Source organism: Centruroides vittatus, unplaced genomic scaffold, assembly GCF_030686945.1.
Source record: "Centruroides vittatus isolate TY-2023 unplaced genomic scaffold, ASM3068694v2 contig_880, whole genome shotgun sequence".
Taxonomy (NCBI): Eukaryota; Metazoa; Arthropoda; class Arachnida; order Scorpiones; family Buthidae; genus Centruroides; species Centruroides vittatus.
The window spans coordinates 2,813,935-2,886,023 of record NW_027122572.1 but is presented as its reverse complement, the minus strand read 5'-3'; the positions used below and the strand labels follow the sequence as shown (position 1 = coordinate 2,886,023).

Below are 72,089 nucleotides of genomic sequence, written 5' to 3'. Positions count from 1 at the left end.
AAAATAATTTTTTTAATGTTATATTAATCTATTCTTAGTCTTTTCTTTTCTAATTTTGTAAAAGCTTTAATAAAAAAAATTAAAAATAGTCAGGCTGTCTCATTCCAGCGTTAAAATCTGCGCAAAAAATTAAGTTAGTTCTACGTAGCTATAGTTTTTTTAAGCAACAAAGTATTCTTGAAATCAACGTCATAATTCACGTCAGGAGGAATATAGGACACTATTAAGTAAATATTATTTAACTTGTCAGTATCTACTTGTAAAATCATTGCAAATCGTGTCTGAAATACCCGTTTAACTTTAGATACTGTATTTAATCTGAGCCCGACAATTAAGTTTCTACTGGATCTTCCAGGTTCTCATGGCTATGAGATATCTGATGATAAATTTTATAGTCATCAGACAGCATTGATTCAACAACCGAAGATATATGCCACGATTCTACCTGACAGAATATATCCACTTTGCATATCAGATTCCAAAAATTATAGAAATAGTATTTATCATTTAAACCTACAATATTGTAGAAGAGAAGTTTCATATTATCATCTTTATCCAAATGCAGAACATCATATTGTTCGTTTGTGTTATGCTCTGGTACTCGTCGAATAATCATCACTAATGGATATATTTAGTCCTTTTAAATTACTAATATTTTCATAAACTTTTAATTTCAAAGACAGATAGCCTAGATTCAATGTCTACCAATGCTGTATCTATATTTTTAATCTATGCTTGCATTCTGTCTAAACGGTCCAAAAGTGTTTGACTAAATATGAAATTAAATGACCTATTTTCCAAATTGCTACCACCAATAACTAGATAGAAAAACAATAGAAAGTTTGCGCTACTGCATAAAGGATGCAGTGGCGAATTTATGCAGTAGCGCAACCTTCCTATTTAACACCTCTTTTGATGATTAAGCTAGTGTTTGCTAATATTAAGATATTTTATCATTAGCACGTGTGGTACAGTGGTGCCTCATATAACGTACTTAATCCGTTCCAGGTGCACGTCCGTTAAGTGAAACGTCCGTTATACGAAACGCATTTTCCCATAGAAATACATGTTAAAATGTCTAATTCGTTCCGCAGCATAAAATAACCGTACTGTATCATAAAAAAAGTGAACATGGGGTGCGTTATTTTATTCCTCCGCGTAACTCTGCGCGAGCGACATACGTTTAAAAATTCCTGCGGAACGCGTTCCTAAATTCCGGTGGGAGTGCGCACCATCGAACGGCAAAAACGGCCGCTTGTAGCAGTAGTTTACGGTGGAAAGCAACATGGCGTCCTCCATGGCTCAGATAGTTTCGTTTCCGGGTCCATTATGTGGTTGTATGAATGAAAATTTAGAAATTGTGAAAGCGCGAGTTAGCGCAGGCGGTGATGTAAGTGTTTTAACGAATTTTTTTTCATGGCTATTTTGAATGCTCTTTCAACAAATAATCCATTTTATGGTTAAATTTTACAACTGGGACCCTTCTTTTGCCTTTTAAAAGCTCATATTTTAGAATTATAGATTCCTCCATCGCGATACTATCGATAGTGCGGGCGCCGCCATCTTTCTTTCTTTCATCGTCGTTCCTAAATGCCTACAAACAACAGCGCATTTCCGTAGTAGCGGAGACGCAGAGCGACCGCTATTAAAGAACGTGCCCATGGAGCAGTCACCAATTATGCCGAAAAGTCCGTAGTTCGCAGCAAGTCCGTTGCTCGAGTCACGTAACGGCCAAACAGAAAGTTCGTTGTTCGCAGCGTCCGTTATTCGAGGCGTACGTTATACGAGGCACCACTGTATATACTTTTAAGTGAAAAATGGGTATTATGTATTCAAAATTTTTATATTGTCAAATGAGTGCAATTCCTTTGATTCTTAAGTCATTTTGTAATTACTTAAATGCAATATGTTAAAGTAAAAAGTAAAGCTTGGTAGACGGTATTTACATTTTAAAGATCATAAAAAATATCGCCAAAGGACGCCTTTACCATTTGCATTTTTTTGCAAATGCGATACTCCTCCGCTCTAATAAAACGTAGTCTCTGTAATTGAAAATTGCTTTGGACTGTTACTGGTGGGTGGACAGAGGAAAACAAAGACAAACTTTTTTCGTAAACTCGTGATATTTTTATGTTCTTTAAAATGTAAATACCGTCGGCCATGCTTTACTTTTTACTTTAAAATATTATAAATATTATGAAATTGGCAAAAATACATAAATTTATATGTTTATAATTTATAAAAAAAAATCCATAAATTTGGTTTATTTGTGATTTATACACATATGTATTTATACTAGCAGTAAGCCCGGCATTTCCTGGGCAAAAAATAAGAAGAAACATTAAGCTTATTAGATACTTTCGTACTTCTAACCCTTCTATTATAGTACATTATATTACTTGGTTTATATAACTACAAAGGTTATCTTACGTAAGGGTTTGTCAAACCAAGTGGCCAACCTAAAACATTTTTTAAATATTTTAAATTGTGTACAGTAGAGGAATATAGAATTTTAAAAATGTGTTAGATTGTTCATTAAATACTATAAGAAACATTAAAATGAAAACCATATAAAGAGTTTGATTATTTTAGCTTACCATTGTCATGTTTAACGCGATACTTGGAAGGTATGAAATAGCACAATCTCATTGGTCAAGTAGACAGCATTTTTTCCTAGACAGCTCTAACAAATTGTTCCATTAATAGCCGAATATCAAATGGTAATCTACCAACAATCATATTTCGCGAAAAATGGATCAAATATTTAAACTGGACATTCTCGAAAACCACATAAAACTTATTTTGTGCTCACCGGTAACATTGTTTTATGTAATTTTCCTATTCGAATGCCACTATACAGATAGAAAAGACTTCGAGCTCTTATTTGTGCCTTAAAATTGTTGCACATACATTAATTTAGCTGAAAATTTAGAACATCTTTCAGCAGTATCGGTAGGAAGTTTAGGGTAATGGATTTTGAGTTAATAAGGAGAGATGAAATCAGGAAGGGAGCGGGTTTCTAGGTTTTGTGGTAGTTAAGTATATTCTTGTAAATATCGCGTTTATAGAAAAAATATTAGAATTAATTTGATTTATTTGGTTATGGAAACCAATTTAATGTGCTGTACTGTACTGTACATGCAACTATTTTAAGGCACGAGGTAGAACTCGAAATCTTTTTCTGTGCCGATGTTTATTTTTCGTCGTTAGGTCTGACTGTCGTGGCTGTTAGCGTGAATTTTTTGCTCTCTTTGATCTGATTTACTTTTGCTTTCTTCTGAAAAAATGCAAGAGCCTCCCTCTCAGAAAAGGAAAACTTTATCGCCACTATCTCAAGACGAATCACCACGAAATGTAAGAAAATGAATCGGAAGCGAAGAAAATAAATGTCTCAATTAAGTCAACGGAACAATTGATCTTGTCTTATATAAGTGCCAAAATGTGATTACCTTTTCGGCACTTATATAACGTTCAAGTAGGAATTCGACTTTTGTTGAAATTGCAAGCCTCTTCAAGTAGTAAATTACAATTAAATATTTTGTTTAATCTGTGTTTATAAATACCTGTGAACGATTTTCCTTGCGAGGTATGTGACAAGTTTTTCATCAGACGCGCCCACATCCTGTATTTCTAATCAGACCATACTTTGGCAATGACATTTTGAAAATCACTACCCAGCTAGAAAACTTATTAATAATATAAATATAGCACTTAATAATAATTAATTGTTAAAAGATTCAATGTTGACGCAAGTCTATTGCAACAAACAATATCCATTCTCCAGTGGTGGACGCATTTCCCGTAGTGGAAATGCGTCATTGTAACGTTAATCTTTGTTCTTATTTTTTGCCAAACTAAATCCATTTTTTAATAGATTTAGTTTTCTAGTGGAACGATATGTATTATCCGGTTGTGAAAACGGTATGCATTTTTTGCTGTATGAGCGAAACCGACCAAACTCGCCATTTGACAATAACAACAGGGTGACACACAAGGAAGTCGTAAAAACGTGTTTTTTTGCGGTGCATGCATGTCACCTCAAAAGGCACGTTTTCACGACTGCTTTTCAACTGTAAAATATGCTGAGAACCTCACAAATGTAACAAGTTGTAAGTTAGACTCCTGAAATCTGTTTACCACTTCCTACGTTTGCATGATTGCCCCAACTAGCTGAAATTCAGACCGCAGATTCAATACATGGATGCCATTTGGTAATAAACTCGGAAAGTCTTTTGATGAGGTAAGCGTTGCGAAATTAAAATTGTCCGTTGGTGGAACTGTCCGCACGTGGAACGATCTCTCATATATATCGAACAATCATATATATAATGTGATTGTTCGTAATGTCGTAAAAATTATATATTGTATATATAATTTGCTACGTTTTTCAAAATTAATCAGTATATAAAGTGGATAATCGTAATTAAAGTAATTCTATTCAAAGCTATCTGAAAGAATACGCAGCATTCCAAACTCAACCAAATTTTGTATGCTGACGTTTCCGTACATGCGGAAGAGATTTCCGCAAGAAACTATTTAGTTGCGAAATCCACCGCTATGAAATTTATGGCATATAGTAATGCAAATATTATATGTGCTATATGCTAAAAAATTTTAATCGAAGTTTTTACCACATAGTCAACGTACATTTTATATAAGTTTAACTCCGTATTCAGATTGAGCTTTGCCATTGGTATTTAACAACTGTGAATATCAAAGAATAATTAAATTAAAGATTTTTCATAGAAGCCATACAGTTCAGAATATAATTTGCTCAATGATTATGTAATTTTAAAACTGATATAATTAAATATTAAATCGTCTTTAATTATAATAAAATCATTACAGAATCGTAAATACAATGCTCTATTCGAAAACGCTTTAATATTCTTATTAAGTTCTTAATCCAATTATTTCACATACTAAATAGAAAATTAAGTAATATTTCATAAAATATTTTAACAAAAAACTGTTTAGTTTTAATAAAGTTATCTCTGGAATTAGTTTTATCAATAAATTCTTGGTAAAATTATAAGGTTTTACAAAATTGAAAAGTTGGCAGTTTTATTTCTATTATTAATAGTTATAACTTTTAGATATAAAAACCCTGGTTAATAATATAAATTTTAAATAAGTGGCTTTATACTTCGCGTGTGCGGTGAAAATGTGAAAACTTAAAAATAACTATTTATAAATTGGAAAAATTCGGATCAAAATTTAGATGTAAATCTAAAATATAATACATGGCCGACGTAATACATTTTATTCTTGTATAAATATATAAAAAACAACGTTTAACAAATTACTTTGATTTTCGTTTATTCGTCCGTCGTTCGCTACCAGTTGACAAGTCCACGTTTCCATAAATACGGAGGCGACCTTTCTTTGTAGGCTGCTGCCGCCGTAACAAAATCTAAAATAGTAAAATTTTAGATTTTGTTACGGCGTCAGCAACCTACAAAGAAAGGTCGCCTCCGTATTTATGGAAACGTGGACTTGTCAACTGGTAGCGAACGACGGACGAATAAACGAAAATCAAAGTAATTTGTTAAACGTTGTTTTTTATATATTTATACAAGAATAAAATGTATTACGTCGGCCATGTATTATATTTTATATTTACTTAAACTTTTATTCTGTTTAATTTGTATGTTTCTGACAGCACGAAATAACAATATTAGCTTATTATTTGAAGAAAATACGTTTATTTATTGACAGAATATAATACTTTTACATTTGGATAAAAACATGAAAAGATAAATACCGTATATTTTTTAAAATACAAATATTAATTTCTAATATTTAAACATACTATATTATAAATAAATATTTATATAAAAATTCATAAAATATTATATTAAAAATTCATAAAACATAAAATATTATATATTCATATAATTTTAAATTTATATTAATCAATGAAAATATAGTTTTTATTACTTTCCCGGCTGTTATATATAATAGAGGGAAAGTATGGCAATCGGTCAAAAAATGATCCCCAAGGTTTTTACATTTTTGGACTCAGGGAACCTTGAAATGTCGAGCCATGCAAAAAAAAAAAAAAAGTTTTTTTCTGTAATTATGGATATTAGTGTGTATGTATGTGGGGGGGGGCAAATTTTGTTCACCTTGTTTGAAGCTTAATAACTCCTGTGCTTTTTTTCGAAAATTTCCTAAATTTTGCAAAGAGGCATGTTTATTAGGGGGATTGATGATAAAGTGTATCCTTGTGTATCCCAGTAGGGTCAGAATTAATGACGATTTTACTTGTTATTAGCATTTACAATTTTTTATAAAACCCATCCCTACCCTAAAAATTAAGTTTTTGCCATTATCTAATAGTTAAAAATATAAAGTTTTTTAATAAAATAAGACATGGCTCCGCCAAATGTAGCCTGGAAAGTTAAGTAACTCGTTGTTCAATTTTTTTTTAAAATTGATAACGTGATCGTCTGATAATTTATTTAAGTCAAATGTTGGTGTAGTTATTTAATAATAAGTATAGGTTTTTTCCAGATAAATTAATAATTCGTAATTAATTTGATAAATAAATTTTTATTAAATAATTTAATTAATTCAAATGCTCTTAAGGTGGTTTTATATAATTATTATTGACACATTGACTTAAGTGCGTGTCACATAGAATGAGTATTATGACCTGTATAGATAGCATTTTACCTAATATTGACACAAATATGACAATAAATATTGTCTTCTATCGACCTCTTTTATTTTTAACTACACCATATTGATCTAGTATATAAAGAATTTGTGTTGACCTGACAATAGGTGAGAACTGCTTCCTCAGTTTTCATTTTAAGAAAGCAATTTTCTTTTTAAGTCAAATGCAGATTTTTATTTGATATGAATTGTCAAATAGAATAAACTCTCAATAATATTTTCAATCTCTAATGATAGTAACAAGATATCGGCAATTTATTAGGAATATGAACGAATCCTTTTGTCATTAATTATGCAGATAAAAAGATATTTAAAATAATGCTATAATTTCAGCTTCTTACACTAATGTTTCGAGTAAAATAGACTTTTCTCTAATAAGTCTCTTTTACTGCTATTTAATAAGTCAAAAATGGAAAAAAACTGATATAAAAATATTTAATATGTAATTAATTAAATGTTAATAATGAATAAATATAAATCATAATGTACTTGTTAATCCATTACGTGTATCAGTATATAAGATTTTTATTATTTTTTATTTTAAATTTGTGCTTTTAATATTAAAATAATTTTTCCGAAATGACAATAATTTACGAAATATATTTAAAATTAGTACTGTATTTATGTAAATTCGATCTATTGTTCTAATAAATGTTTTCGTGGGTTTTTAGTTTGATATTTGTTAAAGATTACATGTATATACATATTTGATGTTATAGACCATTTCTAAAATTTATATATTAGGATTTTAAATTCTTTAAATAATACATGTATAAAAGTTCAATTCCTATACAAGTTATTTTAATTATAACAACACACTTAAAATATTAAGAATTTAAACACACTATTTAACTTTTTATCATTTCACATAGAAACGTATACAGTAGTGTTTTTATATTAAAAAAAATTATCATCTCAGAAGAATATAATAATCTCTCTTTGTATCTTTAAATAAAAATTATATTCAATATTCTCATCAAAAATATATTTTAGTTCATTTATACCAAACATATTTTAGTAGTAAATAGCTTTTAGAGCTGTTACATCGCCAGTCTAAATTTGTTTTTTGTTGCTTTTTGACGATACACATTACAAAAAATTATTTTCTAAAATTGCTAAGTATTTATGAAGAATGTATTGGATAATAACAACTCATTTTTTCGTTTTGTTATAAGAAATGCAACGCATCTCTCGTCCGATGAGGTGCAAACTTGTTTATTATGTTTTTATAACCTCTTATCTTGTTGAATTCCTTTCTTCTCTCTTCGTTTCAGTTCATGAACATTCCCTCCTGGACTCGACTTAAAAATTCCACAAATTATAATCGTCAAAATGATTGAGATAACTTTACACCTTCGACCTTGGGAATCTGTCTTTTTGCGTTGATGCAATACTGTATTCTGTAATCTACTTATGAAAAAAAAAAACCCAAATTTAAATAATTATTAAAAAATAAAAGTTTATTGATGTAATTGTTTATCTCCAAGCTTTGCCTCTCTGGAAAATTTTTTGTGGAGCCCATGTCTCAGTTGATATGTAGTTCTGGTCCTTGTTTGTAGTATATATCACTATAATTGATAAAGGTTGAAGTAAAGTTTAGAAGTAACCATTAAAATATTGTTATCCACTTGCCTGTATATGAGTCTCAATTCTCATCTGAATATTGGAATGCACAAACACAAAGTTGATTCGATTTACGGTTGAACTCCTAACAACGACATATTTTTTGTGTTTTTTTATTTTCTAATACAAAAATGTTCGTTTTTAACATCGCTATTCTTTTTGAAGGAATTCGAAGTGAAATATCAATTTTCCGTTAATCAATATAACTTCACCTTAGTACCCTAGCAATTGTCCCAATTGATTCTTATATATTATGATTCTATCCAAAAGAACGTTGCATGTCGTACTCGTACGAAACATTTAAAAAGAAATTCCATTATTATTTATATAGATAAAGTTCAAGGAAGTAATATCTTTTTTTTATGTAACGAAATTGAAATATACAATATAAATTTTTATTGATGCTTATGCTTTTAATTATAAACGACTTCATATTACTGTTTTAGAGAGAATTCTAAAAATTTCATGAATACCCTCCATGTGAATTTGATAATATGTAATATATATTATTTATGAATCCCATTAATTCTTTCTCCGCTTGGATTTTTAGGTAAGTTATGACAATCGAAATGATCTTCCATTTCCTAGATCACCGAAAGATAAGGGTATTTCTCATCGGTTACCATCGATCTACTCAGTTTGGAGAAATTATAAAATCATCGATTATTCAATATATTTTTACAAAAGTTAAGCAAAAATAAGATTAACTCTATTTCCATATTACATGGAAAATAGAACGTTCTTACATATTGTTCTGATTGTTCTCGTAGTCAGCTTTAGGAACAAATTTATTGATCTTCGAAAACGTCCGACTCAATTTCTTTTTAATTTCTTTCTTTTTTTAAATAAGAGTCTAAAAAGTAATTAAATAGTGAAATTAAACGTATTTGATAAATATTCTGTCTAGTTAAAACAGATGATAGAAACTTGGAATAATAAAATGAAAAAAAAATGTTTGGGCTAGTGTCTCGCAAATAAATTTATTTGCTTTTTTCCGAAAAACAAATTCAAATCTTATTTGTTAATAAATCGATTTATTTTTACAAAAATTAAACAAAACAGACTATACTTTCGCGCTCTAGGTAAGTAGAACGTGAATTAATCCACATCACCATTACATCCTATTGTGAGGCCCACCATTTCCCCCACAAATTTGTTGTTATTGTATCTATATATATATATATTTGTGAATTGTTATTTACGTTATTTAATCACTTTATTTTAATCATTATGCTAATAATATATTCTCATTAATCAGTTAAAAATTTTATTGTATTTTAAACTCTATATGTATTTTATGTCCTTTTTTTGTTCTGTCTGGTTGTGTAAAGAACAACTGTTATCTAACAGAGGGGACGCCTTTGAACCTATATCTAGAAGATGTGTATGTAAATCCGACACCGAGATTGTTTGTATATCAACCAACGTTGTAACAGAATTTTGCCTATTTTTTCGATTTTAGAGACCCCCCTTTCCAAATTTTTAGTAATATCGATTAAAAATAATTTACAGAAACAAATTAGAACAAAAAAATTATCAATTAACTGTTATAAATTTCAAAACATGCGAAGGAAAAGATGAGGGGATGACCGTCGTTTCCCCTTTTTCCCCTTTGTTGTATGACGGATGATATGCTATCCATGTCACACGGATGTACAGTACATCATTCTTCATTGACAAGAAAGGAGGACCACTGGATAACCAATCATGCTTTTTACAAATTACAGTGGTCGACTCCGCATAAGTCGACACCCCAAGGGGAAGTGGAAATGTGTCGAGTTATCCGATGTGACGACTAAAGCGAAGTTGGGAAAAAAGCCTTAAACTACAATTAGGAAAATACAGTAGTGCGTTATACAGTAGTAGCCTATAGGCTTACAACACATTGTGTCCTCCATTTACAATTACTCTGTAGATGTTAAACTGAAAAATTCGTTTAGTGTTGTTTGTTTTGAGCACTTAACTATCTCGACTTTCTTTTTCAACGATCACGAACGCCTTGAAAACATCATCTTCGTAATTGTCAATTGTTGGCAAGTAACGTCTAAAAATTCTTAATGCCTCTAGCGTGAGAAAATGCAAAATTGGATTCTGGTGTGACGTTGATGTAGATTGCATACTTTTTTTTTGTTTATCTGTTATTATTTTATCATAAAAATACAAAAAATGTTAAGGCATTTTCATTAATATGTATACATATATATATTAATAATATTAATATATTATTATATTATTAAATATATTAATTATATATTAATAAATAAATCGACTCCCCTCCTGAAAAAAATGAGTTCGCACCACATGTGCGGAGTGAATTCATTTTTTCAAGAGGGGGTGACGATTATCGTAGTGTGGGACAGCAAAAGTATGTCGACTTATCCAGTGGTGACGAGTTAAACGGTGTCGAGTAAACCGGAGTTTTTTTTTAACATTAATGCCTATGTAAGTCGGCCGGGACCACAGAAAAGTGACTACTTAACCAATGGTGTCGAGTTATCCGGGTGTCGACATATGCGGACTCGACTGTACTTCACGTTCCTCCGGAACAAAAGCATGATTGGTCAAAAACGAAGAATAAAATAGAAAGAAGTGACGAAATTAGGAGATTGGATTAACAGCTGAACCAACTGACTGACTGACCCGACAGGAGACGACCGACTGAGCGACTTAGCCAGGAACGGGGAGTCGGACTTAAAGGACAGCAGCACAGTGAGAGACGGAGAAAGCGACTGAGTGATGGACCTAGTGTAAGACCGAGTGAAAGAGAAAGAAGACGAAAAAGTGAAGAGAACAGGGAGAGAAAGAAGAGAAGACAACTCTTTTCCTGGTATGTTGTGAGTCGCGCAGTTCAATATCCCCATTAGGTACCCTACCGTTTTATAGATAGAAGTAGGCCAATTTCCTAAATCGGATTTTATAATTTTTTTTTTTTTTGTTATAATAACCTTTCTTTTTATTTGTAGGCCTACATAACTTTGCATTCATCCTCCTGAGAGGCTCATTTCTGGACTTCGGAGTGATTCTTGCCCTCGCGCCTTAACTATTTCTTTTTTTTTTACTTTTTTTGTCTAAATCGGAGGTGTGTCCGACAAAATACACCTGGTGGCAGGGCTCTACCTAAACATCCATAATCTTATTTTTGACGGCCCCTGAGCCCCCACAGATGTGATGAACACACAACACAAACTTTTATTAAATTTAACACAGTTTTCAACACAATTATACGAACAAAAAGAAAATACATTTATGTGAAGGTACTGTACGTGTAAGACTAACGGGTCGGGTGTTTTCCGCCTCCAAACTTCTATTTAACACTATTTCATGTTTACGTCTACCTAATGCGTTTTGACAGAACTACTTCTATCAGAAGAAACTGTCGTTTTATATTTTTTAATACGGCGTTGTAACTGCAAGTCGTTCGATTCCTACGTTTCAAACAATTTTTGAACGAACATTTTTTTTCAAAATTTTAAATTTACTTAACAATAAAATTCTACAGGATTGCCCTTGATTATAACACATAGAAAGATTAATATGTAGAAATTTAATTTACTTTTGTATACTTTAAAATTCTGCAGAAAAGATCGATTTGAAATGGAACTTGGACTTTTGCTCCGGATCGATAATACTTGTGTTACTCATAAAATAATCAAGCAGTTTATGTTTACGTAACGATTTAGATTTTGGTTACATTCAATCTGTAAGTTGAGGGACAATACTAGTAAATAGTAAAGATATTCGGCGCTGCTCGGACTAAAAGCTTCTAATATATCGGTTGTTATATATAACAAGGATACACAATATCCCTCTGTTATATTATATAGTTAAAGTATAGCGATCAATTAAAAAAATGATTCCCAAGATTTTTACATTTTTTGACTCGGGATCTTGAAACATCAAGAAATGCAAAAAAAAAACACAAAAAAAATCGTAGGTAATTTCTGTATGTATGAATGTTAGTGTGTGTGGGGGGCACGATTTTGTTTACCATTTTTGAAGCTTATTAACTTCTGTGCCTTTTGTCGAAAATTTTTCCTGGAGTAAAATATCATTCAATTATTATGTTTTTGTGTCCTTTATCATAGCTTAAATTTATCTTTGTATACTAGTGCATTTATTATTTAACAGGACTTATTATACTGGAAAATTATGGATGCAGATATTTAGTCTTACAGATCAGAAATAATATTTTTTTATTTAGTTCACCAGAACACATACACTTTAAGCTTGTGTTTCGGACTTGTTTGTCCCTCCTCAGCAGGCATTCAAAAAGCACTTTCTACAATCAACAATTAAAATGTTTTTTGTTACAATTATAAATAAAATTAAAATATACACATTAATTCCCCGACAATAAAATAATAAAATTGTTACAGTTTCTGTATTTCCGAACTTCTTTAAAGATTCAAATATACTTGTAATCCACATTAACCATATAATTCGAAACGTATACCTATTTTTTATACATTATAATTAATCATAATTAAAATTTCATCTAAAAATTTCTACATTGACTACTTACATTCTGGATTATTCTTTTCTACTTAAACTATATTTACAATTCATTTCAAATCTCTCCTTTTATGCTTTCACTTCCCCCCTTCTATAATGCTTCTCCAGGATTGGTGGATTTCCCTTTTGGTAATGTTATTTATTCTTTCTGTTTGTCTGATTATATTTATATGCTCATATAACTGACGTTTATAATTATTTTCTTCTTTTTTCCTTAATTTAACAGTATTTAAATCAATTTCACAACCTTCCTTATTGCAATGTTCAGCCACTGCACAATGAACTAAATAAAAAATATTATTTCTGATCTGTAAGACTAAATATCTGCATCCATAATTTTCCAGTATAATAAGTCCTGTTAATTGATAAATGTACTAGTATACAAAGATAAATTTTTCCTGGAGGTTTGTGTATTACGGGGATTCGGGGATTGATGCTATTAAATATTGGTGGGTTAAGGTCGACAAGTTGGGGAGATAAAGAGGGTCGAGTGGCATATTTCGAGTAAAGTCGGCCTCCCAAATTTTCTCGTGGACCACTGGTTGCCGACCGCTGGTCTACAGTACGTTAACAAGTCTGTTAGTACAACTTAATAGTCATTAGAATGCGAAACAATAGTTTTTCCGCCTAAAATAAAAATGAGAAAATATATTTTGTTAATTGTGATACAGAAATCTGTAATTTTTAAATATGATTTTTTAAGAATCTGTAAATTTTATCAAGTAATATAGATTATATAATGAAATGAATATTTTTTGATTTTTTACGACATCACAAATTACGCGAATTGCAATGTTCTCATCAATGAGTATCTTATCTTCATTTTAATTTTTAAAAAATTCTAAACTTATTGAAATATTTTTAAAAATATTTTTATAATATAACAGTTTTGATTTAAATATTAATGTAATATTTTTATATCTTTCTTTAATTTGAAGAATTAAAAATCTTCAGTTTTTAAATTAATCGATTGTCATTTGTAATAATTTTTTCTAAAAATACAAGTTAAATATATATATTTTTTATATAAAATAATATAACTTAATTATATAGAAGCATAATATAATTTTATCAAATAGGTATACACTATAATGAAATTGTTCATAATGCCTCGAACATGATAAATTTGATTCTTGTCTTTAACTAACTCAGAAATATATTATATCAATATCTAAAATAAAATTATCTTGTTTAAAAGTTTTAAATGAAATCTACATTAATTCATATAATAATGATCAGGGATATTGATTGGTCAGTACAGCTATGAATAGAAATGTATCAGTACTTACAAGTGAAAATTTACCATTTATTAAAGACAGCTGACTTCTATCGTGTTTCTTAAATTCATTTATTTCAAATACTGTAAATAAAATTAACCTATATTTGCTTTCTTCTAAGTAACCAACAATTTTCTTTAATGTTGTTTCTATAGACATTAATTCTCTTAAATATACATACTGTGTAAATGTTAAAACTGTCGATGGAATCGATTTTATTTATAAACAATAAGTTAAAAGAATAGAATGCAAACGAAGAGCAACAAAATAGCTTGAAATGCATATTGTAGCAGAATATAATAGAATATGCATTAAACACGTAAAATAAAACAACATATTTTACAAAAGGTAGGAATTTATTAAGAGAGTTAATGCCTATAGAAACCATAATTATGTTTGTATATTTATAAGTAACAGGTTAATGTAGACAGGATGCTGGATATATCTATTCCCATTCCTTGACTCCTCTACAGTAATCCTATTAGGTTTCGTGGCTGAGTGATGTTTTTATATTCAAATACTTTCTAAATAAAAGATATAAATCCAATATAAGAGAATATAAAACACTTCGTGATTCATACTTCTTGCAATGCGAAAATATTTTTGCTAACTGATGTAAATTAATATCAATTTTACTAGGGCTCCTTTTTGTAATACTGAAATGTTCTTACATACTCATATAATGCGTTTTCATAAGAGTTTCGAACATGAATAAAAGTTTATTAAAACTATTAAAATCTAGGATTAATCGGAATATTCGCTAAATTATGGGTAAATTTAAATATTTTCTAAATCTCCATTTAAAATTTAGCCGTAAGTAATCTGTGTTTCACAGATTCCTGTGTTTATAGTATTTCGGTCTATGTTAAAAAAATTTACCTTCCTGTATGTAAGCAAGATAAAATTTTATAGCAAATATATTTTAAAGCGAAATTCTCTTTAAAACGGATTTTTTTTTCTAAAGAAATTCTCTAAAAGGCAAGTACGAATTCATACGTAAATTTGAATTTTTGTTTTTAATACTTTTTCAATAATTAATTTAAATTCCTTTCATAATAACAGTTGAAAATTGCGTATACTGTGGGTACAAATAATATAAAACTGAAAAAATATTAATTAATACTCATTATACTATACAGTAGAGCGTCGAAAAGTGGAACCAATTGGGAACTGGGGTCCTTCCAGTTAATGATTTGTTCCAGTTTCCGACTTTGTACGAAAAAATACATTAACCTGTCCGATGTTCAAATTTTTCTCCGTTGCGTATCGCTTCCTGTTGAATTTTTCTCCATTGCGTGTCGCTTCGTGTTGAATTTTCGTCGATTTTAAGCCTAACGAAAATTTTTATAATAATCATCGAGGCTATCGTATCGTTAAAAATTATTTCTGCATTTTGTACAAACAAAATAAATATATTAAAGAATATAAAAAACATGAAAATTATACTTTAGAAGTAAATTTAGTATCAAAAACATTCGATTCAGCACGACACAGTCCGACTGAAAATCGTTTCACTTTCCGGCCATTCCACTTACCGACGTTCCACTTATCGACGCTCTACTGTATTTGTAAGACATAATAGACTATATTAAAATGTCATTTAGAATACAAATATTGCTAATGTCACTATTTATACCTTGATACTAAACAGGCTTAAATTTTCAATTAAAGTTAATGTCTGTTTAGCTTTGTAAATGACAAGGAAATAAAAAGAAAAGACAAAATAAAGACAAGACAAGTTGTTTTGTTAACGGAGTAAATTAATGAACTAACTTGTTAAGTTAATCTGGAAAACGTCTGGAGAATTCAAAGAATTTCTAACTTGTGGCAAAGTTTTTAAGAAAATGTAGTTAACATGAAGTACAATATAAAACATATAAGATTATTTTAAGTATAAAAATATCAAATATTTTTTTAGTGTAGATTACAGTAATTAGCCAAAAAAAGAAGACTACAAATTTGTAATAATTTGGAGTCCTTTTGCATTATAATAAATATAATAAACGTTAATGAAGATTCATATAAAAATGAATTACAATTATGTATAAATATTAAAAGAATAACGCTTAAATTGTTTGATAATTTATTGATATTATTAATAGCTTACTGTATATTATGGAATTAACAAGTTAGTGAAAAAGTTGATTATTTTTATTGATTACTTTTATTGTTTTTCTTGTTAACTGATCGTTAAACTTGTGTTTTCATCATTAGATAAGGGATTGAATTATAGTTATATATAGAAATCTATTATATTTTCTTCTTTAAAAAGTATGTTTTAAAGTATTAAAAAAAAAAAAAAAACATACTTTAAAAATTCCTTTAATATTTAAAAGTTATCTTATCACTTAAAGCTTTTACTAATTAAATTTATACGCTTTAGATGTGTTCAAAAATATCGTCACAAAATATAAAACTTATTTTTACTATATTAATGGCGGTCTAAATTGATAAGTCTACAGTACGTTTGTGAGGTTACCGTGCTCCGTGTTTTGATCGAAACCTTGGAAATTGGTACGTGAATAGTAGTAATTTATATATCGTTGGGACGTGCGAATAGCCTGGTTTCTGTGAGTACACTTGTCTTTTTTGTTTTTTCAAATCATATGTTCACTGAATGATCCATCGTCGCCTGCGTTTTCCGATTTTGTCGCCGTTGCTCACGTGTTCGGATTGGATTATATTCTTCCACGGCCGGTATTTTATGCTCTGTTACGATGTTAATATAACACGCAAATATCGTGGTTATCCGTTAATTAATAGCCGCGTTATTACCGCTCAAACTTTTGCACTAAACAAAGAGCTTTGTTCTCATCCCCGTGGTAGTCCTAGCCATTCGGCGTGAGGTAGCCGTTCAGCGCAAGTCTTCCGGTCGCTCTATTTCGAAGATATCTTATTCATGCTCATTAGCCATTGCTACTCTCAACACCGCTAAAGCGGGAACCATCCAATTTTAGGCACTGTGTGCCTCCAGGTAACTGTACAGTACGTTAGTCGATCGGCGAGGTGTTACACCGATTCGGCATTTCTTGTTCCCGGGGCATTAACGGGTGTCTTAAAGACGCCGTTACTCACCTACTGTTTATATTAGTGTCGCCCAGTGGTGCCAACGGGCATCGGAGGACCAATCTTCACACGTCTCTGGTCAGCAACTACTTAAGACGTCGCCCTGGCTGTTTCAGCCATTGCTGAGGTAAGTTTTGGTCCTTGTTCATAGCTTTTACTGCAAAGCTGGTCCTTGCCGTGTGCCGTTTTATCTGTGCTATACTAACCTACTGAGTAAATTAACTCTTCTGCCAGGTCAAGGGAAAGTGCAGCAGAAAATTTAAACAATGGCTTCATCGAAGAACTTATAACATCAATCAATGGACACCTGGAAACCATCCTTAACTGTATTCCTACGAACATGGGCACTGCTGTCAATAAAGAAGAACGGACCCATGCCAGGGAAGCGGCCGTCAGTATGCATGCGGCCGCTAACCAAATTTTCGGAGTGGTCATGGCCCTAAGAGAAAGGGTCAAGGAACTCTCAAAGCCAGCATCTTTTCTGGATAAGGGATCCTTCTCGGACGTCTTAAAGAGGAATCTAAAATCAATGAGCAAAACGACTAAACAGAACCATCAAATAAAGAAAGATACATTCAATTAAATACATTTTACTCTAAAAAATTGTATTGATTTTTCATTAGTGTTACATTCATATGTTCCTGTGCGCAAATGAAAGGTAAAATTTACATTTTTTAATCGAACCGATGCTAGATATTTTTTTAATCTCAATTCTAATGGTCGTCCTGTCCTTCTATCACAGGAAAATTTATCTAGTCTAGTATAATTGAATTTATAAATAACATTTGATTGTGTTAAATAAACATCTTCTATACCATTATTCACAATATTTTTATTTTTAACTTTTAATTTATTTTTTAGGCCATTAAAAGAGTGATGGAGGTTGAAGATAGTTTTACCATATTTAGGTCTACAATAATATGGGCATTCTTAATATAGACAAAGACAATAAAATACGGTAAAATGATAAAAAATTTTTATCGTATACAATAATTTTACAATGAATTGGAAAATTCAGTAGTGACAAATTCACCTATAAAACTGCTCCTCTATTTTTAGCAGCGCCGAATTCATTATTTAGAGAAGAAAAGATCGGTTATTCATGAATAATTCTTTCAAAGGAAAAGATCAAAAGTGAAAAAAATCTCTGTTGACTCAATGTTGATTGGAGATAGCTTGTGATCGATATTAACTTTAAAAATGATCGTTCTGTAGATGCAACAGATATCGGTACAATTATATTTTCAATTATTGTATTACTAATTTGAGTATTTAACTACTAAAATATAAGTTACTATCAAATTTGCGAGGTCCTAGACGTTGTCTTTTTCGTCTTTACATAGGCTGACTTTGATATCAGTAAAAGTCTTCTATACTGAACATTCGATTACATCTTTTTAAATATATCTACTCGTATTTTTATGTTTACTTCTTTGAGCAGTTGTTCTAGTTAGCGGATATTTTAATATGGATATTTTTATAATATCCATTTAAAAGCATTATATTTAATACACACATGAATATGTGAAGTACATTGCATGATTTATAATATTGTTCCAAACTTACAGCAATATTAGTGCTTAATTATAATAAAATAACTAAGTAGTTGATACGATTGTTATGTCCTACTTCATATTCAAAACTTGAAACAAAATGAATCGAATTTATAAATTGCACAAGCTTGTTAGAGATAATCACTCCCTTATTGAATTATACAAAGTAATTATCTACCTGTCGACACAAAAATGCACCCTTGTTTCAGACTTTTCATCAACTCCAGCCATAAATAATTCAGTTAACTTTGGACTAATAACTCGATTTTTTTGCCCAGAAATAACATTCCCATTTAGTATTAGAAAATAATTTTTTTATAATCTTATAATTTCTAACAATGCCATAAAAACTAAATAACATTAAAACATTATGAGCTATAAATGTATTGAACTGTTAAAAATGCATATATACGAGTTACATTTCCCAAATCGATTAACTCCATAGAATAGAAAATGGAGAAATTGATGAAACTCGTTTTAAAATTTAAATTTAAATAAACATTGTAGAATTTATCGTTCTAAGGATATACTATTACTATTGCATTTTTTGTGTAACTAGGGAATATAATCGATTTTGCTTGTAAACAACTAATATATATATAGGGCGGCTTTTTTGTACAAAAATTTAAATATAAATAATAATAAATATAGTAAAATTATAATAAATAATATAAACATAATATTTTTTAAAGTTTATTTAAATTTATACAAAAAAATATGTATATATGTAGCCTGACGACGGCCTATTCAATAGGTTGACCAAATAAAACGAATCTCAGCAGCAAAAAATGTTTTATAATATGTTTTAAATTGTTCTGCTGAGCGTGATTTAGAGATATATATATCTTTAAATGTTTGTTTTTCCAGTGATTTGTTTGATTTCCAATGAATAAATCTTAAACAAATAAATAAATAAACCACAATATCATCATGAAATGTAATATTTTTTTTGTGTGTGTGTTATAGTGTAGCTTTTGATTTTAAGATCTTTTACCGGAGGCATTTGACATTTTTGTTTGTGTTGATATTAAATCAGGATTTGATAGTTTTTCTAATTTTATCTAATGCAAGTAGGTAGCAACAAGAAGTAACAAGAAATGTAAATATATATTTTTGTTTACCAAAAATTTTAAAATATTTATTAACAAGCAATATTTATATATAAATTATTAATTAAAATATTAATATTAATTATTTACAGACAAATTCGCCCAAGTAGGGATCACCATCCATTAGTTTGTGTTCCAGACGATACATTTCGGCGACCGACCTTCCTTTTTAGGCTACGAGCCGTCGGAAAAAGCTAAAAAGTCCTTTTTTTAAAAAACAAAAAAGTTTCCAATTAAAAATAAAATATTTTCTAAAATCGGAACCGGGGACCTATTCTGAGTAGTATCGTTAAGCTAACGAATACGATAAAAACCAGTTTCTTTCGGAACCACGTGATTCGCGTTTAATCAATCGTGAAAATGCCATTCTGAGCTGTACGTTTCGTTTTCGGTTCCGATAGCCACGTGCGATAACTAAGCTTTTGTTATCGGTCACTCTCGAGCTGCCGTTAGGAACGTAACGAAAGTGAAAACAACATGGCGTCTTTTGGTGTAAGAATGATTTTACTTCACGAGCAATTGGAGAGAGAGTTAATAAATTATGTTGTTGTACTGCTTAAAAATAATTACCTTAACTGTTTATGAATATTGTATGAATGATGTAATTGCCTTCTTATTAAAATTTAAAGTAAGTAGCTATAGCATGAACATTATTTCTGAAATAGGTTTCATTCGCATATGTATAAATTAAAATGATAGTCATATATTTATATATATTTATATTCAATATTATCAGTTATTTTTCGCCATCTTTCTGGATCTTTTTGTGAGCCGACTCCATCGGAATTCAGACGGTCGGCTATTTCTTGCCACAATTTCTGGCGATCTTTTACGGTAAAGGGAGCATCTAACTTCCCTGACATTAATTTAGGGTTGTCTTCCATAAAATTAACGAGCATCTCGAACTGGCGACTTGTAGTTCGCTGGCTTCGTTGTCCTTTCTTCGACATTTTAAAACAAAACTATTTCTCTAGCGCTGATACACGACAATGCTAATACCACGTGCTTCGCTTAGAAAATGGCGGGTTGAGATCACGTGACAAAAATATAATGTTAACTAAACTGTGATTGGTTAAAGCGTAATAGCTGTCGATAGCATGGAACCCAGACGCATCTCGACCGACTACCCGTAGCGAAACCCACTTAACGTGGAGCACAGAATAGCGATTTGTCTAAGGTTCGTTAACTGCCTTTCGCTAAGGGGACTTATCGAATGTCCCGTGTATCGCCCTCGTTGAGTTATCGGAAGAGCTCAGAATAGGTTCCCTGGTGATGTACGACTGTCCTTGTTTCTCCATCTTGCCTTTTCGGAGTGTTTCGTCCTTTTATCTACAGAGAGGAAAGCGCTGGAAAATGCAGATTAGCAAGGTCCCCCTGGCGACGATATTTCACATTATAATTTGTTCTTTTTTCGACGGCTCGTAGCCTAAAAAGAAAAATTGGTCGCCGAAACGTATCGTCTGGAACACAAACTAATGGATGGTGATTCCTACTTGGGCGAATTTGTCTGTAAATAATTAAACTTAAAAATAACATAAAATATTAATAATTTTTAATATATTAAACTAAAACACTGATATACTCAAAAATATTGCTTGCTAATAAATATTTTAAAATCTTTTTGTAAATAAAAATATACATTTATATTTCTTGTTACATCTTTCATGTATTCAGAATGTATAAAATTAAAAATATTAAATTATATCTGAAAATAAATAATAGAATATCTAAAAATATCAGGATCAATATTGATAATTAAAAATTCATACGTTGTTATTGCATTAGATGGAATTAGAAAGAACGTAATACAATTTTGACAGTTCAAATCCTGATTAATATCAACACAAACAAAAATGTCATTAAATGGTTCCTGTAAAAAACCTTGAAACCAAAAGCTATACTATAACATAAAAAAGTCATTACATTTCATGATATTTTTTTGGTTTATTTATTTATTTTATTTTATTTTATTTACGATTTATTTATTGGAAATCAAGCAAACTCTGGAAAAACAAACATTTAAAGATTTATACATCTCTTTTTTTGTACATATTAAATACATATTAAATACATTTAATATGTATTTAATATGTACAAAAAAGAGATGTATAAGAGATGTATTTTTATTATATTTTTATTATTTATATTCAATTTTGTACAAAATAACCTAAATGCTTCAAGTTTCAATTTCAACAATTCTCGATTTTTAATTCCAAATTCAAAAAGATTTTAAGTTTATATTACTTAATTATATCAATAATACGTAATTTACAATAACTTATTTATGCTTTATCTCATTTCAAAAATAGCATATACAATCATATATATTAGCAATTTTCATTTGTGTTTTAATATTATGAATACATAAACTATATTGTATCATTATTAATAATATGTATAAATATAAAATTCCACGCCACTATCAGTAAAATAACACAAAAACTCTAACGTTTTCAGCCTCATCAGAAATAACATTGAAAAAACGTTCCAATATACAAATTACAAATTAAAATTTAATTCGATAACGTCATATCATACGTAAAACTAATATAATTTCGGAAATCTACCAAAAAGAAAAACTAATAACCGTACAAAAAACGTACGATACCCAATCGATTTATTAAGACTATTATATATAACTAGGAATAGTACCCAAACGTCCATATTGTATGAAATGTTGCGTTGAGGCTTCAGTACTTAATCTTCTGCCTATAAATCTTAATTTTTTCACTTGGGAGACCTCACGCTTCAAATTACTCTAGCTTTCTTCCGATATATCTTCGTATCCTCGGCGCTAGAGTAACAAGCTAATTTTACTTTCTCGGCTCTTATAGTTTATAACAGAGGGAAAGTATTACGCTCGGTAAAAAAAGGTTTCCAAAGATTTTTACATTTGGGACTCAGGAGTCTTTGAAATGTCGAGAAATGCAAAAAGTAAAAGTACTCTTTCTGTATGTATGGGTGTTAGTGTGTATAGCCTATGTCTGTGTGTATGTGTAAGGGATATGTCTCCCCCTTTGAAACTTAATATTCGTGTGCCTTTAGTCGAAAAATTTTGAAATTTTATAGGGAAGTTTGTGTACTAGGAGGATGTATTAGAAATTTTAAGGAAAATCAGATCAATGTTTCGGGAAATATGCCCCCATCTCCTTTAATAACTTCTTAATCAATCTGAAGACAAACGTAATGATAGCAATTCTTAAGGATGAAAAGAGATAAAAAATGAAGGAAAGTCCAACGACAACGTTTCCAACTTTTGTATTATTATTATTATGTAGGGTTAAGTGAGATATACTCGATTAACACCGGTGGCTATGTACTATGCCGGACCAAAGTCAAGGTATAGTAACCAAAACAGAAATTAAAGAAGTGTATCAGTGTGTGTGTCTGTATTCAGGAATTTTCTCACAATATGACATGTATTCAATATAGTTGCCTTCTGTAGTCTGATGTATGTGTTTCTATTCAATTCTAATGTGCCCAGGCTTTTGTGTAGTGTGTGTGGTATGACAGCTGTAGAGGAGAGAACAACAGGTACAGGTACATTAAGCACCCTATCCATCCTCCACAGATGCCTTATTTCCTGGGCGAGTTCTGTGTACTTGCTAATTTTTTCAGTGCATGCGTTTTGTATATTGTGAGTGTTTGGAATGGCTCTGTCGTATGGTCTGGAGTTATGGCTCTGTCGTAGTACATTTTGTGCGTGTTGTTTTCCAATACTGTCTGTGGAATGTATTTGTAGTATGGTTCGTGGATGTCTACTAATTTGTGTTTCTTTGCAAGCTCTTGGTGTATTATATTTGCTACTTGGTTATGTCTGTGTAAATAATCTGTCTGTGCCAAGAGCTTGCAACCAGAGGTGATGTGTTGTATAGTTTCTGGCATGATGTGACATTTTCTGCATGTGTCATTTGTGAGTGTTGCATCTTTGAGTATGTGTTTTCTGTAGTTTTTAGTATTTATGACCTGATCCTGTATGGCGATCATGAATCCTTCCGTCTCCCCAAAGAGGCATCCCCGAGCTAACCAGCTGTTTGACGCAGTTTTGTCAACAAAATCCTGGGCCAGGTCGTAAGGATGCCTGCCATGGAGTGCCTTTTGAACCCACGATTGCTTAATGGTGTCTATGCTTTTTATACGTTGTGTTGTGTCCATATGATGCGAGTGTAAGTTTAATGGTGTGTTATTCGAGTCTGCTAGAGTTACTGCTTTATGTAATTGTGATGTTTCTTGTTTTTTGTAGAAAAACTCTCGCAGTGACTGTATTTGTTTGTAGTGAAGGTTAACTATGTCAATCAGGCCACGTCCGCCATCTTTACGTGGAAGGGTTAATCTTTCTGTGGCGGATTTAGGATGATGTTGTTTATGATTAGTAAGTGTAGTTCTTGTTTTCCTTTGGAGTTGCTCAAGATCTGTGTGAGTCCAATGTATAACTCCAAAAGAATATGTGAGTACTGGGATGACATATGTGTTTATTGCTTTAACTGTGTGTTTTGCATTTACACTTTGATATTCTTTAATTAATCTTTGCTTTATTTGTGCATGTTCTGTTAGTTTGGCCTGTTGGAATCCTAAATACTTGTAGAACTCGCCCTCTTCCATGGATTCAATAATGTCTCCATTTCCAAGTGCAAAATCTTCTTTCTTCAGGATTCCTTTTTCTATGTGAAGTGTTTTGCATTTATCTAGGCCAAATTCCATTTGTATGTCCTTGGTGTATGAATGTGTGATTTGTAGGAGTTGATGAAGTTGTTTTTGTGTGGATGCATAAAGTTTTATGTCATCCATGTACATGAGATGTGACAGTGTATACTGTGTTGTTTTTTCATGCCTGATATTGTAGCCATATTGTGTGTTGTTTAACATGTTGGATAATGGATTCAGGGCTAGGCAGAACCAGAGAGGACTCAAGGAATCTCCTTGAAAAATTCCTCGCCTAATAAAAATTTGGTTTGTTTGTATGGAAGTGTTATGAACCCTGAGATGTAGTGTTGTTCTCCAGTGCTGCATAGTGTTTTGGAAGAATGGAATGAGTGATGGATGTATTTTGTACATGTGTAGAATATGTAGCAGCCAACTGTGTGGAACACTGTCGAATGCTTTTCTGTAGTCTATATATGCCATGTGTATGTTTCTGTGTTGTTTGTGTGCTTGCCGTAGAATGACTGAATCTATGAGTAACTGTTCTTTGCATCCCTTGTGATTTCTACGGCAACCTTTTTGTTGTTCTGTTAGAATGTCGTGTTCTTCAACATGTTTGTATATTTTGTTTGCAATACAGGATGTCAATAATTTGTAGAGTGTTGGAAGACATGTAATTGGTCTGTATTGTGTGGGGTCTGTGGTATTGTTGTTTTTAGGTTTCATGTAGGTGATGCCCTGAGTAAGAAAATTTGGCATGTCTTGTGGATTGATGATGATGTGTGTTAGGTGTTTAGCTAGTTCCTGGTGCAGTGATGTAAACTTTTTGTACCAGAAATTGTGAATGTTGTCTACACCAGGTGTCTTCCAGTTGTGTGTTCTGTTAACAGTGTATTGGAAATCATGTATGCTTATTTCAACACAGGGCATAGTTGGTATGTTGTGCAAGTTTCTGTTCTCCTCCTCAATCCAGCCTGCTTCAGCATTGTGCGTGACAGCACTGGACCAAAGAGAAGACCAATATGTTGTGAGTTCTTCTTCTGTTGGTGTGCCACTGTGCTGTGTATCAGTGTTTGCTTTGTTATTAATTTGTCTGTAAAAGAGTTTTTCATTGTTTGTAAATAATTTATTTTGTTGTTTTCGTAGTGTACATGTTTTGTATCGTTTGAGTCTACGTGCTTTGGCAGCAAGTTTTTGTTTTAGTGTATCAATGTATTCTGTAATGTGTGTGTTGTGATGTTCATGTTTTGTATGCGTTTTTATTTTCTTAAAAATGTTTTTGAGCTGTTTCCTTAATTTGGGTGTTATGTTGCTTTTAGTGTATTGTGTCAGCCTGCCTAATTGCTGTCTAATGTCTTTTATTTGTATTTCTATTCTTCTCTGCCAGGCAGGCTTGTGATAGTATTGTGTTTTCTGTGTATTTGTCTGTGATTGTACTTTCAGTCCATGGTGTGTCACTACTGTGACTGCCCCAGCATAAACTAATGTATGAATGTCTGCGAGTGTATAAATTGAATGAATATAGTGTGGTAGTAAGTGAGTGTTTACATAATTTAGCGTTTTTCCTACTTTCTTTGACGTGTTGATTTTTGGTATTCGTGGCCGTTGTGTGGGATCTGTGCCTGTATATTTAGTGAGTGTTTCCTGAAATATAAGTGAGAGCGTATTAACTAAATCCATGTCTATGTTATCAGTGATGGACGAGGAAGTGTCTGTAGTATCATTAGTGGTAATTGTTGTATGTGTGTTATTATCAATGCTTGTTGCTGGATTATCCTGACAGGTTACATGATCTTCATTAATGTTAGATGTTTCTGTCTGTTGATGTATTTGATCAGCAACCTGTTGTTTGATAAGTTCAAGTGTTGTTTGTGGAATAAGGTTGTTGTGTATAATTGTTCTTTTTTGATCAACAACCCTTTGTTCGGTGACAGTGAGGTGAGGATACTGTTGTGTGAATCTATGGTGTAGTTGTTGTCTGTATGCTGTCATGTTTGTTTCGAGTTTTGTGATTGTGTAGTAAGTACGGATGATAAACTCGTTCATTTCTACTGTCCATTTCATCCGTTGGCGTGGTTTTCCAGCCTTTGTGGTCTGTAGATGCATTGCCACAGAAACACCAAGGCTGGGTTGGTTCCTCACATCTGTTGAGGGCATTGCAGTAGCCATGCTTGGGCCGGTGCTGCTTTCGCCACCGGTAACCAAGGGAGACTGTGGCCTATTTTTCGAACGTGAGCCTCTGCCTAACCCACGAACGCGGACCTTGTTAACCCGGGCGACGTCCGACCCGGTATCACACTTTGATCTAGTTATTACCATAATAAATATCACCACAGAATGTGGGTGTGATCACTCTTAGCTTCATTTCTCCCCATAGACCTTACTGGCATGGGTGTCCCTACTAGGAGCTTGTGCTCCAGCCTGCAATGCCCTATGGATCAGTAAAATTACTGGGCTCTCCCACCACGACCAGGTAGTGACCACGGGAGAGTTGTTGTTGTTGTTGTTGTTGTTATTATTATTATTATTATTATTATTGGTAGTAGTAGTAGAACGACTAATTAAATTGATTGTTACTGATGAAGATTATAAGTAATATTCATAAAATACACTAGTTTAAAACATTAAAATATATGCAGGAGATTTAAATACATATATGACTCAAACCATAAGAGATGAAGAAATATTAATTTATTTGTTCCAGTTTCAATGAATTAATTTACGGCCTGTTTTTTTTTTTCTTTTCTTTCCTTTCTTTTTTCTTTTAAAATATTGAAATTCTATATAGAATATTAAACCTTAGTTTTTGTTTCCAAGATTATCTTCTCTTCCTGTCACTTGTCAATTTAGATGAGATTACTTTCTACTTTTTAAAATTATGTTAAAATGTTCAAAAATAAATAAAACGTACATTTTCTATAAACAAAATTATTAAAGTTAGAATGTTGAGGTTCTCTCCTTTTCGTTATTTGCGCACTGGATATCACGGGTCGGTTCTTTGTTAACTTTATAGTTATTTGGAGAGGTATTTGTCCCTTTTTTACTGCTCAGCACTTTCTCATGGTTTTTCCCTTTTTTGCACTTAAATCAGGTATTTTATATATTTTTCTATTTCTATTTATAAATCAAATTACATTTCTAATTAATATTTTTTATATTTAAATAACTTCTCCTGATGTAAAATAATAATGACAATTCTACTGTTCACGAAGTAAGAAAGGGACATAGGGGTGACACAACAACTTATTGATTAAAAATACCAAGTATATCAAAGTTAAAACTGAGAGAATTAAATAAAATTTTAAAGACGAAAGAATTAGGACCGACGGTAGTATTTTGATATGTGAACTGTGTGATGTTAAGTTAACATACGTTTGGATGAAAAACATCTTTCTTCACGGGTAAAGCAAGACATTGCAAAACATATCTCCAACAGGGAAAGAAAAAATAACTAAAAGTAGCAACATATGTTTATTTTGGCATCAATAAATTATATAAAGGATAATGCAAGCAATAAGAATGAAAAACTAAGGGATAAGGCAAATCATCCCACATTCAAAACTTTTTAGAAAAATATACCAAGCATTTAATCCCTGATTAAAACATATTAAATAAACGCTATGTGCAGCTTGTATACGAAGCAACTTTAAAAAACACTACATGAAATACTAGGAAACAACCCAGTCTTTTTTATTTTGGATGAAACAATAGATGTATTCAATACTAAAAACGGAATGTGCTGAACGTTCTTCGTCGTTCCGTTAACAAGAGAGCCAGAACAACCCGTGCTGTTAACAGTTTACGATTAATTCCATAAATGTTATGCAGGCTTTCAATAATGTCTGCGCCAAATTATGGAACTCTGCCATTCCGTTTCAAAAAGTTCGGTTTTTGGCTAAAATATGAAGATGACAGGGCCGGATCATCGCATAGACAAATGAGAGAAATGTCTACGTCCCGGTTTTTAAAAGGGACCGGTCAAACTGTCTCTTTTGAAAAGATTTGTAAATAAGATAGTTTACTTTTCTGTTGGACAACAGTATATATTAAACAAATAAACAAAAATATACTGCTTTTTATTTGGTTATTGTGAATTCTAAAATCTAAAGAAAATGTGTTCTTATGTTTCTTTTTATTGAAAGTAATTCTTCCAATAATTTAGAATTATTTTTATAGCGATAAGAATAATATTAACTACAAGATAATGAGCCCGGCGTTGCCCGGGCAAAAAAATAACAACAAAGGTTAAGATTTGTACATTTTACTGTTTTATACATCGAACAAAATGCTTAATATTAATTATGATGAAATAATTGATAATTTTCCTGAATTAATGACTAGAAAACAGAATTTTAAAATAAAGTTTATTCATATTTATATACTTACTTTTTTAAAACTATCTTGGCTTTTATTTAAACTATCTTTTTCATTATTCAATTTACCTTTCATGAGTAAAATATTATATTATTTAAATATTAACCAAAAAGGTTAAATTAAAAAATTAATATTTTAAGGTAATATTGTTATTGTATAACAACTTTCGTTAGAAATTTAGTTTGTTTTATTTGTTGTTTTATATTTTTTGTGCGCTCTATTTCTTGTGGGAGAGGGAGGGGGTCTGGTAAGAAGAAAATGTCTAGGGCCCCAAAGTGGGTTAATCCGGCTCTGGAAGATGATATATTCATCTGAGACACGTCTCTTGTCTTGCTCATTGCTTTAACAGCGTATGTGAAGCAACCAGGACTAAAGTTTCTCGACTAACAATTTCATTGCCAAAATAATAATAATAAAAAATGTTTTGATTAAATTCCCTGCGAATGTTCATCCACATAAAGTGATAACTCCTAAAACACCCTGAAATAATTTTATGATGCACTTGAATTCAAGTGGTTTGTTTTTATGCCAAAAATTTAACCATGGGAGCATTCATCGTCTTTTCAATAGCCTGATGAAGAAAGAAGCCATGTTAAAAGATTTGTGAACTGGTTCATTCATACAAGTTCCTCTGCAATTCAGTTTCTAAGCCTGAAGAAAGCGACCTACCTGCTGAGAAACATGAGAGAATTTTTAACTTGCCAAAAACCATTTGGATGGATTCGCTTTAGAAAAACTGGAATACTCATCGAGAAAAAGTCAGGATACTCAAAGTATAATTACTGAGTCTGTTCACTCACCAACTCTGGAGGTTTTAGTGAACACCAAATATGTTCCTCTCACATTTGTTGATGTTGAGAGGCAATTCTTGCAGTTTAAACATTTAATTTCCTCACGCCGTCTGCGGCTTACCGTGGAGAATGTAGAAAGGCTCTGTTTGCAAGTACAATATTTTGCCATTTGAAAACTATGAAACTGATAGATCAGATTCCGAAAGTGACTAACTTATTCGAATTTTTTATCATTTTTCGCGTATTTCATGTGTATACTTTCATGCGCAATAAATTAACGGTTTTACTTTTATACGTTTTAGGAGGGCTTTTGCAAAATTTTCTCGCAAAAATCTATCATTTTTAACACTTTTTAAAAAGAAAGTTTGTACCTCAACTTTCTAAGTTTAAAGATAACACAGATTTTTGAAAAAATTTAAAATAAATAAAATATATACATAATTTACAGTATATAGAACAGCCGCGATGAAACATCTGTTTAAGTAAAGAAAATGCTATAAAATTTAAACAAAGTAATTTTATTTATAGATTACTATTTTAAATATTTAGTGAGATGGGCAATTCAGAAGTACATCTGCTATCGCTTCATACATCTTCAGGTAATATTTATACTTTTTGTCAATTGATTTCTAAAATTTACAAATGAATAAAATATTTTGTAGAATAATCTAAATTAGTGCTGCTCAAACTCTGGTTCGCGGACTAGTGCTGAATCACAAACAATTTATTACTAGGCCGCAACGAGATATCATTTAATATTTCATAATCTTATGTATTACGTTTTAAAATGTCTGTAAAAGTGCTTTTAAAATATGTTATTTTATGAATTATTCGCAGGAATTAAGTTTAATTACATCTATATGTACAGAACCAAATGATTAGAACAACACAAAAACAGTATAAAGCAAATATAATATATGCCATATAAATGTGTACATTAAATTTATTACCCAATTAATACCGATTACATATTTTTTATTACAAATCTTTAAAAAAATAATTTTATTATAGCAATTTCGACGTTTCAAATTTAAATTCTATTATATAATTCTTTTATGATAATGCATTTTATGATTATTATCTGCTATTTTCTTCTTCGTTATAATTAAGTTGTTCAATAATAGACAATAAAGTTATATAAAACTAGCAAGTAGGCCCGGCGTTGCTCGGGCAAAAGTAACGATAGCGAAGATTAAGATAATTACTTTACAGTCACAAAAAAAGAGTAATTTCATCAACGAACTAAGTTTTTCTAAAGAAAGGTCGAATTTGAAAATCGAATGTTCTAATATTGTTCGATTTTCACGACGTGTTCTGATTATATCCTTCGATTTTCATCGAATATCATAAAGAAGAAAGGTCGAGAGAAACCGAACTAATCTGTGTAAATTTGAAAATCGAATATGTTCCAACATATTACTGTTTTTCTTTTTTCTTTTTTTTTTCCAGCGCCCCTAAATCTTGCACGTCGCTTTCTCTTGTTCTCCATTGTTACTTAACACTTTGGAACTTATATACCAAATTTCAACTTTCAACTCCTAACCGTTTGGACACGTCTCGATAATGTATATAGAAGCTTTAATCCCGTCCCTCCTCCCGTGGGGAGGAATTTCGAAAAATCCCTTCTTAGTGTGCGTTCTCGTGACGTATCCTAACTGTACCAAATTTCGACTTTCAACTCCTAACCGTTTGGGCTCTGCACTGATTATTATTATTATTATTATTATTATTATCAACTCGTCTCGATTATATATATAGATTGGTAAACAAAAAAAAAACACTGCCGTATGATGAAAAATGCATAGAGTACACTTTGATTTAAGTTTTAAATTGTCTATATTCCAATTTATTATTAATTAAATTGTTTAAAATAATAAACTACTAACTTTATAATATTAATTCACTAACGTATTTTCTAAAGTCTGATCCATCCACCAGTGGCCGAGTGGATAAGAACACTGTAGTTGGTCTGAGTTCGCTCCAGACCAACGGGCTGGTCACGTGGAATTTTCTGGGTTTTCTTCACGTTATTAACATCTAAAGAAGGACCAGTTTCCCATAAAAGAGTTCCTCCCGGGAGCATTTCTGATCGGAAGATCGTCCATGTGTCGCGTTACCGATAGGTCTAATCCATAAAAACCATTTTCGTGGTTAAGCAATAAAAAACTTTCTTATCATTGCAAAAACCCCGATTCGAATCCAATCGCGGGTTCGATATTTGTTGTACTTGTAGATTATCATTCATTGATAAATTCTATTTCGGATTTTGCCTGCGGTAATGAGTAAACTTGAAAACTGGTAGATAAACTTTCAGCTCTGAAATCTTTTATGATTTTTTAGTATTTATCTTTGGTGTTTCCATTTTTACAATAACAAAAAAACTGTGTATGTATTCTGTTTTTCGAACTTTATAAAATTTTAGAATACGTATCCTAAATTATAAAATTGATGTAAAGAAACAAAGAAATTTAATATATTTGTTTCTTTGTTTCTTTGTATTATTAAATAAAAAATACTTTGTTTTAAACTGTATATTTTGACAATTTTTTTTATAAAATTAAATTTTTCTATTTTATATCAATATAAGAAATTACCAACTTTCTCATTGTAATTATAAGGTGATCTTTAAAGTTAAGAACTAACTTTTCTTCTAATAATATTGATTTTAAAGATCTATTGTCAATTTTATTCATTTCAATTGTCTTATATGAAATATATTTTTAAAAGTCTTATCGTAGAGATATAGAACAATTGACATAAATATGAAAACTAGAATATCAAGTATAGATTTATTGAAATCAAATTTTTATTCGTTTTTCAAGCATGCATACAAAATGTTTTATAAAACTAAATTTTCACTTAAATCTATCCAACGTAGGGAAATGAAAACAGAACAAATTGTTAATACTATAATAAATTACTAACTTAAAAAATGGAATTTGTAACAGCATTTTTCGAATGATTATGATAAAACATATTCTATAACAAGAAAGATGAACAAAGTTTTACACTGCAGATATCTGGAAAATAGTTAATAGATTAAATTAGTAATACGCATGTAGCCTATAATGTAAGTGAAAAGATTAATTTAGTGCTTTAAATTAATAGCTGAGAAATATGGCAATATTTACATCACAAGAATGAAGAAAGTCTTCATTCTTCCAGATAAAATCATTCCAAAAATTAACGAGTTTGTCGTTTTGATTAATAATATGTATAAAGTCACGTCAAAATTTAAATAATTTAAATTGAAATTTATGCAAGAATTATTATAGATCATTAATCATAATTGAAGTGTGCAATGCCATAATGTTGTAAATGCCAAAAAACAAACTTTTCAGGAGAGAGAAAAAAACTTTTTCTAATGAACAAACTTTAATCAAATGCTATAAAAATTATTTTAACAATTTACACTTTGGAAAAAACATTGGGTTTAATTTCAGACACCTAAGTATGATGGTAAGAAAACAAAAAAAGTTTAAAAACAGGGTTAGAGCCATAACGTTGTAAATGCCAAAATTGTGCAAGTGCATAAAGGTGTAAATGCCAAAAACAATTGCAATCATAAAATTAATGTTTCTACAGCTGAAAAACAGTTTTGAATATCAAAAACTTACATTTAAATTATTAAACACAATTTACAAATTCAATATCAATTTTGACATTAAAAACTGGCAATAATCTATTATTGACTGCTTCAACAATGTTGGGCCCACTGTTTTGGTACTTGAACTGGGCTGTAATCTTTATCAATTGTAATATAATTATGATAAATAAAGGAAAATATAAAAAATAAGGTATTAATTTAGTGTAATAAAAGTTAAAATGTATTTAAAAACTTCAAATTTGAAAGATTAATGGAAGTCCGAATATCATTTTGAAATATCAAATAATAAGGTGATACAGGTTAACTATTAATAAACTGGGATTCAGTTATCCGGTTCTGCGTAAAAAACTCGCTGCGTTTCAAATTGGAATAACAAAATGATGTAAATGTAAACCGTAACATTTTACGTGCCAAAAGTCACGTGGCTTGCACTTTTGCGCTTATAACGTTATGGCTTGCACATAAATTCATCTTCAAAATATAGCCACTTAGAGCGCCACTATCGCCACAATATTTTTTTGTAGGAAAAAACATTGCATTTAAAATTCATTTCTTCAATAAAACGTATTTTGAGAAAAATGGCATTTACAACCTTATGGCATTGCACGCTTCAATTATTAAATTAATAATCTAAATGGCATTTCCAGCGAAAATAATTATCTTTTACTAAAATTGAGTAACAAAAAACTGTTTTATTCAGAGATTAACTAGAGTTTGTTCATTACTTAACAACAATGCATTTTATTTAAATTATTTTACTTAGATGATGTAAACAATTATCAACTTAAAAACTATAATAGAAAACAACTAGGCCTATTGTTCTTATTCCTGCATTCACATAATTCAACATCAAGAAATTAATGACAACGAGCAATTATTTATTGTCACATCGTCACAATGCCGGGCTGCAATTTTTAATCATAGTTTTTATTATTTAATTTAAAATATATGCTCTCCACCTCAAATTAGTAGTGTCTTGCTCCTGTACATCATACTTTTCCTTTAGAGTCATGCCGGTCATCTATCTAACTTATTTCAGGGGAAAATATTTAAATTGAAATAACGTGACTTCTGATTTGCACCGGAAGTTCTTATACAGTTAATCCGGGTCTTATTTCCCTAATGTTTTCATATCTGGTGTCTTTTTTCATCTATCTAATTCTTTTTTCGAGATTAAACAAGACAGACGGACGAGAGTGGGAATTTGTCTACAATTTTTTCAAATTGCAGCCCAATTAGAATTCACGAACAAACTTCCCGAAATAGCCAGATATGATCAATAATTAGGTAAATAAATTGTATTTCTTAATTCTAAGAGTTGTCAGTCTCACTTATTCTTTGAAAGAATATTATTTCTGTAACGTTACATTTGAAATATTTAATATTTTGGAAATTGAATGTTAACTTATGAATAGATATTAGTTTATATTAAAGTTTTTCTAATGCAAATTTTTAATTTAAATCTAATTTTAAAAATAAATAAATTTATTTATTTATTATAAAAACATTTCAAATTCTTTATTACAAAGTAACACTGGTGTTCATAGTTCAGTTGTCAGTTTGTATTTTTAGAGTACGTCCATGATTTTCCAGTTCAAATCTTTAGATTCTTTATGTTGTGTTTGTAATTTGGTAATTCAATTTTAATCTACCACGATATAATCTGTAAAATCTTTTGAAAAGACAGTGTTTAGAAATATGTTTGAAATTATTAAATTATATTAAACTTACATCTTATTTTAATATATATTAACAATATATTTTCTTATTATTAAACTTATTTCACATTTAATTAAAATGACTCAATTCTGCATTGACCATATGTCATCATTTATTTTTCAGATAAAACGAATGAAAATATAAGAATTTTCTATATAACATTAAAGTTAAATTTACAATATGTTTCAAGGATTTTTATATTTTAAATTTTCTTTTTTAATCTGTTTTTGAAATTATAATATTTAGAAAAGTTATGATGCGTCAGATTAACAGGAAGGTAACTAGGAAAAATGAAGCCGATTTCTAATTCGGATTAATGAGATAGAAAATTTGTTAATTATTGTTTTGATTTTGTTTGAAAAGGTAAATTGATTTAACCTTTTGCCTGTTTACACGAAAATATTAATTAAACAATGACAATTAATTTAGTTAAAGAAGACGCTTTCCTCATTCATAAGCATATTTTTGGTGATTCTTAAATTATTGTTACTGTGATGAATTTATCATTTAATTTTCTAATATATTTTAAACAAATATTTATATAAAATTTCTGAAAAATACATGAATAGTTTCCTTTATTAAAACCAAACTTTTATTCTGTGTATCTTCTTCTTCTTCTTCTTCTTCCTCAGCTTTTCCCACTCTATGTAGGGTCGCTGTTTCTGATGAGTCGCCTCCACTGCTCCCTGTCTTGGGCTGCCTCCACATTCAGATGCCTCCCTCTCAAGTCCTCCGCCACAAGATCCATCCACCGTCTCCGCGGTCGTCCCCGCCTCCTCCTCCTCCCTCACTGACATCTGCATAACCCTTCTTCCTACATACTCTTCTTCTCTTCGTACCACATGACCAAACCACTTCAACCTTGCCTCCTGTATCTTTGCTTCTATGTTCGTAACTTTCACAGTCCCCCTCACACATTCATTTCGAAGTGTTTGTTTATGTTCTGTGTATAATTTTCAAAAATTATTTAATAAAATAAAAAATAACAAATTGATTAATTATATATAGCGTAATATTCTATATTTGCGAAATATAAATTTATATATCATTATTTGGTGAATAAATTTTATAAATATAGAACTATATTCAGTAAACATAAACTTAAATAATGACATAAAATTCAGCATTAGTGTCAACAATAGCCCAGCATTGCACGAAAAATGTTGTAAACTTTGGTCAATACACGTATACATCTACCTATTAATAGTATATAAATGATTTTTCTGTTATAACTTGTTCTTTAATATCAAAAGATATCCTGTTTTGTATAATATATATTATTTTAAAAAACGAAATAAAGATTCATTACTTACATTTACGTTATGTATAAACTTGAAATTTCTAAATTAAATTAAATATTTAATTATAATTTTGTTAATAAAAATTCAAATATTATTTTTTTATTTCAGGTAAATCAATTAATAAATGATTAACTTCCACCACTTTGTGAATAAATATAAGAAATTCGAGGGGAACCTACATTTTTAATTATTGAAAGAAAAGTTAATTAATTGTTTGGAAATTTAAAAAAAAAAAAACAGTAGAATTATAGGATTAAATAATTAATTAAGAACAGACTTAATTTGTTTCTCAAATTTAAACGAAAAAAGCAAACATTAATTACTTAATTAATATGCATTTGTGTCCTTAATTTAAACTTATATCGTCTACTAGTACTTTATCAATTAACAGGACTTATACTGGAATTATGGATGCAGCAATTAGGTCTTACAGATCAGAAATAATATTGTTTATTTAAATCACATGAATACATACACTTTAACATTGTGTTTCGGACTTGTTTGTCTCTCATCTGCAGGCATTTAAAAGACATTTTAAATTCTGGGTTTATAAACACATTCCTAATTCCGAGCATATTCAAAATCAATATTAATCAAATAATTCCATACGTATTCATCATTGGTTGTTTACATTCACTTAAACTTCATAATATTGATTTTGAATATGCTCGGAATTAGGAATGTATTTAAAAACCCAGAATTTAAAATGTCTTTTAAATGCCCGCTGATGAGATACAAACAGGTCCGAAACACAATGTTAAAGTGTATGTGTTCATGTGGTTTAAATAAACAATATTATTTCTGATCTGTAAGACCTAATTGCTGCATCCATAAATCCAGTATAATAAGTCCTGTTATTTGATAAAGTACTAGTGAACGAGATAAGTTTAAACATTAATTACGTTTTCGAAAAACATTCCAAATCACAAGTGTTTCTAAAAACAATTTGCTATATTTTACATATTTTTCCCCTTTTTCTTTTTTGTAAATACTGTATTTGTCCGTAATTGTTAACAATATAAAATAAGTTTTAAATATTATCTTTTTCTAGAATTGGACAATATATATCCATTGAAAAATCTGAATATTTTGAAATGTTAACTACAATTATAGTAATAAAAATTTGAACAAAACTTCGTGTTCCTTATTACATATATTATTAGAGAATAAAAATATAGACGGTAGGGAAAGCCTGTTAAGGCTTACAAAATCTTTTTTTGTAGATTTTCTTAGTCATTTCTTAGAAAAGAAAATTGGAATTGATCAAAATAATCGACCAGACTTAGTGACTTATAATGGACTTCCCCTATCTTACTTACTAATACAAAAAATAAATAAAAATTTAATTTATTCCGGAAAAGCATTTGTAATTTAATTATTTTGATAAAAATAACTGATACAAAATTTAAATAAAAACTGTCATTATTTAATTTCAGTTGCTCTTTAATTTTGTATATCAGATTTACTTGCCATCGGTCGCTTTTAATTATTATATATTAATACAATATTGCTCCTTTAAAGGACACTGTATTGTTTCTTTTGTCCTGATATAGTTTTTTCATGTTCGACATTACCCATATTAATTTCGTCCATAAAGTGTGCATTTAAATTAACGTTAATTTGACGTCATCTCTTTATTTTACAATGAACAAGTTTTAAAAATGACATCAAATTGCGGTAAAAATGTACACTTTTTGGACGAAGCGAATAAGTCTATCGTATTTCTTGCAACGGAAATTTTGGAGTTAAAAGACAATTAAACATGGCTACTCCTACAGTGAATTGTCAAATAAGTAGGAGGAAGAAGAGAAAAAGTAAATTATGCGTTGATGTCATAGTTGATTTAGCGGTTTGCGAATACTGCGGTTGATTTCAGTTAAATTTAAATGCATGAATTATTTATGTCTTTAGCAAAAAATAATTATAAAATCAAAACACATCAATTAAAATTAAAATACACAAAGTTAACTTTTTAAAACAAATATCTTTTTTATGTTCTGTACTGTACATACGAAATCCTTCTATCTATTTATTACTTATTACCTTCTATTTATTTATTACCTTCTATTCACTTATTATAAATAAATAAATAATAGATTATAATTTTCAGATTGCCTAAATGTCTGTTTTGTGAATAATTTACAAATATCAACCACTTATTCTTGTTGTTTTTTCTTTAAAAATAATAATAATAAGCTGTATTTTTAACTGATTTGAGTTATTTGCTTTCTTTTTTATTCTGAACGGTTAAATTTAATTCGAATTTATTATTTTTCAGAATAAATCAAAATTATTTATGAATTTTTCGCTAAACTTTTTTATACGGCATTGCTAATAAGTAAATATGAACTGAAAATGAAAACAGAAAATGATAAAAATTTATTTTTTTCTTGGAATATTTTGAAATTCATATAGTCTTTTAAATAACTTCAATTTACAACTTTTATTCGTAATTTTTAATTTATAAATTTAAATATATTTGAACTTTGCTCATAACAGAAATATTTTTATTAATCTTATAATCAAGTTTTTATCTGTGATTATGTACAGTGCATCCGGTTTTTTTTATTGATAAAAACATCCTTCATAAAACAATTTTAAAAGGAATTCGATCATAAGCATTTCTGAGCTATCTAAAAATATTACATGAAAAATATATAACCCGAATTTGATACCTACAGGTACTCAAAATTCATTTAGTTTGAACAAAATGCCTATTTATTTGAATTTATCAGTTGTTATCAGTGATTGTAACTTAGTGAACACTGCACATATTATTTTTTGTTATATGCTGAAGGAACACAATTTATTGATTATAATATTAAAGAAATAAATAAATAAAGATAAATTTTAGTTTTATTAAATGTAATATCCATTTTTATTGTTCAAGTATTATATGTAAAGTAATGATGAATACATATCAATTATAAAGAGAGAGATTTAATAATAGATAATACAATATGAGTAGATTTCAAATTTTATATGTAATTTGAATTAGTTACACATCACATTGTTGGAAATTATAAAATAATAAAATTGTGAGACCGCGGATTTTAGCGGGAAAATTTGTGTAAATGAAAGAAAACTTTCATTTTTTGTTCAAAAATTATTGTAAACAATCACCGAGAGAAAAAACTCCTCGCGGAGAAACGAAGCAGAGGTCTCCTGTAACTATCAACAGTTAGGTGGGAAAGTTGACACTTAGCTGTGAAGAATTCGCAAGTCATCGTCAACAACCGACCGCTTCCCGCACTAACAGTATAAAAGTTCCCGCCACCGCGCGCTCGCATAGGAAGTTATTATTGTACTTGTGTCCATCTCCATGCCAGGAATGAAGTCCCGTCGGAGAAGACCTACAGCAACTCTTCCACATCGTCGGCGACCGCCATACATCGAATTATATCGTTCAATCTCACACCAAGAGGTATTTTGTTAGGCCCTTTATAAACTTTCTCCCGCAACGGCAATAGGCTTAGCTCATAGCCACCTGTTTGTTTAGAACTTGTAGAGCTTTATATCTACTTGCATATAACCGCATAGTGTCGTAGAATAGTTTGTAATCGCCTTGTATGTTATTCTAGTTATTCAATAAATGTTTTATTTGTTAACCTGTCTCCTGTCAATCCAAGACGCCTGTCGCCGACGCACCTCCCCACTCACTTTTTTGCCCTCCTAGCCATCCGAAACGACAACGAGATCGGGTTTTGCCAACCCGTGCAGTGTGAGTGGTCAGTGAGGATAAACCCCTGACCCTCTGCTTATCTCACAAAATGCTAATCATGCATATTTCCGACTATTGCGAAGTCACTGTTAAGTCAATTAAATGCGATTCCTTTTTGAAAAGTAAATCCTTTTTATATAAAATGAATATTAATACATATTTAATTCTTTATTTTTTATTATAAATATAAAGACAGCTAAACAGATATTTACATAATTTATCAATAGATGAAATTATTCTACTTTATTTATTAAAAATTTACATAATTGAATGCAATATCTGTTCACCTATAAGCATATAACAGAATTATATAAAATTATAACATTGATAATCGATTAAACTTCAGAGCAATACTTTATAGTGTAAATTAAACGGAGAGATCGCGTGAAAAACGATGATATCCAACGAATAACTTCGTTAGAGTGTGAGAAAAAGGCAGAGCGTCATGCCTTTCATAGAAAGGAGGAGAAGAAAAACAACGAAAAATATTAGCTCTATCGAGAATATAATAAAAAAATTTTAATTTCTATATAAAAAGTACATAATTTTTAATTGCAAGTCTATTTCAGCACCGACATGTATTTTTTTTTAATGTAATAGAGAATCAAACTAATTAATCAAATACTGTTTATTGGGTTTAGAAGCGACGAATGAAAGAAAAAGTAAGATAAATAGTTCAAATAATCGATCATTGTCACTAAAATATAAGTATGGTTCACATTTTGATTAAACATTCCTCATTTAACTTAAAATTTTTTTACACACATCGATTACCCTAAATTATGGGCTTATTGCTCGTCTTGCAACTTAAGTCTTCTGAGAAAAGCAGATGTCATCAGAACAATTCACTAGTTTTTTGGATTTTACTATGTCACTTCTAATCAGTGATATTAGTAGGTCATTAAATGTACCTGTACAAACTTTCGAATAACACACGTTATACATTGATTTTTCTGGAGAGATAGACTTCAGGTTATCTTTAAATTCTCGAGAGAAAAAGTTAAAAACAAATCGATTCTTAAAATCAAGCTTTATACAATTTTAATAATTAAATTTTTGTCATTTATTTCTAACGTATTTATAATTTATTCGTCATTTTTTACAATTTGAAACCACCAAAATTACATTAAAAGAAAAATAAATTTATCAAACAAAAAAAAGGAATATTTTTGAGTATCGAAAAATCGATTTCCTGTAAAAAAAACTAAATTTATTTTTTATAACGACTCTCAACATCTACATTCCTGAAGTTTGTTAAACATTCTTCATTACTCTTAATGATAACCGATATCTTCATCACCATATTATACTCGTACATATTTAACACAACTCTATATAAACATTAATACATTAATACTTAGAATTAAGTAAAACTATCTTATATAATTTTCTTTAAATGAAACAAAAATAATCTATCAATTCCAGCATAATTTTTCTCAATAGATATTTAAATAAGTTATTTCAAAATCTATTTGATATGTATAAATGTCTCTTGAATTAATTAATTTTATAACTGATATGATCAAAGACACACACACAAATGATATTATAGAATCTATAAGCAATGGTCAATATGGTATTATTTTATATTTACTTTAGAAGCTGTAAGTATTGTATGTTTAATTTGAAAAAATTGCTAGAAAGTAAAGCAATTTTTTTTAAATTAAACATTTTATACCGAGAATTGAAACATAAAATTGTAATAACTAATACTCCAATATAATATTGAAACTATTAGTCGAAATGATTATATACAGTATCTAAATTATCAAAAAAAGTAATTTATTTTCCTTAAGTATTATTTAATTATATCGTTAAATAAAGTTTATATAAATTTCTATATTTAAAAATTGTTTGAAAAGCCATAATTTACGTTTGTCAACCACAAGCATTAAATCATTCGGACAGTTGATGAAACCCATTTAATTAAGCACGTTTATATTATCAAAGTCATTACTGTAAAGATAATTTATCAATGTATTCGAAACTTTCCTTCTTTCTCTGCAACTTCCCAATATCGATCTAACCGAATTTCGCCTCAAGTTAATTTTCAAACGTGTTCCAAATTTCTAGTAACTTAATTTTCTTCAAAAGATCAATTTTAAGGTCTTGGAAATAAAATTGCAGGTAAATTATCATAAATATAAATATACAATTAAATTTAATTTATTGCAACAATACGCATTGATATAAGTAAATGATTTGCAGTGAGAAAAACAAACAAGATTCAGCTGTAGCAAATTAAATTTAAATTACTTCGATTATTTTGTCGTTATTTTAATATACACAGTCCTTTTGGTTTGTTTTAAATTATTTTTTTAATTTAAAATGGTTTAAATTTGAAAAAGGGTACGTTTCATTTTGGAACATTTATATTGTATTCTAAAACCTGACAATGACCTATACTAAAACGGGTTGTTTTCTATTATGTTTCGGAAATAATAATGTTATAAATTATTCATTTATAACGTACTTTAATATTTGTCTGTACGTAAAGGCATATTTTATTTTGTACTAATAAATAGAATAAAATAAGTGTAAATAACTTATTAAAAAGAATAACACTGAAGCCATAAATGACAATAAATATACTTTGTTAATACATTGTCCACCAGTGGACAAGTGATAAAACCACAGGATACTGGTAGTTAGTTAATCGTGGGTTTGTACCTCACCAATAGACTGCCAAGTGAAATATTTTGGGTTTCCTTCACGTCTAACACCTAAATAAGAGCCATTCTCACATATAAAATCGTCCCGGAAGGAATACGTCCTTAGCAGATCGTCTATGTGTTGCGTTGTCTTATTCAATTAATCTTATTAATAAGTTAAGGGGCATAAAGTTAATATAAAACAATTGTAAAAGCGTTACTTTCCTTAAATTCTAATATTATTGTTAATTGTCTACTTGGACTTTACTTATTAATAGGACTTTATACCGGGGCTTAAAGGTTGGCACAGTAATGAGAGTTAGTTCAGGAAAGAACAAAATTTCTTTATTATATCACCTGTAGTAATAATTTCTGACACATATTATACGTGTTTCGGGCTAGCATGCCCCTCATCAGCAGTATTACTACCAAACACTAAAAAGTAACAACAAAACAAATAACTGTGCCATTACTCTCATTACTGTGCCAATCTTTAAACACCAGTATAAAGTCCTATTAATAAGTAAAGTCCAAGTAGACAATTAATAATAATATTAATATAAAACAGTTCTGAATCGAAATTTGTCTAAATTTTGATTTACAGAATATAAAATTAGTGTAATTTCTAAAACAATTACATATTTTATAAATTTCTAATCATTAAATGTTGATTACATTTCAATAAAAATCTTCTAACTAAAGTCTCGCTGTATTCCTAAATATATCTTGTATATTATTTAATCAATAGTTTTAATGCATTTATTAAGTTTCTTGATAATAGGATTTATAATAAAATATCAGAAAAATGTTTTTCTTTCTTTTAAATCCAACCAATAAATCTTTAAATAACAAATTTTTCGCTCTTTCAAATTTAGTATCAGATTTAGACAAAGTTCAGTTAAACCTTTTAAATATAAATCAATAATATAAAAATTATAGAATATTCTAATCCTTTCGTAAAGGCCAATATACTGAAAATATTAATAGGTACTGCACGAGATAATAAAACTTAAATTTAATTTATTATTTGTATTCGGATGGTATTAATTTTTTATTTAAACTAATATCTAATCTTACGGATTAATTGTTAGAAGAAATGAAAGAAAAATTTTATCTTAATAGAAAAATGATAAAATTAATTTAAAATATTTTAAATAAAATTACAAAAAAATTTCAATTACGCGTATACTTTTATATAATCATATTTAATTAAATTAAATATAATTTCATTTATATTTAATTTTGAAAAATTATATTTATTTAATATATAAAATACTGTATAATGATTGGTATTTTTTATAAGATAATACATAAAGTTATACAAAGAATGAAATATATACAAAAAATTATTTGAAGGTTTAGTATTTTTTATAATACCTAGAGCGCTAATGTTTATAGTTATTTGTGATTGAAAAACGCTCAATAAAATCTATATTGAAATATATTAATTATTAATTTGGAATAAACTGGATTGATAGAATCAAGTAAAGCGACACTTGGACGATCTGCAAGGAGGGGATGCCTCCCGAGAGGACTTTTTATGAGATACTGATCTCTATTTTAGTATTAACACGTGAGAAAACCTGGAAAACTCTACTGGACAGCCGGTTGGTCAGCCGTGAACTCGTCACCGACTACCAGATTTAGATTTATTAAAGAGAATTTTTAACATTTGCTTTAGGAAAAATCAGGCATAATGACAAATTGTTTACAGTTTTCCTTCTTAAATTTCTCAGGTGACTGATTATGTACTGTATAGTACATAACATGATTCCAGTTAATTTTGTCTCCACGGAAAGATTGCCAGAATTAATATCTTATTTTGCATAACTCATTAAAATTTATTATTTTAGAACTGACGAAGCGAAACTCTGCATAAGTCAGAAAGTGTTTTGTCTCTAATCGACGTTAAAAGTAACCGTACGATCATTAAACATTATTTTTTGCAAATACTAACAGTACGACTCGGCAAGGCCAATATCATGACAAAGTCAGAATTTTGAATTTCGATCTATGGACCGAGATATTCGAGTTGAAAGTTCACCATGTAAAGTCTATGGGTCGATTGTCGGTTCTAAGCCGGTGGTGCGCTACGTGTCAATTGAATTTCCGATTGCTGTCAATTTATATCAGCTTTAAACCCTTTTTTCACACAGTTTTACTTTTCTACACTGCGGTGTTCAGTTTCCTTTTCCTAGAAAAAAAACCCAGTAACTTGAAAGTAAGCTTTAAGTCTATTCCCACACTTCGATTCCATTAAGACTGTTATATTTCAAATGAACTTCCATTAAAAGCTTATAATGTCTTTTAGACATTTTATTTTCGAATTTACTCCGAAAACGACTATATTTTTTAACATTTTCTTTTTTATTTAACTTCGTTCTTTTCTCTTAATCCGAATATTTATTACATTTTGATAGAAAGTAAAATAAAATATTCATTTATGATTTATTGCTTCTTTGAAAATTTCTTAAAATTGTTTTTTTTTTTTTTTTTTTTTTTTGTTATCAGCAATTAAAACTTCATATAATATGTAAAGTGGCAACTTATACTTATAAAGAACTATTAATAAATAATAGTAACGTTAAATCATTCTGCTTCAAAAAGGACTCCATATCAAAGCAATCGGTAAAGTCATTCTATTCCTTTTTGAGATCGTATATTTTTAACATAAAATTTTATTATTTCGGTGGGCTTATCTATTATTTCTTCTGGGTGAAATGTGTAATTCATTCACAAGAAATAATGGATTACCTTTATCATCACCTTCCTCAAATAACAAAGGCGTTACAGAACACCTTTGTTATTTGAGAAAGATTTATATTTAAACCTTTATAGATTTTGAAAAAGCTTCAAAATATAAATTAAGAGAAACAATATTAAGTTAACTGAAAAAATGTAAAATTCTTTTGAGTTTTTAACATTCATTAAGAAGAATTCTTTATTTTTATCCCCAGTTTGATAAAGACTTCCCAAGTTTAAACGTTATTTTAATAAAAAAAAGTTTTTCTACTTTAATGTTTTAATATTTTAAAGAAACTAATTGTAAGATTTGTTAACAAATAATTATAAATTTTACTCATAAAGCTTCTTGTCCTTTTTTCTCGCATTGTTTTACTCTTCATGATTTCATGGCATCATGATTTTTGAGGAATTTTTACTCGATATTTTCTTTTATAAAAAATAGAAAAGAAAAATCCAAGTAAAATTTCCTCAAAAATTGTGGCGCGATAAGTCCACCGGAATAGCCAAAAAAGTAGCTATAAAAGAATAAAACAAAATAATTATAATCTGTTCGACAGTTCTCAATACGGTTTGTAGCTTAATATTAATGTAATATTATATATAATATTTAATATTAAATAGTATAAGAATATAGAATTTGCATTTTGTAAAAATAAATAAAAAAAGTGATTAATTTCCGTTTAGTTAAGCAATAAAAATAAACGAGTAAACACACTTAATGCATTTAATCTTCCTGTGAAAAGAAATAAAAAAATTAAGACACACATTAAGTAAAAAAGGAATAAAAATCTAAATTAAATGCAAATAAATTCATTTTAAAGAGGATTTAAAAGTTTTTTCATCTTCGTGCTTTTTATTAACGCATAAATTCTCTAATTTTAATAATTAAACTCACAATTTGAATTTTTTTACTACTTAATGCATTGAAATTTATATTTAAAATTTTATTCAAGTTCGAACGTAAAAATTTATTTCTGCTTCTAATAAAAGTCCGGAAAGAATTAAATTTAAAAAATAAAATCTATTTTTTTAAATAGCTTAATTACACAATCTACGTAAAAAGGATTATATATAAAACACTATATAAATTATATAAACAAAAGTAACTTTTATAAAAAAAACAGCACTTGGAAAGTATCGTTTACCCAATTGTTTAAAAATAAAAATTAAAAAATATATATTTCAGGTTTACATATACATTATTACTTTCTAGACTGTTGTATTTAACAGAGGGAAAGTATGTCGATTCAATCGTTTAAATAATGACCCCCAAGATGTTTACATTTTTAGACTCAGGGGATCTCGAAACGTTGAGAAATGCAAATAAATTCGGTGTTTTTTCTGTATGTATGGATATTAGTTTATATGGAGAGCACGATTTTGCTTACCCAATTTGGAGCTTAACAACTGCTGCGCCTTTTGTCGAAAATTTCTGAAATTTTGCAGGAAGATTTGTATATTAGGAAGATTAATGCTATTAAATTTTAGTAGTTAGGTGTCAAGAGGTGGAGTGATAGAGACGGTTCCTGCGTCGTATCTGGAATGGGGTCGAACTTAATAAATTTTCTACTCGTTATTAGCATTTACTTTTTTTTTTATTTGTTTGTTTTTCATAAAACTCACTGTCTAACCTCAATATTAAGCTTATTGCTATTTTATAATAATTAACAATATAAAAGTTTTTAAATAAAACTTATAACAGATGACGCCCTCACAATTCTGAATGTTGTTGCCGGAGAAGTTACGCAACTCGTTGCTGGAATTTTGTTTTTTTATATAGTTATTTCGAACATTCAACGTTGGATGAAGATAATTCATCTAATTTCGAGTAGTTTTGGTCATTGTAACGTTGCCTTTTCTAAAAAAAAATTGTGATGAGATTAACTTCTCAGTTTGATTGACAATTGTAATTACACTCTTTTTAAGAAACAGCTTAACTATTCTTTATGTGCAAACCTTCCAGAGAAGTAAATTAAATTTTTTTTATAGATAGAGTATTTAGATTCTATCCAATGTCAAAAACAGAAATTGAGCAATAAATATTTAAGGTTGAAAGAACAGTTGCTGAAGGTGAAACTTTTAGAAATTTCCAAAAAGCTTCACAAATGCTAGATTATTATTTTTTAAGTGAAACAATAAGCGTTAATATTATTCCTTTACTTTAATTATGTATTAATTAAATATTATAATGATATGACTAAATGAGAAAATATTTTCGTAGAAAAATGCTTGTCTTAATTATACTTTGCACTTTTAAATTTCTACTAAATGCTACATTTATGAAAAATTAAGTTAAGAAAATCAATTCATAAAATCATATAATATTTTTTATTTCTTCAAAACTATTATTTTCAGACGTTTTTTAAATTTTTATCTTAATTTTTTTTTTAAGTTCAAAATATTTGCCGTACCAACTGTAGTTAGAGTTTACATTCCAAATCTATGGAGCAAAATAGAGATTGTAAAATAAAATTTAATGCCTGTAACGAGTAAAACTTATTTAGATACTTGAACACGGCTTGTTTAATTTTGCCAAATTAATAAATTGACAACTGTTTGTGATTTGCAAAATGTTCAGTCTTTGCACTTGATAATCGTTTAAACATAGTGTTGCGATTGCTTATTATTATTATAGTTACCTATAGACGATTATTAATACTTTTCTTCATCACGAAGAAAGATTGATGTTACTTTTAACACTAACAAAGACTTTCAGAGATATTTCTTTCCTGCTACGTCATTGTAATGTATGATTTATGTTATTTCTGCAGATAGAACGACACAAACAACACATTTCTAAATATTATTTTCAATAGGTAAAAAAATAAATTTTCGTGTTTCCGGTTAATAAACTAAAAATACACATATTTTCTGTAAAATTTGTTATTATTGAAATAAGACATAACTAAAAATAAAAATAAAAATAAGGAGTAATTCGGAATAATATATTAAGAAGTATAAAATGAATTTCAATTTATTATTATAAGATTATAACTTTATATTTATAATCTTATTATAAGATTATTATAAGTATATATTAACAAATTCATAACAAATCATTAAATAGGTTTTTCTTTTTTTCTTAGAATTAATGGCATTATTTGTAAAACAATCATGCATTTAAAATTTCAAAATATAAATTCAAAAACCGGTACAGAAAATCCTGGTTAGTTCGAAATTCGAGGGACGAAACAGTTACATTAGTTACGTGACATTCGTAACTGATGTAATTTATTAAGCAAACAGAATACGGCCACGTACAGAGAGCGCTATTTTCGTTAATTAATAATTAATAATAATAATAATAATTTAAATAAACTGCAAGTAAACAGCACGTATTTGGTGTTTACGTGACACGTATCTGGTAACTCCTCACAGGTTGCCAGATAGCCACCTATCTGGCAACCAGTAAGATTCTTACCGGTTACCTGCTGGTTTGCCTACACGTAAAGTAAATGTAGCCCAAATTATTTTTAAAGTGGCCCAAAAAATAGTAGCCTAGAGCTCTACTAATATCTCAATCTGCTACTCGTAGTCCAATCTTTCAATCTCGAAAACCAGCCGTATTTTATGAGATGAGAGGGAAAAAAAGTAGTCCACGGTTAAAGTGACACTCGAAAATGTGTCACTGTAAAAGAAAAGCCATATTGACCAGATTAGAGTTGTTCTTGGTCTATTGTTCTCTTATAGCAAGGAGGCACTTCGATCTAAACGAACGAGTTGACATATGCATATCACAGTTCGAACAGAATTTTTACTTTCAATTTCGAAGTAGCCGTATTTCGAACTAACCGAACTCTTTAACATGTAAATCTCTATATCTCCGCCCGGACAAAAGTACAGTTACGAACTAACGAGGGTTTCCTATATGACCAACGAGTAAAAATACAGGCCTAAATAAAAGCTTGAAAACATATCCAACACACATGATATCAACCTACATTAAAACATCTTATTATATCATTCATGCCAATGAAAAGGATACAGGAATATATGCAGATATCGTAAGCACTTCATGGACACTCTCAAAAACAGTCCAAAAATTCCTTTTATTATTTTTCTTAAAGTATTTATATGTTTAAACTAGATATGCGAATTACTCTAAAAGCTGTAACTTTTTGTGTGTAACACGCTCTCATTCGTTTGATTATGCTAGACAAGTAAAATGTAACTGAAACGTATTCATAAGAATTAAACAATTGAAAGAGTTCAGGAGTCAATTTATTAAAAATTGTCAATGCCATTTGGTAGATCCTATTGCCCACACCCTTTTTTGTATAATATATATATATATTATACAAAAAAGAGTGTGGGCAATAGGATATATATAAATATATATATTGATATTTATATTTACTTGTTTGTTTGTGTAAATGGTATGTAGGTTGTATATTAAAAAACAAAGTAGCGGAAGTTAGAATGAAAATAGGTTATAATTAATGTAACTTTAAACAAATTTTTTTGGTTTAATGAAAATTTAGTGCTATTCTAATTGGAAAAAAGTCATAAAAGACGTAAATAGCTAACGATTTCATTTTTAAAAATGTAACTACTTAATTCGTTAAAATTCATGAAACAAATTTAATCTTAATTCATTTTTACAGTAACATAATCATTAAATAACATCAATTTAAATAATTTTATTTCAAAACGTAATGTTTAGAAAATATTCTTTATATTCTATCCGTTAATTGTAATTTAGACCAACTCATTGATTTAAACTGTATTAATTGCATTCAACGTTCATTTACAGAAAAATTTTCATTAGAAATTTGTTTGTGAGAAGACTTATTTCATTTCCTCTTTAGATAGGATCTCTGGTTTTAATATCAAATAAAATATCTCGAGCATGGCACATAATCGTTTGTTCTAGTCTTAACTACATTACTAACTGACTTCGATTGGATACTCAAACTTTGGTATGACTAAAAATAGTTAAGGCTAGACTCCCAGTTTATGTTGACAGAAACATTTTCGTTAATTTACGTGAATCTCAATACATGAAAACAAATTGCAGATGTGTACTGTAATGATATGAATAATCCTAAATAAATGGCATTTTGACAAGGAATACAAAAACAAGTTTTTATTTATTTTCTGTTTAATTTAATTTATTTATATAGAACAAAATCTTTAAACTTCTGAAATTTTAGATAAAAATTTTTATTTTCAACTTTAGAGTAGATAATTATTTAATAAATTAAATTAACTTACTAATTTAATCGTCACACCATTGCTACTGGCTTGTCGTTTTTAATAAAAAAAAACTAATAAATTATTTTCTTTATCAAAAGTTGTTCCTAGATTTTCGACACGAAAGATAATTTGTTAATGATAACTGCTATCAAAGTGATGAAAACATTTCTTCAAGAGATAGTGCTCGATGAAAAAACAGTAATAAAAACGTCTCTAAATTATGTTTAATATCATCCTGTCTTATCTAAAATTATATTAATTTATTAGAAATCATTTTTTCTTCTTTTTTAACATTCTATCCAGGCGATAAGGGTTGATACTAGCAAAATTTGTTATTTTTTCTTTTGTAAATTCTAGAGAATTTATCAATGCGTGAATTGTGTCATTAGAATGTATCCATTTTTAAATTATAACAGTATAAAAATAAAAATTCTTTTCATTTTTCGCATGAAATATAAAATATAAAAGTAAATTTTATATATAAAAAAAATTGATTTGTCTGCAGCAAGCATCCTCCTCCTAATTTACTATTTTAATTTAAATTTTCAGGAATTTTTTATTATTTTTCTAAATTAATGAAAATACATTACGAAAAATAAGATATAAAGTAATATACCGGTATACATTATTTTATTTTTCTAACTTTTAAAATGCTTAGATGATAAAATATGTGTTTTAATTACATTGTATTTATTTTAATTTATTATACGTGAGTAAAGTCTTCATCAGACATAAGATTACCACTCTCTGAAATCGATAAAAAATACAACCCTGTAAAAGAAGTAAAATAGGGCCTAGCTTTTTAACAGAATATTTTAAACAGTAAATGATCTAAGTATAAGAGATTTTCAATGTCATTCGTGTTTTCAATACTGTGGTAAAAGGAAGAACAGCGCGAAACGTTCTGATAATTGAGTGTGCATAAATAAATTACACTTTGAGTCACACAGGGAAGAACAGATAAAGAAAGAAAACTGAGGCAATGTCGTAAGTTAATAGATTAAATGTGTAGTAAATTACTGAATAGCTTTATAACGAAAGTATCAGTGGCCGGAAACCAATTACTACAATAATCAAATAAGCACTGAAAGTTTCCGAAATAAAAGCTCTCAAAACGGTGTTTTCACCTTTTTCCGTAAAAGAAATTGCGTCTAATGTCAGTGATTTTCATTTATTTACTCTTTAAATGTAACCTTACCAACAAAGGTGATTTGAAGATCTCAAGACGACTTCTTATATAAGAAATTACAGGTTTTTATTGCGGAAAGAAATATTTTTAAATGATTAGAATTGAAGTTTAGATTAAATGTATTAAAATTATAAATCATCATGTTAAAATCATTTTATAGAATTAGTAGTAGTGCCTTATTACTTGGATTCTTGGGTATGTCTGTAAGAGGTGAGAAATTAATAAAAACGAAGTCGTCAATCTTTATCAGATTCGGTGTAATTTTATTTTTTATAAAGCAGGCATGGGCAAATGCGACTCTTCTTGAGTTACATGCGGCTCTTGCTGAAAGTGTTAATTTCTGTTTTTAATTATTATTTTTACAATTTTATATTTATAATTTTGTGGAAATATGTTTATTTAAAAAATTCAATATTTGTTTTATATTATATTTATATTATATAATAAAATCGCGCGCCTTACCGTACTATCTGCCACGACGGTACAGAACTGCGGCTCCCATGCATTTTGCAAAACTTACATTTCGGCTCCCACTGAACTCTTGCTTGCCCACCCCTGTTATAAAGTAGTATTTTATAACAAACGTAATTTATTTACTTTTAAGAATTTCTGCAGATTGTAAATCTTGATTTTCTTCTCTATTTTACACCTTCATATATTAAACTATTAAACTTTTATATACGAAGAAAATAGCTTATATATATTTCTATTTTATATTTTAAATAAAACACGTAAATTAGTAAACTTTGTAAAAGTAAAGATAAAATCATTCATTCTCTTCATTATGAGCAAACATCTTTCTTTATATTTGTGTTAATTTAGAATTTATTCCAGTAATATTTAAAGAAAAAATGAATTTTGTCATATTAAAAATTTTTTAAAATTTAATTTTTAGTAGTTTAATATTCTTTTCTTCATTAATTATTACAAGATAAACAAAAAATTTAATTGATTGATGAATCTGATACATTTTACTTAGTAAAACTTTTCAAGCTCATGAATTAATTAATTTTCAATTTATTTCCCAATTCATTATTAAATAACAGAAAATTTAATTGACTCGCATTTATTGTACGGTACATTATACATATTATTAAAAAAATTAAACTATTAATTTCTTTTAGTAGTCTATAATGAAGAAGCATTCATAAAATACTGTAAGAAAGATTTAAAAAAGGCTGCTATTATTACATAACATGGCATTGGAAAATTTAATAAGACGTATTTTCTTCGCTAGATTGAGGATAGTTTTATTAAATATAATACGTTGTAAATCTTTCTTTTTATTCATCTACATTTTTATTGGTTTATTTTTGTTTATCCTAAATAAAAAGGTTTTGTCGATCAACAATATAATAAATTGCTCTACTCAAAAGCAGCTGTAAAGCTTTCTATTTTGAATTCGCGCAGTTTATAAATGAGTTTACATTCCTTTATAGTTTAAACGTTACCTCCGAATAGAATCACTAAAAAATAAACTGTATTAAATTATATTCTGTTTTACAAATTGAACGGAGACTTTATCGCTTAATTTTACAGTATTTATCATCTACTAATCCCTTAATTCGCTTTTTTTCTTTATTGTTTTGAAATAAATAAATGTTTAAATTTAAATGCATTAAAGGAATTAATGTATTAGGTTTAATGTCATTATCAGACGCATAAGAAAATACATTTTGTAGCGTTCAATAAAATACCGTACGTCAACGAAGAAAGTCTACTTATTTTAAAATATTTGCTATACTATCTCAATTAATTAAAGGATAAACGTAATTTTATTTTATAGAAAATTATATCCCTAAATCAGGGGTGTCCAACCCGAGGCCCAAGACAAGTTCCAATGCTGCCCAATAAACATGTAAACAAAACCGATAAACTATTATTTATTTGTTTATTTACTTATTTCAACGGCATAAACTCAAAAACGAAGTTACACGAAGCCGTAAACCTTTAAACATATTTTATTTTTGAGTGGAAAGGAAATATTTTCAAATACTTGGAAATGTGTGAATGAGGAAGGAATATTAAATAAAGCTGGAGCCAAATTCGAGAAAAGGAGAGAAATGCCAAAAGATAAAAAGTAGTGAGAAAGGTTAAATAGACCTTCTGTTATGCAAATATTGACCTATAATTTTCCAACATTTCTCACTTCTTTATCTTTTGTCTTTTCTCTCCTTTCCGCATTTGGGTCTATAATCCTTTGAGTCCCAACTCCGGCTTTATTTAGTATTCCTTCCAGCGTTGCAAGATTTGGCTACTTTGCGCCAAATTTGGCTACCTTTTTTTAGTTTGGCGTAAGAAATATCGAACAATATTTGGCGTAAAAAATATTATTTGGCGCGTCGGCTACTTTTTTGGGCTACATATTATTTATAAATATATTAGTTGAATAAAAATGCTCTTTAAAACGGTGTTTCGTCGTTTTTTATTAATTAGAGACAAAAATAAAACAAATATTTGTGTTTTTCAAATAAATTTTTGTTTGTCTCCTTTATAATAAATGAATTTATCTATTTCTAAGTAAAAATTGATAGTGTCTGTAAAAGTAATTTTTTAAAATACACTTTTTCGTGATAAAGTTTTAATACTTATTACTATAATCTAGACATGTTAATCCTTAAATATACTTGTATATTTAAGGATTGGACCACAATATACTTGGGCCACATATGTATAATATACATGTGGCCAAAAACTCCATGACTCCTTCCAATGTGGCCCAGAGAAACAAAAAGGTTGGACCTTTTTGTTTCTCTGCCCTAGATTGAAAGTTTTACCGGAACATCCAAAATTCTAACAAAGATAAACATGGATTTACATTAATCGGAATGCCAATAAATTTTACTTAATTTTAAATTATCCGAATTCTGTAAACAGTTTAATCAGATGTTTACTGACGTTTAAAATATAATGCTTTTTAGAAAGAGGAAAATAATATGATTATTTTATTTCAGTTTTTAAAGATATATAAAATAAATAATATTTTATACAGCTTCTAGCAATGCTTTTATATTTTATATAATTAATAACATTTTGTTTCTGTTTTCAGTATTTCGAATGTTAATTTTTATTTTAAAGTATTTAAAATATTTTACAGTAAAAAACTAGACTGAAATGTAAGAAATCAGACAATCAAATCTTTTGTTTCATGGCGTTACATGAGACAAAAGATAATGAACATATATATGTTTATATGTAACAAATAAATAAATATATAATAAATACCTAGAATAAATTATTTTAATTATAAACTATATTTTGTCGAAGAACTATTAGCAAACACATTATAAAAGCTATTACTTATTTATATGAAAATATTGAGAAACATTGTTAGATTGGCTTAATGTTTGTCAAGAGTAAATTGTTAGTTTTGTCTAGAAAAATTTATTGCATTATTGAAATTGTTGATTCGAATTTAATAGTAGAATATATACAAAACGTTTTCTTTAATGTAAAATATTCAAAAAACAATTTATTTTAGTTTCAGATAATAAATTGTATTATCTATTGCATAAATCATTCATAAATTTAATCATATATTTCACAGAATGTTGAAGGAAATGCAACATTCTGTGAAATAAAGTGAGTGCAAAAGTGAGAATTTCTTTATGAATATAAACTGTCAAATATAGAAGAACAGTAATTAAGTATTGAAGAAAAGACTGTTTTTTACAATTATTTGTTTTTCACATAATAATATTTACGAAAAATTTTGAATTTTGTTTGTTATTCTATCTGCCATATTTGGGAAAGATAAGCTAATATTCACAAAAATTTCTTTAATTTAGTTATGTCTGTTATCTTTCGCTGATATTGTTGAGGAGATAATTATATAAAACTTTTCAAAATAATCTAATAAATGACATTTTAAATTTCTGGATAATTTTAAAATAAACTTACAAATAAATAAAAATTCTGTGCTATTTTCTAATATTTTTATTGAAAATTATCAAATTCATTGTATTAATTATTAAATAATAATACCAATATTGAAGTATAAAATTGTATTTAGAATATAATTAAATTTTGATAGAATTATATTAAACAAATTTATTTACAAAATCCGAATATATCCAATTTAACTGTCAAATCTCACCAATGTAAACATCCAATAATTATTTTCCTTAATTCTCCTTTTGAATTGTAATTTATCCATTAATTTATTATAGTTTTCATGATTCTTATTTAAATGTTCTATTTTTTAAAAATTTAATAAAAATGTATTAAAGAATTTAATAAATACCGTTCATATACCTTAAATCCTTAGCCAGTAGTAATAATGCTTACATATGATTCTTTAGACACGATCGATATTTCACGTTAACGATTTTCTTTACCCAAAACAAAACACATTAATCATATTCTCAATTTAAATAGATGCTTTTTCATTTAAGAAACAAATTTCAAATTTTATAATATAATTTTAGAAATTTTTATTAAAACACACAAAAATACACCTCTCACAATTCAATCGAACAGCATTTACACGTTTAAGATAATGAACCATTAAATCATTAACTTAAATAATCCTGAATTTATGTCGTGTAAATAAGACAATGTTAAACTTTTACAAAGTTTAACAATAATAATTTTTATAAGACATTTTAAAATATTGTAATAACGATATGCCAATTTCATTAACTAAGTCAAGGCATTTTAAATTAAGGAACTACAACAAAATTATCTTCAACGTTATAAATTTTAGCAGTTTGATCGAGAAAGGAATTACCAATTAGATCGTGGATAATTAAAAATAAAATACAAAAGAGTATTTAATTTCCTTTTAATGATTAAATACGTGGATGAATACGTAACTTAACACTTTTTACATTTAACAATGTTCTGTCTGCATGCGGTTCAAGTAAATAGATTCTAATCTCCTTCAATTAATTGAATTATTGTAGAATTAATAAAATTGAGTAAACGTACTAAAGTTATGTTAAAACGTAGTTATGTTTGATATACTTTAATGCAGTTAGTGCAACTGTTAGATTATATATTAAGAAATTGTTTTAGCTACATTCTTAATTAATAACTAGTAATCGGGTTTAAATCGAATTTTATACGTTTATTACATAAAATCTATCAAAACAACCCAAACAGTTTTGATAACATCAAGAACAGATTAATGTTATTTTAATAAGATATAAACAAGGACTGATGAAACGATTTTCTAATCATATTATATAAGAAACGTATATTAAAGCTAAAAAGTAATTTATAATTGAAATTATACACCCTCAAAAAATCAACTATAAGAGATTTAGGATTTCTTGTTAAAGCCGCCTTAAGAAAAACTACTGTAATTTATATCAAGAAAGTGGATAAATTCGAAGTGTGTACTAAAAATAGAAATTTTTTTTCTATTTGAAAAATATTATTTTTTAATTTTTTAAAGAACTTTCGTTAAAATTTTATTATTTTGTTTAATCGTTTCTTCTGAAACTAGATTAAATATCAATCCTACATCCACTTATTTTAAAACTTTGTTGTAAAAAATTTAAAGATACAGTTATATAAAAAATTAATGTGAATTTTTAATCTGTGAAAGAAGTAAATTAAAGTAGCTCTACAGAAATAGTAAACATAACATAAAATAGAATGTTGAAATAAAATTATTAATAATTATTTACTAATTAATTATCAATTTAGGTATAAATTAATGTTATTATTTATTGCCTGTCATATTTTGTATTATACAGTATATAATTTTCTGTCTTTATACTTTTTAAATTATGTAAACGATTTTCTAGATGTGATAATTAAAATTATATTGTCAATATATAGATTTTAGCCTGAATCACTGTTTACTCTTCCCGTTCTGCGTACACTAAGGAGGTTTTTTTCCCACATTCATCTACGAATTCTGCAGGCTGGTGGTGAGGAAAGGTCAAGACATCCGAGACAGACCACTCACAAAAAAATTATAAAGATCGAACTGGAATTTGAGCTTTAGTTCTTTATATGGAAACAGCTTTTATTTTTATATTTGTTATTGCTACAGTTTTGTTTACTTTAATAGTAAACAAAACTGTAGCAATAACAAATATAAAAATAAAAGCCAGTATAACAAAATTCTTTTGTACAACGAAACCTGATAACGTGACTACTGATGGGTCCAGCTCAAAGTGGCCATGTTAGACAGGTGGCCATCTTATGCAGAAAGAGGCAGTAGGATTTAGGTGTTCTTGAATGAACTCACTTAAGTAAAAATAACGAAAAGCCTGAATATGGGAAATTTAATATGAAATACAAAAACATACAAAGCAATTGAATATACAGTATTCTAAACTAAAACTCAGACAAGAAAAAACAATGCAATAAATTCAATATTTTCTGAGAAACTCATCAATCCTGGATTGCTTAAAACTTTGTTTTTTTTTTATCAGCTACAATTTTCTTTGCTTGATATATTGGCATAAAAACCTAAGGACAGCTAGTAGTCCCATACAGGGCCGGATCATCGCATAAACCAGTGATTCTCAAAGTGGGGGTCGTAAAAAATATTTGGGGGGTTGCTGAAAAATTGATGCCAGATCAATTTTTTTTTCAAATATTTTATAAATTTACTATAGATTAATGCTTAGAAATAATAGAAATAAAAAATATATAAAATAATTTTTACTTAAATAAATTGCACGTATAAATAATAAAAACAACATAAATATTTAAATACGAGCCTAAATATAATATTCATAAATTTGTGTGCTATTGGGGAATCCCCGAGTGCCACTCTCCGCCTAAACTGTGATAGAACAGCGTTGTCATTTGGAACGGTGTTCGCTAGCAGCGTTGCGTCTGTAGGCAAGTCAAGTTAGAAATACAGTAGAGAGTCGTTTATCGGAATACCGATCAACCGAAAGCGTTTCAGTCGGCAAATTCTAATTTCCGCTAGTGCTGTGGCGCAATATTTGGCTATTTCTGGTCTACTCCAATATTATTTTAGTTGATATGCGTTTTTAGCTGGCAGCACTGGCATGACCATGAGAGATTACTTAAGGACGCGCCAGTATTTGAACGAGGCTTTTTTCCCATCGTGGGTGGTAAGTATTGCTTGTTTTTCTGAGGGCTGCGTTGTGCTGAATCGGAACGTTTTGAGACTAGATTAACTTCCGAAATATAATGTTTTTTGTTTTTATATTTTTCAATATATTTATTTTGTTTGTGAAAAATAAAGAAATAATTTTTAAAAAAATTTCGTTAGTCTTAACATTGACAAAAATTCAACGCAAAGCGACACGCAACGGAGAGAAATTTCAACATGGAATAGATTATTTAAACAAAAGAAATTAACTCCTCCTGAATTTAAATTAACCCCCTCCCTCCGGGATGTTTTTCTACACATACTCATTCTTCGGGGTCCTTTGAAATTTTTAAGTGCAAAAGGGGGTCACGGACCAAAAAGTTTGAGAAACACTGGCATAGACAAATGAGAAAAATGTCTAGCGCCCGGTCAAACTGTCTATTTTGAAAAAATTTGTAAATAAGATTATTTAAAAATTCAGAAAAGTAAACTAAGATTATTCATATTTATATACTTACTTTTTTAAAACTATATTTGCTTTTATCTAAATTATCTTTTTAATTATTCAATTTCCTCTTATGGTAAAATATTATATTATTCAAATATTAATCAAAAAGGTTAAATTAAACAATTAATACCCTTTACAAAAAAATATATTTCCTTTATGACAAAAGAAATTAACTCCTCCTGAATTTAAATTAACCCCCTCCCTCCGGGATGTTTTTCTACACATACTCATTCTTCGGGGTCTTCGGGGTCTTGGGGGTTTTTCTACACATACTCATTCTCAACAATGGGTCTTGGGATGGCGAATGGAAGCCTCAAAAGAAAGGACGACTTTGCCGTGTGGAATTGTTATTTGCCTCGTACAGCGTGTGAAGGGACAGAAAGTAGACTAAGACCCATCTATGTATGTATGGTCGTAAAGGAAATATATTTTTCTGTAAAGGATACAATTTGTCCTGGCAAATATTTTATTTTTTACTAAACAATTAATATTTTAAGGTAATATTGTTATTGTATAACAACTTTTGTTAAACATTTAATAAAATAAATTTCAATTTTTTTAAATTTATAAACAAACTGTGCAAACTTTTCTAGAAAAACTAAAATTTATTGTTGAATATTAAATACTTTTTATTAATAAAAATTTTAGATTTGTTTTAGTTTTCACATTATTTAGTTTTGTTTTATATTTTTTGTGCGCTCTATTTCTTGTGGGAGAGGGAGGGGGCCCGGTAAGAAGAAAATGTCTAGGGCTCCAAAGTGGGTTAATGCGGTCCTGATCCCATAGAAAGAAACTATTTTCTCCAACATATCATAATCTTCCTTATGGGCTAAAAGCAAGAGCTTCTCCTATTCGTTATTATACAGGTCTCCTTCATCTTCACTACTTTCATTCTTTCCCGTAATGAAATCTTTTAGGGACTTTCAAAAACATCTGAATCAACAGATTCAGTGGTCACAATATCACGATCACAATCAATAAATTCTTCTTTCTTTTTCCAATTCAGTAATCAACGCAGTAACATCTGCAGTAAGACGTTCTTCTTGGTTTTCATTGTTATTTCCACCGTCCAAGAGAAAGCCAGATTTTTGAAAACACTTTAGAATTGTTCTTTCTTTACAGAATTCCACACATCTGATATCTAGAGGATTTCATCAAAAACATTAATTTTGGAAGCTTCTTTCAATGCAAAGTCGTTAAAGCTTTCTTCCGACTTCCACACAACTTCTTTTAGCAAGAGCTTTCGGTGAAAGCTTTGAAAGTTTTGATGACTCCTTTGTCCAAAGACTGTAGAATAGATATTGCGTTCGGAGGCAGAAATTTCAGCGTCATATTAGACAAATTTTTCACAAAACAAAAGCTAGGGCAATTATCCACGATTACAAGAATGTGCCGTTTTTGTATCCTTATTAAGGTTTAAACATGTTTTAGCCATTCAGTGAACGGCTTTGTATTCACCAATCACCAAATGTTTGAGTTTTTCGCTAGTGATGCTCCCACACAGAACTGTGAAACGTTCTTTTGACATTTTCCTGCCTTGCATGAATCGCCCTCGATAACAAGAGTGATCAGGAAGAGCTTTATAAAACAGGCCGTATTCGTCACCGTTGAAAATGCTTTTTGACTCAAAATCACCCGTAAAATCAGAAAATTCTTGCCTTGGAATCTTCTCACTATCGTAGGGTCGACTTCACTTGAATCGCCTATCATAACTTTTGATGAAATGTTATTCTTCACTTTAAAACTCTTTAAAACTACCCACATAAAGTTTTAAAGTTAGGTTAATTCAATTCTCTGGCAAATTTTTTTAGCTATTTGAAGCATGAGACCAGAAAACCTTAAATTTAGTTCCCTCATTTTAGTAAATCACTTCAGAGTTAAGGAATTTATGCCATCAAATTAAGTTGCCTTCTTCTTCCTACTTATATCTTCGGACTCAATTTGAAACCTATACAGACACTCGAACTTCTTTTTGATTTTATTTACGTCATCTTACTAACTCCCAACTCCTCAGCTGTTCGCCTCTCTCTGACTTTCCAAAAGTGTATCAGTTCGCACTTCTACCCAAGATGTAGCTCTTTATGCACCCTGGCATTGTGACGATGTCACAATAAATAATTGCTCGTTTTATTTAATAAAAAGTAATAAACATTACAGATGGATACTAGTCCAATCTTCTCTGCTTGCCATGTCCAATGTAAGTCCAATGCTAAGTCCAATGTCCAATGTAAGTCCAATGTAATGTACTAGTCCAATGCTCGTTTTATTCTTACGATATAGCTTTTTAAATTTAGTTATATTGATATAAACAAACGAAAATTAAATCTATGCTTATTGTATTATATTAACATTAATTGTAAAATAAAAATTCGTTTCATTATAAATTAGCAATACTTACTTAAAAGGGTGACCTGAGAAGTTTGTATCTTAAGCTTTTATATTTTATTTTTTATGCGAATAAAAATATCCACATAAATCTTTGTTATATTTAATTATTCATGTTTGTAAGATAATTAGTCATGCATTTTATAAAAGTTCTTTGCATGTGTGTTTTGAAATATGTTTAATTGGGTTTTTTAATGCTTGAACTGCAAACAATAACGATCTTCCCTGTTTATTTTTTAGCAAAGAAAATCTTACTTTGACAAGAACACAATTATATCAAACGTAATTTCTTTTAACGAACAACTGGTTTGGTCTTAACTTCTTTGTTTGACCTTAGAACTATTTGTATTTCAGAAATTTTTAGTTTTCCATCTTTTATCAATGACATAATAATACTTTTTAAATTTCTTCTTATAATTTAATATTCTATGTTTGTCTGCTTATGTATATATACACATACAAACACAATATACTTTTTCATTTTTTTTCTACAATAAATACTTTTACAAACATAAACAATATTATTTAATCTACTAATTTACATTTTTTAATTTTTTTCTTTGAATTATGTTAATCAATAATTATATTATTAATTTACACCTAAATTGATTATTAATTATTATTTACTAAAAAGTATAATTATCTATTGTATTTGAACCTTCTGTTTTATGTTGTGTTTACTATTTCTGTAGAGCTACTTTAATTTACTTCTTTCACAGATTAAAAATTCACATTAATTTTATATATCTGTATCTTTAAATTTTTTACAAGTTTTAAAATAAGTTGACGTAGGGTTGCTATTTAATCTGGTTGTAGAAGGAAAAATTTAACGAAAATAATAAAATATTAACGAAAGTTCTTTCAAAAATTAAAATTTATTTTTCAAATAGAAAATAAATTTCTATTTTGAGTACACACTTCGATTTTATCCACTTTATTGATATAAATTACAGTAATTTTTCTTAAGGCGGCTTTAACAAGAAATCCTAAATCTCTTATAGCTGATTTTTTGGGGACGTATAATTTCAATTATAAATTACTTAGAAGTGTTGAACACAAAATCGTGTTAATAATAATCACATGGCTTTTTCCACCTTTATTTAGTTGATATGGTACACGTTTCGGGCCTTGTGCCCCTCATCAGTCAACTAAAATAATATAAGAAATAGTGTATACAGCGTTTTAACATTATTTACAAACAAATTGTATAAACATTTTAAAATGTATGTAAAATACCAATCTTCCCTCAGTATGGCACTTGCACACGGTAAGTTTGCACATTACAAACCCGAGAATTAAAAGGTTATAAAATTCTTGTACATCTATTTAAATTAAAAAGGTACATCTATTTAATATAATAAAGTAATAAAATTACATCAACTATCGGGTAATAGTGGGACAAGTTCTTACTATTAGTTATCTTCTTTCTCCTATTAGAGACGATTAATGTACAGCACGTTTTCCAAGTTCGTTCGAGCACTTCCTTTGGTACGTTTATGTTGAAACGAATTTCAGAATTTTCCTTATAGACAAGTTTGTAGATAAGTCCTTCAAGTGTAAGCTTTTGTTTAAACTTTCTTTTATTCAGCGTTGTTTGGATTGTGCGATAGTTGAAATTTACATAATAACGTGGAGGGGGTTGAAACGAATTCAAGCCCTCTGTGGTGTTTTTTGGACAAAAGTATTAAGATTTATAGTATATTTAGCCAATTTTTATTTATATTTATACTTATATTTCTATTTATACAATTTTTTGAGTTAAGTGTAGCTAGACTTTCTTTGAACTTTCTATTATATGTGTCTTTTTCTTTGAACAGAATTTTGGTGTTGTCCTTATCAATATTGCAGTTATTTATTAGGCAGTGATCATGGAAGACAGATTGCATTCTTTGATGCCTCATATCAGCTATATGTTCTTTTATTGTATTTTTAATTTCCGTTTTGTTTCCCCAATATAGGTATGTGGATTTTTGCAAGTATATTTAAATTATAAATTACTTTTTAGCTTTAATATACGTTTCTTGTATAATATGATTGGAAAATCGATTCATCAGTTTCTTGTTTTTATTACATACGTTTCTTACATAAAACTACAGCAAAAAATTTAAATACGATCTATAAAAACATCTGCAAACTGATTTGATTACATCAAGAACAGATTAATATTATTTTACATTAATTTGTTTTTGATATTATCAAACCAACTTGGATATTTTTTGATAGATCTTTTTTAAATTTTTTGCTGTAGATTTTATGTAATAAACTTATAAAATTCGATTTAAGCCCAATTATTACTTATTGAGAATGTAGCTAACACAATTTCTTAATATTTAATCTAATCATTGCACTTACTACATTAAAGTAAACAGTAGTATATGAATCATAACAGGTAATAGGAAAAATTTTAGTACGTTTACTTAACTTTATTAATTCTACAATAATTCAATTAATTGAAGGAGATTAGAATCTATTTACTTGAACCGGATGCAGACAGAACATTGTTAAATGTAAAAAGTGTTAAGTTACGTATTCATCCACGTATTTATTCATTAAAAGGAAATTAAATACTCTTTTGTATTTTATTTTTAATTATCCACGATCTAATTGGTAATTCCTTTCTCGATCAAACTGCTAGAATTTATAACGTTGAAGATAATTTTGTTGTAGTTCCTTAATTTAAAATGCCTTGACTTAGTTAATTAAATTGGCATATCGTTATTACAATATTTTAAAATGTCTTATAAAAATTATTATTGTTAAACTTTGTAAAAGTTTAACATTGTCTTATTTACACGACATAAATTCAGGATTATTTAAGTTAATGATTTAATGGTTCATTATCTTAAACGTGTAAATGCTGTTCGATTGAATGTGTAAAGGAGTTAGTGTATCTAAAGTTTCTGAAAAACAAGAAATTTTATTATTATAAAAAATATAATTTTTATCATTTTTAAAATTGAATAATTAAAAAGAAAAAAACAGTAAATGTATTTAAATTTTTATTTCAATGAAAGCAATTTTCGAATGAGACTACTTTTAAAGTTAAACTTCAAAAATTTTTAAAAATATTTATAATAAATAAATATATATTTTAATATATGAAAAATGGACTTTCTTTCGTTAGTAAACTAAGTAAAGAACATCATTTCTTCTTTCTGTTAGTATAAATAAGTAAAGTAAACGTTTCCTACCCTGGTATTTGTTCATGACTAGACATTAATTTCCTTCAGAACTGCCCTGGATTTTGTTCATTTTCGCTATTTTTCGTGTCTGAAATCGAATTTATCTTAATTTAAAAAAAAGGAAAAAGCAGGAGGAGGAAAATTGTTATTGTGATTATTGATGTTTCAATAAAAAATTCTATATGACTAGTTATCTTATGTAGTGAATAAAAACTTTATTGTTGGTAATGACAACACAAAATTTTTCTTACTTTTCAGATTCAGAAACTCATTCAGACATTCATATTGGTTTTTATTAGCAAATAAATCTCCTTTTCTCTCTATACGAGGCATATAGTAAAAGTCTTCGGTTTTATTACTTTCAGATATTTGAATTAACACTTAAAACCAAATATGCAGAACCATATATAAACAGTATTTTGCCAAAAAATAATTAAGCAATAACTATTTGGTTTGCAATGTCTGCTTTATAATAGCTAGATTATATTTTAAGTGACGTTTTATTAAATTATATTTTTTATGATAGTTTATCTCTTTCTTGTCTTAAATTATTTGTTTATCTGGTTTTCACGGTTTGTCATCTTAGCAAGGTTCTTTTTAAATTCCTACTATTAGTTCACACTCTCCCTATATATATTTATATATCTTGTTCAAATTTTCAATCGTTAATAAAATATTTTTTATTCATCCACTCAAGTTCAAATACATTTTTTTAAACTTGTAGTGGATGACACTTGATGTTAATACAGTTTTTTCAAATATTAATTCATTAATTAAATTTAATTAATTAATTTTAGTTTTATATGGGAGAAAAAAATTTCTCTTATATAAGGTATTTAGCATATGTATATACATATTTATATTAATTGTAATTATTTAATAAAAAGTAACTAGAATAAAATTTTTCTTTGTTGACCTAAGTAGGAATTGACTTTAAAAAAAAATTTTTTATATTGTTTATACCAGAGGTGGGGAACCTTTTTACCATTAGAGGCCACATTTAAATTAGGCAGCAATAAGAGAGGCCGCATAAGCTGATTGACCTAAGAAAGTGACTTTTGTGAAATTATTATAGTTTTTCTATAGATTTAACAATTTATTGCATTATATAGAAAAAATAAAATATAATACTACAAAATTTTAAATATAATATACATATAAAATAATATAAAAATATTATAAAAAAATACAATAAAAAATATTTTTTTATTCACTAAGTTAGTGACTTATTTGGCTTTGTTTTTTGTTTGACAGTAATTGTATATTTGGATCAAGCTTCGTCATTATTCGTTTCTTTTAGATATGTAAATTACATAAATATTGTGGAATTTTCAGTAAAGTGAAAAATTATTTATTTGGATATAAAACCAACATTTCGGCAATACTCTGAAAAAAGCATAATTGATTTCTGAAATTCTGAAATCTCCGAATAAATAATTTTTCACTTACCTGAAAATTCTACAATTTTTTAATTCCCAATATTCCTTCTAAATAAAAAAAGAAAAAAGAAAAAATCAGAAAAAAGAAAAAACACACACACACACACACACACACATAAGCCGGCTTTTTTTTCGTTTAGTTCATTCTTATTGCAACTTGGGGGCGCTAAAAACTGTTTAAAAGAATTAACATTGAGTGTCCAAGTCTGAAACGGATGGTCTGTGGGCCAGAGCCTCGCTCATGCGTGTTAGAGTCCGTTTCAGACTAGTATTCTGACGTCATGTTACAATATGACTGTCTTTGGCGGGATTTTTCGCGCAACTGTCATGGCGTTGATGTACAATAGTTGTTTGAAACGAACTCTACCATTTTGTACTAGGTGGCAAAGGGCCGCACAAGAACCTCGCGGAGGCCGCATGCGGCCTCGAGGCCGCAGGTTCCCCACCTATGGTATTATACTATATTTCAGATTCTTTTTCTCTTTTTTCTTGGTATCTAAAGTATGTATCATTTACCTTTCCGACACTATTTCTATTGCTTTAATAGATTTAGGGGCGTATTAGCCGGAAAATACAGAAAAAAATTCGGCTTAATTAAATGTGACAAACATATGTTCGTTATCCTGAAAGCTGTATAAACAGTACAAAAAATTATTTAAAAATTTACTATGCCTTAGTATGCAATCTTCAAGTTCCTGGCAAAATTTTTTCAGGAAGTTAGTGTCGTAAACAACACCAAACATTAGTTTTACAAAATATAAGTACTGTATAGGACTGTCTTCGGTTGCAATACATCATGGGAGATTAAGGATTAAGTTTCAGTTGTTACTGGCAACTGGCAGCACTTACTTGACCCAAAACACGGATGTATCGGTTTAGGAGAATTATGTTGGCTTTAGTGATCCTCCTCTGTAGTAGATTTTATTGGTTGACATTATTGTCTTTTAAGAGAATTATTGGGCGTATTCCCTTGTCACGCAGCTTAGTAAGCAAGCTAATTATGTAGTTCGTTTCATATGAAATTATCTGTCATTGGTTTGCTTACTTAGCTGCTTGACAAGGAAATGTGCTCATTCTGTGCTTTTTCTAAAAGTTTAAAAATACAACTCGTCTCTCGGTGGATTTTGATAAACGACGAATGTTTCTCTAAGACAGCTTTTCTTTAAACCGATAAGTTTACTATAAAACCTGTACTAACGAAGGTCAAGTGGTCAAAAGTCAAGAGAAGTGGCGTTTTTGTCATTTTCAAGAAAGCTGTAGAATTCGATTTAACGAGGAAAAACTTCATACCGTCATATTAGATTTCCATTTTTCGCCAAGTATGATAAAATTATGAAAATGTTGTTATTCTTCTAATAATTAACAACATTAATAAATATAATAATTGCACCCTGCTTTTACGACTTTGCTAATTTTAGGAAAACTGTCTTCCTGTTTTTCTTACACTTAATGTCATAAATTAAAGCTATATTTTTTAAATGCCATACTGAATTGAATTAAAAATATGACAATAAATTTAGTATTACTAAAAATTAATCATAACAGAAAAGTTTTACTAATTGCAAATGCAGGTCATAAAACCGACAGTAATAAAGTAACGTTTACTGTATATAAATAAAAAAGTTAGTTTTCAGAGTGATTTGTATAAATCGATTAACTATTGTAAAATGGAAAACGATTTCTCCATTTCTGCAAATTATTAATTACGAGAAGATATTATTAGAAAGTGTCCACTGTTGCTAAAACAAAAAGTAATAAGGACGAACATTAAAATTAAAACTTTGATTAAGTTGTTTTAGGCCAACTTAAATAAACAGCACTAGTTTTGCGGAGCTTCCTAATCCAAAAGAACACTGTATTGTTTGAAGTCTAAGGCCTGCATCACACTGGATCAGATAAGACAGTCTTAGTCAAGACTGTATTAGTCAAGACGTTTTGTCTAAAGCATTTGACAGTTTAGCATCACAACAGATTTGAAAATGTGTCTGAAACAAAAAGTCAGTATAGGTAACGCGGTTAATTAATCCCTCAATCCTACCACCTATATTAAAATCACGTTAATCAAAATACTGTATCTACGTTAAGTAAAGACAGCAGGTAAAGATGCGTAAATTAAAACTTCGTATAAAGGGAATGCCGCAATTAATTTTGCGCGTTAAGCAAGTGATACCTGTACTCAGTTGTTACTAAGTTGGTAATTGTTTAATGAAGGAAAATGGTAAAATCTGATTAAAATTTCGAAAACCATAGGACGAAATATGAAAGAAACTTACCTTTGTTAAATATTCTGCATTCCTTATTTTATTGTTAATATTTTTGTGGTGTTTACAGTACAATCGAATTACACACACACACACACACACACACATATATATATATATATATATATATATATATATATATATATGTCTTTTTATTTCTGGTCATCACTTTCAAAGGTTGCACAATCATTTCTTGAGCTGGAGCCTTCAAACGATAATTATAAATAAATGGTCCACTTTTCACTATCAAGTTCTATTTTAATTGAGTCATTACTTGTGTGCTTGGTCTGGCTGGAGTGTGACAGCCAGAGCAAGCGCACAACAGTCTGTCTGATACAAATAACAGACACGACGTAGAGCAAGCTACTATCGTCTTTTTGATTAATCATGACTAATCTTGATTAAAACTCAAACAAGATGACTAATCCAGCGTGCGTCCCCTTTGATACAATGGACACACCTTCGCTATACTCTGTTTCAGACGGTTTTGTCTTATCTGATACAGTGTGATGCGTGTTTAAAAATACGATTTGTGGACTGTGTGGCGCTTCCATTAGTTACTGTAATAATTACTTACATAATAATGCATTAAACTTTAATTATCACAGTGTGTCAAAGGGATGAAATTACCGGTTGTCTGGGTGTTATGGTAGCCTACATCTGCAAGAAGGTCCTAGAGGGTAACTTGAAAAAATTTGTTTCAGATTGGGTAAAGGACCTTGAACAGTGTATACTTGTTAACGTGACAGACATTTTATTTTACAGATATAGAACATAATTATGATTATCTAAATTTGTTATGAAGTTAACATTGTTGAAATCAGACGCCCATACATTATAGATTTAATTTTGCTAATTAAGGTACTCCTGATACTCGGCAACAGTGAGACACATGAAGAACGACCCATCTAATTAAATTTCTTATGAAAGTCACACGAATTGTGAATGAACTTAAAACCGAATCCTTCAGTGTAATAGATGAATAAATGGTCATTCTATCATTTACGAATAATGATGACAGAATTCTTGATAGAGCTATATCCTGTAGTTTTTATGATAAAATATCAATATATTTTATCGACGGTATCTTTTAATTGTATATAAATTAAAAGAAAAATTTTATTTTATAAAGTAAAACCCTGATTATACAAGGTAACATGGACCAATGTTACTTTAGATAACCGAAAACAAGAGTAATATGGACAGCCAATAGAGATTTCGGATAGAGATTCGCGAAGTGATTTCTTGCCAAGTGAAAGTCACCAACTGATTTTATATACAAAAATCAGAGTTGTCAATTATCGGGGGGGGGATTTCTTCGTTCCCGAACTCCTAAAGTAATGCTGAATATTTCCTTCTAAAGTTACTTGCTTTTTTAGATAGGGCGCAAAATTTCAGGTTTTCTGTAAAGGGGTAGCCGAAACATAAGCAAGTGTAAGGTAAAAAAATCGTCAAAAACGCTACATTTTCGTTCTTTCTTCATCCGGCATTGTAGACGCTGCTAGAGACAAAAAGATTCGGTCTAGAAAGCTCAAATTATAAAGTTAAAAGTCATCATTAATGAAAGAAGTTCTAGCGAAATTTCCATATCAATAGATCAAAGTTCACGAGGTTTCCCATAAGTCTATTTTACTTTTATCGTTTAATTTTATAGTTATAAAGATGAAATTGCATGTAAACGAAGGATTTTCATTCAAAACGTCATCCAAACTAAGAAAAGCTTAAATTTATGTATATTAAAACTTTTTATAACGATTTTACTATCGACAGCGTTCAATCAGCAATCGTCGCGTCACCTAGCGTCGACCGAACTTTACGATACGTCATCACAACACAGTCATTAACCAAAAAACAGTTGATATTCAAACAAAATTATCTCATATGGATAATAATTGCTCCAAGTAAAAAATTATGACAATGTGGATGGCAGTCAAAGATTTTTTTATTACTTCTCCTTTGGTAAAGATAAGCTTAACGTTTTGAAGTGTTACACACAAGATTTACTTGTATTAACGTTTTTTCCACTTCGCTTCGAAACATCAACCTTATGTTTATTAAAGAAAAACCTTAATTAAACCTTATGCTTATTAAAGGAAAAAGGAAAGAAAAAAATTTGACTGACATTCAAATATTCATAATTTTTTACTTTGCCCAAGTTTTTCCATCTCAGACGTTTTGTTTAAAAGTTATAAATTTAGAAGATTCATATGTAGCACGTTCGAGCCTGATTTTAATGTCTTAAACTATAAGATTGGTAGTGTTCAGTTGCAAATTTGCTTCAAATAAACGGATTCTACTGATAAACATATTAATGTTGTTTAATAACATAGATTTTTATGTAGTTTCTGTAGAAGAAATCTTTTAACTTATTACATAAGAGGAGACATTTATTGAAAATATTTTATTACATAGTGATTATGTAAATTATGTAAAACAGTTATAATCAGGATGGTAAAAGACAATGTAATAGTAATAATAATAATATATAATAATAACTTACATATATTTTATTATTTATCAAAATATTTCTGAAAATTTTTCTAGCATTGCTAGCAATGCATTGATTTGCTGAATTGTAGCTTTTAACAACATTTTAACCGCGGAAATTTTATACTGAAGCCGTTCGTCGTGAGGAGTGATTCCAGGTTTGGTGTTATCATCATTATTACCGCTACTGTCATCATCATTATTACCGCTACTGTCATCATCATTATTACCGCTACTGTCATCATCCTCATCATTGTAATCTTCATCCTTCTCATTATCATTTCGAGTGTTGCTTAAGAGAACTACAAAGCGTGAACAGTTTTATATTAAACTCTTAAATAAAATATTAAATTACTTCAAAAGATCACTTCGGTTAATTTAAGTATACTTAGAAATAACAAAAAATAGTTCTTACTAGTATTAGGTGGTATTATATATTTGATATCCGTATTTATATTAGGTAGATTATATCTCTTACTTCTCGTGTTGAATGTCTCTCTCTTGGATCTATAATCTATAAACGAGTAAATTGAAAAGATAAGAAAATATGTAAATCAGAAATATAATTTTAGTGAAATAAATATATAAAAATGGTTATTACAGAAGGACTCAAAAGTCAGTTAAGCGACATATATTTGTGAATTTGCAATAACTTCATATTTTTTTCGCAAATTCCGCTTCTTTAATTTTAAAATGCAACTGGTTCATTCATCGTTATTTTCTAGGAATTATTACATTACTTTTCCTGATGTTAGTAACTATATATTTTTAAAAATTCAACACTAAGTCATATTGAACTTATAAATTTCGACATTAAGCAACTGTAAATCTTTAAATTCCAATGACGCTACATCTTCAAGCATTTTCTAAAAATTTGAAGATCCACAGTTGCTAAATGTTGGAATTTGGAAATTTGTTTTTTTTTTCAATCACATAATTAAGTACAATTGTTCTAAGTTCTTTTTTGATTATCAATGGATCTTTTGAAATTATACTTTGTGCTGCACTCGTCTACACGTACTCGTTGTGGTTCCCTTATATAACTCG

At 28.9% G+C, this 72,089-nt stretch overlaps 1 long non-coding RNA gene across 1 annotated transcript; it reads right to left on the bottom strand.

Moving 5' to 3' along the window:
• Positions 1 to 20,566: 20,566 nt before the first annotated feature.
• On the bottom strand, positions 20,567 to 49,114 carry LOC136983322 (uncharacterized). Its single transcript, XR_010882026.1, has 3 exons — positions 49,024 to 49,114; positions 20,942 to 21,087; positions 20,567 to 20,726 (listed from the first exon to the last, which is right to left on the bottom strand). It is a non-coding gene; the product is annotated as an uncharacterized lncRNA (long non-coding RNA).
• Between the last annotated feature and the right edge of the window lie 22,975 nt (positions 49,115 to 72,089).